A 72089-nucleotide genomic window follows, 5' to 3' on the forward strand; every position below is an offset into this window, starting at 1 on the left:
CAGATTCTCATGTCCTCAGGTAAAGTGTTAAGGGCTTGTTCCCTTACCAAAATATCTACCAGCCCTTCAAAAGTGGTGACCTGACACCCATTCACTCACCTATGAAAATAAGTGCTTAACTCAGCAATATAATAACACACACTTTCATCTGTCTTTGTCTATGCTCAAAATTTTTTTTTCTGTAAGCTTCAGGTGTTAACTTAAAACATTGAAGTAAACATTTATTTGCTTTATCACAGTTTAAACAATCAATATCAGTCAATTTAGAAACAGCAGTTACAGCTTTACCATGGAGTAAGGAGATCAGGAACCATACCGAGACCCCTTGGTCAACATTATACTGTTTACATACTCTTTCAAATATATGAATACAGCTATCAAATTCCTTTCTTCCAAATGTAGCTTCTGAGACAAACCATTCACAGCCATTCATCTTCCAGAGTTCTTTTCAAATTACGAAGGCGAATATATCTTGCGTACATTAGATGTTCACAGGCAACTAACTTCACTTCTACCTTCATAAAACAACTTTTTTTCAGAAATCATGAGCATTTGTTTGTTTCCTTTGCAACTAACAGGTTGGACAGTAAGTTTGTAAGATTTCTCTTTCCGGATGTTTGTGAGACTGTATCTCTTTTATCTATACCTCCAGGAATAAATCTTTTCCCTTTAAGCCTAAAGATCACTCCACTAGAGCAGTTTTTTCCTCAACAGCATTTTTCAGAGCTGTGTCCTTAGATGAAATTTGTCCAGCTGCCATTTGGTCTTCAACGCATCAATTTGTCAAACATTATTACAAACTGGACTGTACCTTGAGAGCTAGGGCTTCCTCTGGGGTTTCCATCCTGAAGGGTCTTCTGTCATAAGGCCAGCCAGAAGTCCAGTAGCTGTGGATTCTGACCCATACGTCAGATTAGATGGACTGAATAAATAGGATACAGAATACTTACCATAGTGATAGATCCTTTCATTCAATCTAATAAGACAACCAACCTTCCTTCCCCTCTCCCATTATCTAGAACTTGCTGCCCTGAGTCAAAGGCAATATAGATGTGCTTAAAATAGGTGCAAAACTTGACATGAAGTACTCAGGGAGGAGCAAAGCATTTTGGATAAAAGTTAGGAAGGGTTCAATGCTGGAGCACTAAATCAGCTGGATCAGATCTTAGCTGGGGCTTGAGGACTCATATGTCATAATGGACAGACTGGAATGAAAGGTTCTATCATTATAGTAAGTATATAATTTTAATTTTTTTCATTGTTTTTCAACTTAAAACTTGTGATAAATTTTAGGAGGGGGCTGGGTAATTGTTTGAAGTGCTTTTCACTGTATTTTTGTTGGAAAAAAAATACTTTTTAAATACTTACCTGTTTCACTAACTATTGGTGTATGTTTTACATAGGCTTCAGGCTTCATATTGGCTTCACCTTGAAAAACTTACTGGCTCCACTGTTCTTCCTTCTCCCAGCTACAAAGAGAAGAAAATTTTAAGGCCACCTTTGTGCCTTTAGCAGGCTACAAACTTACCTCAGCCACTGATGGGTGACTCTGCTGTGGCCTTTTCTGGTTCTGCAACCATTCATCTTCTACCTTGTCTCACTCTGGTAGAGTCCCTACAGCCACCATGGATCAGGGTTTAGACACATCCTCTAAAGCTGTTGGAGTGCCCTTAAAGGGAGTCTTGAAGGAAGGAACAGGAAATGTCTCTCTGCCTTGCTGGATGGAATGCTTGTGCCCAGCGATGATATGCCTGACAAGAATTGGTCTTCTTCTTTGGAAATTCCTGTCAAAACGAAGGAGAAGGTTAAACATTTATCTTCCCCTGTCTCTATTACCTTACACAGGAGTTATTTATTGGACTTAGTTCAGGATCTTCACCCTTTCATTTCTGATGTTACTGGTCAGAGAAAAAGGACTTTTTTCATTTTCTGATGATTCCCAGAATATCGAACAGGAAAACTATTTTGAGATGACAACTTCTGTTTTCTTTCTTCAGGCAAATTAATCTGATTCTGTGGAGAGTATTTATTCTTATAATCCCTTAGAATTTTCTTTTTCTGAAACCATGTCCAAAATGAACTAGTTGTTTTCATGGGAATGTGGTGATATTTCACTGTCTTTGAAAAAAAAATTATGATTTATTACAGCTGGAACTTCTTTCTGAACACATTCCTGTTCCACCAGTTCTTCCAGCATTGGAGGATGTTTTATTTCAGATTGTAATTTGCCTGACAGGCAGCCAGCCAGTTGCCCCTAAGAAAGCAGATAGATTGTATAAAGCTCTTCCATTATATAACTTTATTTTCATTTTCTAATCCCTGACCCTGAAAAGATTTCTTTGATAAATCCTGCTGTTACTAATCATATGATAAATGTTAATCCCTTCCCCTCTGATAAGGATGGGAAAGCCTTTGATAGAGCTGAAAAAAGAGTACACCATGCTTATGTTTGCAATTCTTAATTATCAAGCTCATTTATTAAAGTTTATGCTGGCATTATTTGAGAATATGAGAATATTTTACCCACCTTTCCTTCTTCTGAGGAAAAATCCTTTATGAATAATGTTATTGCATCTGTATCTCAAGTGACTAAATGGACCTGAAGTGTTCCTATGATTAAGCTGATGACTCTTTCAAAGCAGCTGCTACTGGATCTTTATGAGAAGATGTGATACCCGTGCCCTGGAATAGCAATCATGGAGCCTCAATCCTCACCATTAACACCAGAGAGGATGTCTCATATAAGAGGAAAGGATAAGAAATGCACACAGTAAAGTGCAATTTCCCTTAAGTGCACAAAGAGATCATGGTCAGTCTGGGGCTGGTTGCTCCCTTGATCCCCAGGTCCACAATAAGACTCCCCACTGGCACAGCTATAGGGTCCAGATCTCAGCCTAGCTGGCAAGCTAACCACCAGTACCCTCTCTGTCCAACCAGTGCTTGATGTCCCTGCCCAAGTAGCTGACACACACACACGCACACACACACACACACACACACACACACACACACACACACACACACGCACACACAATTTGAGATAAGTATTTATACAACTTCACAGACACTCCTGGGAAAGGCTGACACAGATTCTCCAGCTGTGCCCCTTTATCCAGACTATATGGTAGTAATTCCTGCCACCACCAGCTAATAATTATCAGCTACCCAAACGCCCTTAAAAGGGTTCCCAATTATTACTGTGCAATATTATTATCCAATAGTAGTGTAACTAAGCAACCAAGACTTATTGGAAGGGCTTAATACAGGATCACTTATAAGTATGCAATGTACTCTAGATCTTAATTTATCTTACATAAACCAGCTACAGTTGAAAAGGGTTTAAAAATATTTAATAATAAATACTAAAACACAAGACAATACTACTACACCACAGTGCCATTCAAGAGTTCAGAGATCACACAGAAACTTAAAATAATTCAGTAGTACAGTTCTGACATAACAGAAAAACCCTTAGTCTAATCTTTATAGTCCTAGCTATTTCTACAAGAAAACACACACTTCTAAGATAACTTTCTTAAGACAACAGGCAGTGCTGTAGGTTGGATATCAAGACAAAAATGCTCAATAATCTCTGGTTTTCACTGTTTAAATTGAAACTGCAGTTCTGTTAAACATTACATCATCTTTTTCACCTTCCTGCTTCCCAGGCCACACATAAACTACATTTATATTATTTTACACTTACCGCAATAAAGGACATTCCACATGAAATTCTGTTATTAACTTTAGCCTTAAAACAATAGGCAGGAAGCCTTCATCTAGCCAGACCGGAGCTGAATTGTAAAACATCAAAGACAGTGATGAAATAATTTTAATTTCAAAGGAAAGATTTGAAATGTTTGTCTTAGTTTTCCTTACAGCAGATGGCAATGTTGCTACAATCTTGAAGTTCACGTTTTAAAATGTTTTCTCTCATTTAAGAAACAAGTGTGTATTTTACATTTATATTTACAAATGCCAGAGTTAAGTATCAAATTCTATTTGACTAGGCTGGCAGCTTTCATGCATCTCTACCAGTCTTCACATCTCTTCCCCCCCTGGAGAACTCAAGCTAGTTTTTCAAGTGACCCTTGCGAAAAGCCACTTGAGAAGGTTAGGTCTATCTGAGTGTACCTCACCGCATTCCCTGTCTTGAGATCCCATCTGCATTGGCATTGCTAATCCCACTGCAGTGCTGCACTGACATATCATATGCTTGCAACCCCAGGCTCTATCTTAGCAACTTGGCATTTTGCTGACTGGCTCTGTTTAACTATGTTAAAAGGTTGTGATCTGTCATTACAGTGAATTTTCTTCCATACGGACAAGGCTGAAGATTCTGCAATGCCCACACTATGGCTAGACATTCCATCTCTACAGCTGCATAGCATTCCTCCCTGGGTTGGAGCCAATAACTGAGATAAACCACTGGGTGCTCTTCTCCCTCTGAAGAAATCTGGCTAAGTACAGCCCCTACCCCATGGTTTGAAGCATCCACTTGCACAACAAATTCTTTGCTCTAATCTGGACTGGCTAACACAGAGGGTCCTCCCAAAGCTTCTTTAAGCATTTGGAATGCCTGCTCTCATGCTGAGGTCCACACTACCTTATCTGGCTTGTTCTTCCTTGTCAGGTCTGTGAGGGGAGCAGCTATGGTACTATGACTAGGCATGACATTTATGTAGTACCCTGCTGTCCCTAAGAATGCCCTCACCTTATTTTTAGTAACAGGTGTAGGCCATGCCTGATTGGCTTCCACTTTGGCAGGTTCTGGCCTTATCTTACCACTCCCCACTCTATGTCCTAGGTAGGAGACGTCTGCCATACCCACCTGACATTTGCTCGGCTAAATTTTCAACCCTGTCCTCTATAGCCTGCCCAGCATCTCCCTGACATGCTGAAGGTGCTCTGGCCAGGGATGGCTGTAGATGGCAATATCATCTAGGTAAGCAAGGGAAAACCCTCCAGCTCCTACTAAGATATGATCTACCAGCCTCTGGAATGTCACTGGGCCATTCTTCTTTCTAAAAGGCATCTCTGTGAACTCATACAAGCCAAAAGGAGTCACAAAGGCTGACTTCTCTCTAGCACTGGGAGTCAAGGGCACTTGCCTGTAACTCTTGGTAAGATCAATGGTTGTAAGATACTTAGCCCCTTCCAGCTGCTCTAGGGCCTCATCTGTCCTAGGCATGTGGTACGCATCTGACTCTGTGTGACTATTTAATTTCCTGTAGTCCACACAGAACCTGGTGCTGCCATCCTTCTTTGGCACCAGCACCACTGGGGAGGCCCAGAGACTGTTGGACTATTGAATCACCCCTAGTTCCAACATCTCCTGTACCTCTTCCTTCAGAGTCTGTCTGACTCTTTCAGGCAGTCTATAAGGGGCCTGCCTAATAAGCCTTTAGGGTCCTGTATCCATCTAGTGCTGCACCAGGTGGGTGCACCCTGGTTTTCCAGTGAACATGTCCCCAAATTCCTCCAACTCTGCTCTGATTTCTTGAACCTAGGTAGGAGATAGCTGCTGGGACATTGCTACCCCTTCCACTGAGGTGTCAGCTTGAGCCTCACTGAGGAGATCAGTCCCCAGATCTCCCTCAGACTCCTCCTGCAATCCACTGCAAATGCTCAGCACAAGGGACTTCCTATCATGATAAGATTTCATCATGTTAACATGGTACAATTTGTGCCCCTGCCATCTGGCTAGCAGTTCCACCATGTAGTTAACATCACTTACCTTTCTTACCACCTTGTAGGGTCCCTCCCAAGCTGGTTGCAGTTTTTTGTGTCTGACAGAAATGAGAACCATTACCTGCTGCCCCACAGCATACTCTCTAGCTCAAGCATTCCTGTCATACCATATATTTTTCTGTTGTTGGGCTTCTGCCAGGTTTTCCTGGGCCAAGCCCATGAGTCCCCTGAGGCTTGTCCTGAGGTTTAGGATGTATGCCACAACAGACTCCTTATCAAGTGCACACTCACCTTCCCATTCATCATGAATTAAATCTAGAGGTCCCCTCACCCTATGCCCATACAGCAACTCAAAGGGTGAAAAACTTGTGGATTCTTGGGAACCTCTCTGTAAGCAACCAACAGATGGGGCAAATATGTGTCCCACTCCCTTTTCAGCTGATCTGCAAATGCCCATAGCATGGACTTGATTGTAGAGTTTAACCTCTCAACAAGACCATTAGTCTGTGGATAGTAGGGGGTGGTCTTCATGTGCTTCACACTGCAGGACTTCCAAAGGCAAGCCAGCAGGTCTGACATGAAATTGGCACCTCGGTCAGTCACTATATCTTTTGGAAACCTACCCTGCTGAAAATCTCTAACAAAGCATTTGCCACCTTTTCTGCTTCAATGGAGGACAAAGCCACTGCCTCAGGGTATTGTGTAGCATAATCCACTACCACTAGGATATAATATTTCCCTGTGGAACTTGGGGTACTCAGAGGACCCACAATGTCCATAGCTACCCTCTGAAATGGCTCCTCAATCACAGGCAAAGGCATCAAAGAAGTTCTCACCTTGTCTTCTGCCTTGCCTAACTTTTGGCACTGCTCACAGGTCCTGTAGTACCCTGTTACATCTCTGGAAATTCCAGGCCAATAGAAGTTCTGCATAATATGGCTCTTTATACGTTTTATGCCATATGACCTGCAAAGTGAATATCATGGGCTATGGCTACAAGTGCCAGATGGTAGGCTCTAGGCACTTCCAACTGCTGTACTCTCTCACCTTCTAGCCCTCACTCAGGGGTCCACTCTCTCTATGGTAACCCTTTGTCCCAGTATACAGATTCCCCCTTCCCTTGAGAATCAGGTGCCTCCCTAGCTACCTACTTCAGGCATTGCAATGTAGGGTCTGAGAGCTGAGCCTGTCTCAACTCTCTCCTTGTAATCCTTCCCAGCTCCCCTTCCACAGGGAGTCTGGCATCCTCAGACAGTGGTGCCTCACTGTCAGCCTAGGTACTACTACTCACCTTTACCTTTGCAGTTACCCTGTCCAAGGGAACATCAGTACCCACAAGCAGCTGCGGCTGACATTCGGTCTCACTGCTATAAAGCAGCTCCCTTCCTGAAATAACCACCTCACCAGTCCTGGTTGCAAATATGCAGTCTGTCTGGGTCTCCCCAGGCTACCAGACCCAAATGCTTGTTTCCTAGTCTCAGTGCGTGTAACTGCATAAGTACATGGTACTGCCTCATCCAAATCCTTCCCTCTCAGGACATCTACAGGATGGTAGTTCTGTACCCCTGTTTTCTCAAGGCAACCTACGATTTGCATTTTGTCTTTCCCACTTACTGGCTCTCTTACCTTTGTTTCCCCACCTTGCCTCCGTGGACACCTGTATGCCACATGGCCCCACTGGTTGCATTCAAAGCATTTGACCCTAGCTCCTGGATGTGTACCTTAACTAGTGGCTTCCCCTGGTATAGGCAGACTCTGTTGGGGCAGTCTGTGCTGTCCACCATAGGTTCCTTTAGTCCCATGAGCAGTACTGGGGGTCCCCTTCCTGTGCAGGGCTGCCATGCTTGCCAGGTATAGGTCTCCCTTCTTCCCCAACTCATCTGAAGTAGCACATTGTCTATCAGCTAACCAGATCTTCATGTCCTCAGGCAAAGTTCCCTCACCAAAAGGTCTACCAGCCCTTCAAAAGTGGTGACCTGACATCCACTCACCCAGCTATGAAAACAAGTGCTCAGTTCAACAACATATTCACACACACTTTCATCTGCCTTGCGTCTATGCTCAATAACTTATTTCTATACATTTCAGGTGATAGCTTAAAACATTTTAACAAGTGACTTTTTACAACAGTATAATCAAAACATGCAATGTCAGACACTTTAGCCAATGCATTTACAGCTTTACCATGGAGTAAGGGGGTCAGGAACCGTACCTAGAGCCTTTGGTCAACACTATACTGTTTGCATATCCTCTCAAACATATGAATGAAACTATCAAAATTATTCCCCTCTTTAAATTGAGGAAGAAATTTACTGACCTGTTGTGATTCTGGTGTCCAGTTACTCCCTTCCCCATTACCTCCATGACTCTGGCGAAGAGTCAGCATTTCCCTGTCATGCCTCTTCTGACGATCCTTTTCTTTGGCTTCTATCTCCAAACACCTGGCCTCCAACTCAAGTCTCTTTACCTCCAGCTGTATTTTTAAGTCCACTGAAGAAAGGTTGAGCTTTCCATTCTTTGAGGATATTGTATCTCCACTGCCAGTCTGATTGCCCTTCGCAGAAAGGTTGAGCTATCCATTCTCTGAGGATATTGTATCTCCACTGCCAGTCTGATTGTCCTCCTGGATGCTGTTTTCTGATGCAGCTGTAACCAAGGCTGCAATCAGGTCTGCCTTAGTCAGGTTTCCATGCACCAGTCCCCTAGCCTGACACATCTCCACCAGCTGGCTCCTTGTCAGCTTTCCATACTGCTCTGCTGACATGCTGCCTGCTCACCCTGACAAACTAAGCTAACAAAATAAATAAAACAATTGTGATCTGAACTCTGAGTATTCACTGCATGGCTGTTTTAGAGTACAAAACACCTTCAGAGATCACTCTACATAAGCTACAGTATTCACTCTACCCACACCACTAGAAGCCAATTAGTATTTGCCAACCAATTAATATGTGATGTGGATATCCCACCGCTGCCAAACACATGTGATGCCCGTGCCCTGGACCAGCAATCAAGGAGCCTAAATCCTCACCACTAACACCAGAGAAGGCGTCTCATATAAGAGGAAAGGATAACAAATACACACAGTAAAGTACAATTTCCCTTAAGTGCATACAGATATCACAGTCAGTCTGGGGCTGGTTGCTCCCTTGCTCCCCAGGTCCCCAATAAGACTCCCTACTGGCACAGCTATAGGGCCAGATCTCAGCCTAGCTGGCAAGCTAACCTCCAGTACCCTCTCTGTCCAATCAGTGCTTCGTGTCCCTGCCCAAGTAGCTGACACACACACACACACACACACACACACACACACACACACACACACACACACACACACACACACACACTTTCAGATAACTATTTATACAACTTCACAGAAACACCTGGGAAAGGCTGACACAGATTCTCCAGCTGCGCCCCTTTACCCAGACTATACAGTAGTAATTCCTGCCATCACCAGCTAATAATTATCAGCTACCCAAAGGCCCTTAAAATGGTGTCCAATTATTAATGTGCAATATTATTATCCAATAGTGGTGTAACTAAGCAATCAAGGCTTATTTGAAGGGTTTAGTCCAGGATCACTTATAAGCATGCAATGTAGTTTAGAGCTTAATTTATCTCTACATAAACTATCCACAGTTGAAAAGGGTTTAAAATATTTAATAATAAATACTAAAAACACAAGACAATACTACTACACCACAGTGCCATTCAAGAATTCAGAGATCACACAGAAACTTAAAATAATTCAGTAGAACAGTTCTGACATAACAGAAAAACACTTAGTCTAATCTTTATATTCCTAGCTATTTCTACAAGAAAACCCACTTCTTAGATAACTTACTTAAGACAACAGGCAGTGCTGTAGGTTGTATATCAAGACAAAAATTCCCAATAATCTCTGGTTCTCACTGTTTAAATTGAAACTGCAGTTCTGCTAAACATTACATCATCTTTTTTTACCTTCCTGGTTCCCAGGTCATACAGAAACTGCATTTCCATTATTTTACACTTAGAGCAATAAAGGGCATTCCACATGTAAATTCTGGTCATTAACTTTAGCCTTAAAACAATAGGCAGGAAGCTTTCATCTAGCCGGACTGGAGCCGAATTGTAAAACATCAAAGGCAGTGATGAAATGATTTTAATTTCAAAAGAAAGATTTGAAATGCTTGACTTAGTTTTCCTTACAGTAGATAGCAATGTTGCTACAATCTTGAACTTCTCATTTTACAGTTTTTTCTCTCATTTAAGAAACAAGCCTGTATTTTTACATGTATATTTACAAATGCCAGAATTATGTATCAAGTTCTATTTGGCTAGGCTGGCAGCCTTCACCCATCTCTACCAGTCTTCACAGAAGGTTTGTTCGGTTGTATATGCAAAATCTACCTGAGGATGTTAAAGTTGAAAATTTGAACTGTCCTTTAGATAGAAAGGTTGCTTTTGGAATATCTGCTGCTGAAATACTAAAGAAGTGTGTTGACAGTGAGAAACTGATATTGGAGGGTTAATCTGAATTTTCAGCCTTTCTTCTCCAAGATTGTTAGTGGTTTTACACCTGCTTCTGTACCCTGCTATATGAAGCAGAAATAAGCAGGTGTAAAATGGGGCAAAATGCAATGTTGGTATGAACAGCATATTGGTAAATGTAAAACCTTACTAGGGCAAGTTCACTTACATGCATTATGCAAATGGATTACCACACTTGACTAGTATCTCAAACAAAGGAATGTGTGGTATGACAGTAAATGTTTATTGTGCAAGTCACAGGAAATTTCTTTCTGTGTGCAATGTCATAAAAGTACGGTTCAGTCCATTGTTGAAAAGTTAAACTGTAGGGAAAATATCTTTTGGTGGTAAAGAACCAGATAAGAGTGATAAACTTACATTATATCCAGATGGTAAGAGTTATGTACTGTCAGTACATGTGAAATATTAATTTCAGAGTTGCAACAGCAGTCAAATCAGTTACTAGCAGAATCTCCTGTAGATCTTGTTACACCCTTTAAAGACTATGTACAGAAGTGGAACAAAGCCACTATACAGCAAAAAAAAAAAAACAGATAAGGACAGGGACGAGGTTCTTGATACATTGACAGATGAGGAGTTTAATAAACTCTTCAAAGACAAACAAAATGAGTTCAGAAAGTTTAAAAAAAGATGTACAAACACTTTGCCAAAAGTGCATAGGGACTCTGCAATCAGCAGAACAGACTACTGAAAAGTATCAGAAAACTTGTGAAGACTTACAGGAAGAAAATGAAATGCTTAGGCATCAGTTACAAGACAAGGGAAATCTGGTTAGTCAATATCATAAAACCTGTAAAGAATTACAGAAAGAAATTCCAGATTTTAAGCAACAGTTGCAGGATAAGGAACAGCTGGTTAGTGATCTTCAGGATAAGCTAATACAAGCTAATTGTCGAATAGAAGAGTTAAAAGAAGATCTGCAAAAGACAAAGCCAGTATAGGTCATAGAGCAGGGAACTACAGCAGATTTGAACACACAGTCAAGGTTGCTACAAAGCATGCCACAGTAGAATGATAAAAAAGGCATATTTTACACTATGTTTATATTTGACGAATGGGTAGCATACACAGCAGAATCTGATGTATGGACAGATGCCTTACTCAAATGCTTTTGGATTTTTATTCCCAAATGTTTTAACAATTTCATCCAGTTAAATCAGAATGCCTGTAAATTAGACAGTAAAGTAGGGTGCATGATGGCTGCTCTCATGGCATACACACAAGGGCAGCCTCTCACAGATAAGTTGTTAGATAATTTCAAAATCACCATTTCAGATAAGTTAATAGAGCAAGCTGACCATTTAAACTAACATTCCAAATAATCTATCACAAGTCAGAAAGGGACATGCAACAAAGGGAAATACAAAAACAATTAACACATTGCTTTTTTAGAGCAGATAAAAGGGGTCCCAGGAGATATTAAATGTTTCTATGAGAAAATTTAAAATACCCTCACTGACTGAGTACAAAGACTAGTGAGGGGTTGGACTATGGCCAATAATGGGACATTATACTTGCATCATATTTTTCCTTAGAGGAAAGTAGCAAACCATTTAAGGTAATAAGTGAGGTAAGAGGTTGAGGTAGAGGATGATGGTGCGATCAATTGCCATCAGACACAGCCATGTCAGCACCATCAGCTCCAAGTTCAAAAGCAGGTGATGAGCAAAAGGTGCCAACAAGCTTTATCTGTAAGAAATAAGGAATGCTAAGCAAAATTGGGACCATTATAAAGTTTGGTGCAAGAGGAAGGAAGAACAGACAATGTTTGCAGAAACAGAGCCAAAAGAGTCACAAGACAAGTCAGAAAAACAAGTCAATGTACAAAGACCTTACAATATTGGTAAAGACAGCTATAAAGTTCATCAATACACAGGGAAAGGTGGATGTATGTCCCATAGATTTTTCAGGCAGCTTCACCTGTAAATGCAAAGTGTTTGGAAGAGCAGACAGAAGAGATAGCTAGACAACAGTTATGGAAAGAGAATGAAAAATCTAAATATATGGATCATTCAGACACAGAAAAAGATGACAAAAACATTCAGTATGCCATGTTGCATTTGGCAATAAAAGTGAGGATGAGTGGACTCCCTTACAACAGGAATGTTCCCCCCTACTCTGGTATTTTTCCTTGCTATCTTTAAAAAGGGCTGAGATAGATGACCACTGACTGATATCTGTGTAGAGGGGTCACTATGGCAAAATGTTTTATTGGATACAGGAGCAGCAGCATCCATCACAAATAGACAGTTACCTGTAAATCCTATGAAAAATGTTTGTATCTCAGCATTTCATGGTATAGCATACTGTGCTGTAAGTAGCCAAGACATAGACATAATGTTTCACCAAGAAAGGCAGTCATGGAAGGGTGCATTTTTGATGCACCATCCTGTTCAACTACCATTATTGGTATGGACATTTTAGGACCTTTGGGCATAGTAATTGATTTGCCTAAAAATATTTTGTGGATAAGAGACAGGGAAAAAGGAGAGGGAGAGATAAGTGCAGTTGGGTGTGCAATCACTCTACCTGATAAACCTGACAAACAGTGAGGATATGTGGTAGCATTTACAAAAGCAAATCCCAATCCTGTGGTTCAAGGGACCCAGTGATTGTGGAAATCTAGAAATGCCAGTAGGGGTGGGTAGTGATCAGGATTACATACCACCATTTCAAAAGCAGTATCCCATTCCTAGAGAAGCAGAGGAACATATGGAAAAATATATTGCAGAATGAGAAAAGGAAGGAATCATACAAAAAGGCAACAATCCCACACACTCACCAATCTGGCCAGTTAAGAAAAAGATGGCAATTATTGTCTTGTCATTAATTTAGAAAAAGTTAATTAGTACACAACTCTTAGAGCACATCAAATTCCAAGAGCTCCAGAACTGGCTGCATGTATTAAACCACAATGTAAGTGGTTTATAGTAATAGATTTAGCAAACTGATTTTTCATTGTACCACTCAGAAAAAGAGACTGGCCATGATTTGCTTTTACATTTAAAAATCAGCAATATGCCATGACAAAGGTGGAGCCTCTACGGACCCTGGAAACTATCGCCCCATAAGCCTGACTAGCTTAGTCTGCAAGGCTATGGAGAGGATCATCATGGAGCTCATAAACAAAGACATTGGGACCTACAGACACTAGATCCTACCCAGTTCGGCTTTGTCAAGGGCAGATCCTGCCTTTTGAACCTGGTTGACTTCTTTGAAACAGTCACCAAAGCCATAGATGAAGGGAAGGTAGTCCACACAGCCTATCTGGACCTTGCAAAGGCATTTGACACAATACCCCACTCGGGCATCATAGATAAGCTATCCAGCTTAAATATAAACCCCTATGTCACAAGATGGGTCGCAAACTGGCTCAAAGACAGAACCCACAGAGTGAGAGTTGCTGTAGCCATGTCAGACTCGAAACCGGTCACAAGTGGCATCCCACAGGGTTCTGTCCTGGGACCACTCTTGTTCGGTATATACTTTTCCAAGGTACAGGCAAACGTGGGAGAACTACGGCTCACCAAGTTCGCAGACGACTGCAAACTGGGCGCCATAATCAACTCTCCAGCTGACACAAACATCCTTCAAAAAGGTCTCACAGAGACAGATAACTGGTGCCAGTGCCATGGTTTAAAGCTAAATGCCAAAAAATGTGTAGTCATACCCTTTGGCAAAAACAATGTGCCCACAAATTACCACATAGGCGGAAACCCATTAAGTACAGAGAAAGTTATTAGGGACCTGGGGACCCAAGTTGATAGCAATCTCTCCTTTGAAAACCACATTGCCAAAGTGGTTAGAAAGACCTTCTACATAGCCCACCTCATCACGAAGGGTTTCACATCTAGATCAAGAGAGGTAATCGTGCCCCTTTATTCATCCCTCATCAGGCCCATCATAGAATACAATGCCCCTTTTGGGATGTACCTTACCCGACACCTGCAGCAATTAGAAAGACCCCAAAAGTATCTCACCAAGAGGATCAAGGGTCTCAAACAGATGCCATATGCTGCTCGGTTAAAAAAACTCCAGCTCTACTCAGTTGCATACCGCCTACTTCGAGGCGATCTATGCCTGACATACAAAGCTATGTCAAATCCAAAATTAATCGACATGCTCCACTTCAGTAAATCTAAATCCCTTAGAGCCACACGCTCGAGGGACTTGAACCTCAGCACAGAAATAAATAGAACTTGCTGGAGGGACAGGTTCATAACCCAGAGGCTCCCTTTGCTCTGGAATAGAATTCCAGTTCATGTGAGGCAGAGCACCTCACTGAATCTCTTCAAGAGGAATCTCAATAAGTGGATGGGGGATTGTAGGTTTGTCCCAGGGATTACTCCCGTGTCACTATTAGACAGAGGCACAGTAAACTAAACCTTAAAAAGGGCACAGTATACTCAAATCAAGGGGTGGCGTAAGCCATACAGAATCGGGCTAGGCTTATAATTGCCCCAGGGCAGATAGCCTAGTATGAACCTATGAACCTATGAACCTATAAGATTACCTCAGGGATTTCAAAATAGTCCAGTTATTTTTCATGAGACTGTAGGGTCCACTCTGCAACATTTGTAAAAAGATGATTCAGTACTGCATTACACTGATGATATATTAATCCAGTCTGAAAAGTGGGGGAGCATGTACTGCTTCTTAAAAAAGTTTTCCATACTCTGCAGCAGGCAGGGTTTAAGCTTAAAAGTGAAAAAATTCAGTTCATGACACAGGAAGTTAAATTTCTAGGTACTATCATTAAACCATCAGGAGAGGCTCCTTGCCCAATATGAGTGTAAGGCATTCTACCAATGGAAAAACCATTGACAATAGCAGATACACAAATTCATGTGAATCATGAACTATAATAGGGAATTTATAAAGGATTATGCAGCTGTGGCTGCTCCTCTATACAAAATGTTACAGGAACAAAAAACTCCACTTTTTTAGAGTGGGGACCTCATGAAAATGAAGTATTTTCACAAATGAAGGTAAAGTTAGCACAAACTACAGAGTTAATAGCACCCACACCAACGTTTCCAAGCAGCAGGGAAAAAAAAGACATTATCTGTTGTACTATTACAGGAATGGCCACATGGTGGCGACAGTAGAATGGAAATAACATTACAACCAGTCACCTTCTACAGCAGAAAATGACACCAGTAGAAATGGGCTGTCATCCATGCATTCAGTAATTGTTAGCTATTTACTGAGGCATTAAGCAAACTGAGTATCTGACTGTAGTTTCCAGCAATATATTACAAACAGCGCATTAAGCAGTGAAAACTTTAGTAGACAAATTTGAAATGAATAAAATCACAGATGGTATTAGTCAAGCAGTATTTGCAAAATGGGTACACTTTTCAGAATAAAAATTAACACCATACAGACAGGGGACAAATATTATTTGTCAAATCACATGGGATATAAAAAACAACAGCATAACTGCTTACAGAAAATAATGTCACCTGATGTACAATATCTGGCATCTGATTTTGACCATTTTTAAGCCATCCATCTTTGTGGACAGAGCACTGTTTTGGGACAAGGGTAAATACTGGACAGGATTTGCCATAGTCTGGGAGAATCCAAAGCTGGGTTCCCCAAGTTAATCAAGATACTGGGGTATATGTCAGCTCAGAGAGATGAATTAGAGGCAGTACTGTAGGTACTGAAGTATTACAATCCTGTTAACATTTTCTCAGACAGTGCTTATGTAGTAAACTCCTCTTTAAGATTATAGGTTCATAGGTTCATAGGTTCATACTAGGCTATCTGCTCAAGGGCATTTATAAGCCTAGCCAGAGTTTTGTGGCTTTCGCCACCCCTTTAGTTTGGAGGATACTATGCCCATTATTTTGCTGTGCCTCTGTCAAGCAGTGACACTGAGATAATCCTTGGCGATCTCCCATCCATTGGTCAAGATTTCTCTTGAACAAAGCCAGCGAGGTGCTCTGCCTCACATGTACCGGGATTTTGTTCCACAGCATAGGGAGTCTCTGGGTGATGAATTTGTCCCTCCAGCACGTCCTATTAATAACCGTGTCAAGGTTTAAGTCTCCCGTCCTTGTAGTTCTGAGGGATCTAGATTTTTTGAGGTGAAGCATGTTTATCAATTCTGGGTTGGACATGGCCTTGTATGTCAGGCACAGGTCACCTCTGAGCAGGCGGTGGCGACTGAGTAGAGCTGAAGTTCCTTCAGTCGGGCAGCATAGGACATATTTTTGAGACCCTTTATCCTTTTGGTGAGGAACTTTTGGGGCCTTTCCAGTTGCTGCAGGTGTCGTGTTAGATACATTCCGAATGGGGCATTGTACTCAATCATTGGCCTGATGAGTGATGAGTACAGGGGGACGATGACTTCCCTTGATCTAGATGTGAATCCCTTCATGATCAAGTGTGCAATGTAGAAGGTCTTTCTAACTACTTTGGCAACGTGAGTATCAAATGAAAGGTTACTGTCAACCTGGGTACCCAGATCCCTGATAACCTCTTCTGTGCTTAGTGGGTTGCCGCCTATATGGTAGCTAGGGGTAACCTTGTTTTTCCCGAAGGGTATGACTATGCATTTTTTGGCATTTAACTTTAGGCCATGGTTCTGACAACAGTTTTCCATTTCTATAAGACCCTTCTGAAGGATATCTGTGTCAGATGTGTTCTCAACTATGGCGCCCAGTTTGCAGTCATCTGCAAATTTTGTCAGCCATAATCCTCCTGTGTTTGCTTGTACTTCTGAAAAGTAGATGCCGAACAGGAGAGGGCCCAGGACTGAGTCCTGTGGGACACCACTTGTGACAGGCTTTGAGTCTGACATGACACCAGCAACTCTGACCCTGTGGGTTCTGTCACTTAGCCAATTTGCAACCTATCTTGTGACGTATGGGTTTACATTTAAGCTGATGAGTTTTTCAATGATACCTGAGTGTGGTATTGTGTCGAAAGCCTTTGCCAGGTCGAGGTATGCTGTGTGGACTGCCTTTCCCTCATCAATGGCCTTGGTGACTGTTTCGAAAAAGTCCACCAGGTTTAGAAGGCATGATCTGCCCTTGACAAAGCCAAACTGGGTCAGATCCAAAGTCTGCAAGTCTCCTATGTCTTTATTTATGAGTTCCATTATGATCCTCTCCATAGCTTTGCAGATCAAGCTTGTTAAGCTGATGGGACAGTAATTTCCTGGGTCGGTGGAGGCACCTCCTTTGTGAAGTGGGACCACAGTTGCCGTACGCCACTCCTTAGGCACGTATCCTGAGGTGAGGCTAAGATTAAACAGCTGCCCTAACTGCGGGTTTAATTCCTCATTGAGTTAAGGAGCACACATCCGGGGACACCATCTGGTCCCATGGATGCTGTGTTTTTTGCCTTGGAGAGAGCAGTTCTCACCTGAGCGTTTGAGATGTTTGGGGGGCTATAATTCTCTGGTATAGATATCTCACCTTTTGGGGGGAGGGGGGGAGAAGTTTGCACTGAACCTGTCAGCCAGTATGTTGGCAATGTCTGTAGGTTCAGTAATTTTTACATCATTTTGAACTAATTCTGAGCATATTTGGGAGTTTCCTCCCAGGTTTCTAGCATAGCTACAGAAGGCCTTATGATTGTCCTTTGAGTCCTTAGCGACTTTTCTCTCAAAATTTGCCTTGGATGATTTTATGAGAGATCTTAATTTTTTACTTATAATGATCAAGGGTGTTTTCCCTTTTAAGGATTTTGCTCTATCTTGTAGTAGCTTCCTCCTTTTGTTGTAGAGCTTGTTTATGGCTGGGGTCCACCAAACTGGACGCTTGCCTTTGGTACAAAGGGTCTTTGTTTTGTTTGGGATTGCCTGATCCATGCAGTCCTGTAGGTGCTGGTAGAAGGCATTTGTAAGTGATTCAGCGGCTTGAGTAATGGTTTCCGCAGTCTCGGGGGGCCATAAAGGAGACCACACTAGCCTTTAGAAGTGTGAAGTCGGCTTTTGAGAAGTTCTTCACTGTGGTCTTTTTTATCTCAGGTGGGGGCGGGATGTGGACTTCCAGTGAGATTAGTTTATGGTCTGATCTCACCAGTGAAGGGTATACTTCCGGTGTTGAACATTGTGATCCCATGTTCGTGATGATGAGATCTAGTATGTTATCTCCTCTTGTGGGAATGGTGACTAGTTGTTCCATGGCATTTGAGTTTATGAACTCTAGGAACCTTTGGGCTAGAGTGTTGGGGCTTGAGTAGTGATCCCAGTCTATATTCGGGTAGTTGAAATCACCTAGTATGATGGTATTTGGAGATACATTTATCCCCTCCAGTGTTTTCAGGAAAGCTATGTGAGGTTCCTGAGATTGAGAGGGTGGCCTGTAACATGTTACAAATTGCAGAGCAGTCTTGCCTATGGTTAATTGCACCTGGATGGTCTCCGATGCATCGTGCGTTGCCACCAACCTTGAGGTGTGGGTGTTCTTGATGAATATAGACACCCCCCCCTCCTTTCTTGGTGTTGTCCAGATTTTGGGGCCGGAACGCATGATATGAGGTAAATCCTGATAGTGCCGGGGTGCTCTCGGGAGCCTTGAACCAGGTTTCAGTCACAGCACAGACATCGATGTTCTCCATACTGAGAAGGGCCTCGAGTGCGTGCATCTTGAGGTTGAGACTTCTGGCATTGAGCAGCATTACCCTTAGTTTTTTACTTTTTTTGTGTTCTAGGGTGGTAGGTTTAGAATTTGAGCCTTGCCTAAAAAAGGCACTATGGGGGTGGCAAGAGCCTTTGCCAATATCCGGAAGCCCAGGGGTGACAGGTGCAAGCCATCCCTTGCGAAGCAGCGTGGCTTGTCCAGCATGTCATACTTTGGTGATCATTACATATGGACACCTGGGTAAGATGAAGATTTATAGACAGTGCAGGCAAACCATTATGGCATACTGAAGTATTAAAAGACATACTTAAAGTAATAACAATGTTAAACCAGCAGGGACAATACAGCACGTTAAGGCTAAAAGACCATCAGAAACTGACAAGTAAAACTTTCAAGTTAAATGCATTAACTGACACATTGACAAAACAAATAACACAAAAGGGAACAGAACTTCGAGGATATACATATGACAATGAAGACGTCAGTACTTTAAAAGAGCTAGACAGTCAATTGAGGAAGACTTCATAAATATTCAAAAGAAGCAGGTTTAAAAAAAGAAACAGACCAGTGCATAATTGCAGGAATAACACCAGAGAGTACTATGCGTACTCCACTACAAAAGGATTATAGCTGCCTTACATGCCATTTCAGTTAGCATGTCAGTTGGTCAAGTTAATTCACCAAATATTAGGACTTCTAGGAGCTAATAAGCTATGAGCAGTTGTAAAAGAAAAGTATTAGAATCCAAGTTTGAAAAGGTATGTAGGCTGATTGTAGAAGAATGTATAATCTGTTTGCAGGTAAATGCTAAAAGTAAAAAAAACTCAGTTACATTGAGCACAGCCAGCAGATGGGCCCTGGTATGCAGTTCAAACAGATTATCCATGTCCTTTGCCAAGAACAAAGGGAGATTACAGATACCTACTTGTAGTAGTGCATGTTTTCTCAAAATGGGTAGATGCAATTCCCACCATAACCATGACAGCAAAGGCAATGACAGAAGTCTTACAAAAAATTATTTTCTGTCATTGTGGGTGGCTGAAAATGATTGAGTCAGACAATGGTCCACAGTTTGTTAGTGATTTAATAAAGCAAATGTATAATCTGATAGGAATACAGCAAAGATTTTATGTACCTTATCATCCACAGTCAAAAGAAATTATAGGACGAATGAATCATACGCTAAAGGAGCATCTCAAAAAAGCATGTCTTAAAAAAGGAAACTTATGGGTACAACATTTATCAGGCATTCTTATGGTTATAAGGGCAACACCCAACAGTAAGATAGAAATATCTCCTTATGAAATCACGACAGGGAGAAAAATGCCATTACAGTTACCTTTTGATCCTAACACATCAGATGATAGATCTATGTTAGAAATCAGCAAGCATCAGCAATGTTTAAAACAACTTACAGAAGTATGTGATTACAATCTAACAGACCAAGCTTTCCATCTGTGGAAAAGGGTCCCAATGTCACCACTGGAAGAAAACCTTCCCTGTGGAACAAAAGTATTAGTAAAAATGTTCCAGATGGAAGAGCCCTGGGATAGCAATTGGCAGAGACCTTTAGAAGTAGTAGAACAAATATGTACATTGGTGCAAAATAAAAGGTAAAAAAAATTGAACAGTTCTAGTGCATAGAGATCAAATGAGAGTAGTTAAAAGCAGTGAAGAAATGAAGTCACAAAAGTGACATGCATGCATTTTCTTTTCAGAAAATGAAACTGAAGCTGCCTAAAGTGCACATGTTTGGAATACAGAAGAGTAAAAGGCAGACAACAGCAAATGTAAGTAATATAAATATATTTACATTTAAGCATGTGTTAGTTAAACCAATATCTGTTTTTATTTTTACAATGTTTTGTAATTGCATAATAGCACCAGGGATAACAGAGAACCTGACAGAAAAGGCATGCAGAAGTAATATTACTAATATAGGGTTGTGGTGGGTAAATGATACTACAAACAGAACTCAATGTAAATTTTCTTGCCCAGGGGGCAGAAATGCCAAATTGGAAACCTTTCCTTTGACCAGAGTGTCACAGTCTGGAAGACAGCCAGAGGACAAGTATATGTCCAACTCCTACAACATAAAGCAAATGTATCTTGACAAAATGATACTGCAATACAATGTTGCATACTGCAAGGGGAAAGGACACTTTCAATTTTACACTGACTGTGTAAACAGTACTGCACAAAGGTCTGAAATAGAGCTACAGGAGAGAAATATATTAGTCTGTATCAATGCTTCAGTAATATTGGAAGAGAGCTTTGCATTTTCATTGTCAGAACTTTTAATAATAATCCTACAGCCAAGTCTGATCAAGTAATCAGGGTACCATCAGCATGTACGGTAATGGAACAGAAATACCAGAAAACAGTAATGCATTTTAATATCTCAGTATTGTCTCCTGACAATACTGGCTATAGGAGACAAAGAACATGGTAAAATACTCTTTTAAGGGGATGGGAACAGATTTAGGTGCCTTAAATTTGGCTGATATAGAAATTGTAGTGAATAGACTAAAACTAACAAGTGAAAATATTTCACAAATTGTACATTTACAAGCACAATGGTTACCCACTATATGAGCATCATAAAAGAAGCATGTTAATTATAAAAAAATGTTTGCAACATTTTAATGAAACTTTAATTAGCATATTAGATTTTGATGTTAATGTCACTAAGTTTGTAAATTGGACTAAATGTACTTTGCAGGCTTTGTATGTACAAATGCAGAAAAATTCAGTACAAATGAAGTTAATGATAATTATACCATTTAAATAATGTCATATAATAATAATAAATACCTTCCTGGGTGTGGGTAATGCTAAATTTACCCCCGGTGGGCTTTGTGTTTGGTCTCGGGCCCCTCGGGACGGAACCAAACCAACTACCACCGATGGGTAATGCCTATCGAATATATAATAATGAATATGTATGGAGAACAATGTTCGAAAAAATGATCCCAAGTACCAAATGGATCAAAATGCACTGACAGCAAACATTCTGCACAAATACATACTGTACAGGAAAAATCACACATTATAATGTAACAAGTTCAAAAGTAATGTGTCAAGTTGTAGTTTTACCATTGGTATTTGGACCACCATTATGTCCGTACCAGTACTGGCTACCCCAGTTAGAGTAAAATCATTTTGATTTACAAAATAAAACTCACAAAATCAAACATTGTACTCATACAGCTAATGGTTCGGTATGTGATAAGCACTCACCGGTCTATGAACCATGCTTTTTACAACATTCTGTAAATTTATGTAAATGGTTGATTTTACCTTCTAGTTTTGAAATGTTTACTGAAATAGCCCCACAGTTTGTGTGTATTGTAACAAATCAGAGTTTAATATTTACTAAACAGCATCCTTTTTTTAGGTTGTTTTAGTAATGTATCCCATCTGACATGGCATAACAAAACATAATGGGCTGGATTTACGAAGGCTTGCATGGAGTGTAAGAACAGTGTAAGACGGCAGACAGGCAATATGTCTGCCGAGCGATTCAGCAATAGCCGGTAGGGGCGTGCATGAGAACTTCTAAAGCTACTCTTGCACGGACAGTGTTATGGTATGCAAATTACCTCATTTGCTGATGAAAGCTATGCAAATGAGGTAAATTTGCATTCCAGGAACCAGTAACATGTCCGTGTAAGAGTAGTGTTATCTGCAGAATTGTACTCCATTGGTAACGTAGTGCCGTTCTACAAATAGCTAAATGGAGCTATGACAGCTCCAAATAAAGGATGTATCTAGTTAAGGAAGCATGCCAGTAGCCAAATATAAGGCCATTGGCATTTGGAAATGTTGTAAATCCACAAAATCTAATGTAATTTTTTTTCCCCCGATCGCCGATGTTTAACCATAGTGCAGCGTCACACAAACATGCTGCGCTTTAAATTAAATGAAAAAAAGGGAAAACATCCACAAATGTAGTTTTACACTAAAAAGCTTGTCCTGCCATGCGGGTGAATGGTAGGCTGCAAACAATATGGCCAATGAGTAGTGGTTGCTAAGGGGGGGAAGCTCAGTGTGAGAGATGTAACCAAGCATTAGTAGGCAATCCTATGCAAATGAGGATAAGGATAGTGAATCCCAACTTTCCCTGGCATGTGAGCCATGTCCCTAGACTTGAAGTGTAGGAGTAGGGTAGTAGTCAAGTAGAATATGGGAGACATCATGAGATGGTTTGTCTGAAAGACTGTAAGGTGATTGGAGCACAGTGGCATGTGTTTGCCCTGAGTTGCTCAGGATAGCAAGAGGCGTGTTTACAGTGGTAGTAGCTGAAAACAAGAAATCAAAGGCATATGCCGTGGATATATCAGAAATTTCTTGCAAACGGGCACACAGAGTGTGCACGCATGTGCGAGCGTGTAGGCGAGTGTGCGCTAGTGTGTGCGCATGTGCGCTTGTTTGCGCGCCGCTGCCCCTTGTGGAAACAGAAAGGGAAAAAGGAAGGAAAATAAGTAGTAGGAAGTTAACCAAGGAGAACTAGCAGAGCTGCCAGTTGAAATATATCACAATCAGCCAATTGCACAGGCAGTCGACTAGCCCAGCCCAGCCCAGCAAAAGAGAAAGTGAAAATTCAAAGAAGACCAATAAATCTCCGATCAGTATCATCAATAAACAATGAGCACACCTAACATTATCCAATCCATGTTCTGGCAAAAATATTGTCAATATGTCCATAGAGAACCATGAAGCTTTATTTCGCAATGTCATAAATATCAATGTAAACACATATATGTTCTGAGTCATTGCAAACTGTAAATTAATACATGCACATGACTGAAATTGCCAACATCTTGTCAGACAGGTTCATACATATTTACCCCCCTCTCACTGACAAAAGGGCCCATTATCATACCTGGAGACTGTGAAAACCTAGAAATCACATATACAATGGTTAAACAGCACTTTCCAAACCTAAAGACACGGTGTCTATGGGATGACATTGCTTCCCTAGCTGTGTCATATGTGAACTCCAAAACAAACAGACCCTGCACCTGAACAGTCCGTTGAGACTCACCCTCTGTACAGGATATGAAACTGTTGAATGCATTACAGCAACATTTGGCACACTCCACAAGTTTTGGTGCACAACAGACCATAGGAACTATTGTCCTATAAGCCTATTACGCCTGATCTGCAAGGCCATGGAGTCCATCATGATGGAACTCATAAACAGAGTTATTGTGAGCTTACAAACACCCAACCCTACCAATTTAGGTTTGGTCAGGTGCAGATCATGGTTCCCAAAACTGCTAGACTATTTTCAAGGCAGTCACCCAGGGCATACATCAATGAAATGAGCTACACACGTCCCACATAGACCTTGGAAAGCCAACTTCCAACATCACAGACACATGTCGTATCCACAAAATCAACAACCAGTGCATAAATATGTATGTCATCTGATGGATTGCCAACTGGGGCACAGATAGATCCCACAAGGTAAGAATTGTGGTCTCCTGTCCAAGCTGGTAACAACTGCTGTCCCCCATGGCTCAGTCCTGGGACCCCTCCTGTCTGATGTATACTTTTCAGAAATACAGTCAAACACATGAGGGCTATGTTTAGCAATGTTTGTGGATGACTGCAAAAATGTTGCCATAATCGATGTGGGGGACAACAGAGACATCCTTAGAAAGGGTCTCAGTCAGACATATGTGGTGTAAAAATTATGCCCTCAAGCTACAGTCATACAAATACCACATAGTTATCAACACCCTAAATATGGAGGTGATAATAAGGGATCTATGGACACATGTGGATAGTCATCTCTACTTCCAGAAATGTATCCACAAAGTGGTTAGACAATCATGCTATGTGTTCCCACAAACTGCCTAGGACTTTGTATGTAGGTCAAAGGAGGTTCCCTGTACTCATCAGTCATCAGACCCTTCAGAGAGTACCACAACACACTTGCGATGAATCTGACTAGGCACCATCAGCAGATGGAAAGACCACTGAAGTACCTCAACAAGAGGATTACTGGCCTCAGACAGGTGCTCCATGCAACCAGACTGAATTTAACTCAATCTGTACTCTGTTATATACTGTCTACTCAGGAAATCTCTTCCCAACAGACAGGTCCATGTCCAATGCGGAACTGATGTACATGAGCTATCTGACGTAAACCCAAGCTCACTGTACCACATGCGCTAGGGATATCATCATCACACCATTAAATAGAACATGTTGGAGGGATACATGACTAACTCACAGACTTCCCTTGCTTTGGAACAGGCTCCCAACTGACATTAAGCCAAGACCTTCAGTGACACTCTTCCAGAGGAGTCTTGATGAGTGTATGTGAAACTGAACTGTCACACCATGGATCACTTCATCAGCTCTACTACACAGAGGCCTAGGGAATTAACTCCATGGGGGGTGATAGCTGCACACTCTGGACATACTAATATATGCCTTCAGGCAGATAGCCTATCACCTACCTATGTACCTATATATATATATATATATATATATATATATATATATATATATATATATATATATATATATATATATATATATATGCAGGGGGAACACAGTATAATAAGCCAAAGATAGATGGGCACAGATGTGTGTAAGAGGGTGACAATAACAGGGAGCCATCCAGGACTATCCCACCCAGCACACATCCCAATGGCACGAAAGACATGAGGTGCACATCTCTCCCACTGTACATAAAAGCCAAACAGTATCTGTAAGCATTACAGTGTATGTGGGCCATGTGCCTGCTGTACAACATGACTCTACAATGAAGTACACATCTACTATCTGTAGACATGTACCTGCCACATAGGTCCATAGGTATGTAGTAGACTATGTCCACAAAGGCATATATCAGCCTACGCAAGTTGTGCAGCTTTCACCACACCATTGGGTAGTCTCCCAAGGCATAGTTCTAATAATTAGTACCCTAAGCCCCTTTCTAGTGGGGCTGCTGATGTGATGCCTGGCATGAACAGTCTGTTTCCCATCCACTCATCAAGGTTCCAATTGAAGGGTGTCAACAAGGGATTCTGTCTGATGTACATTTGGACTCTGTTCCACAGTAAGGCAAGTGTCTGGGATGATACTGTATCCCACCAGCATGTTGTAATCATCGTCCTGATGAGGTTCATATCCCTGGAATGTGTAGGGTGGCTCAATGTTGTTATGTGTAGATGGAGCATGTTCAACAGTCATGTGTTGGACATGGCTCTGTATGTTAGGCAGACTGTGCCTCTGAGTAGGCGGTATGCAACGAAGAACAGATGTAGTTTTACCAGTTGTGTTGCATAACACAACTGTTTGAGGCCAGTAATCCTCTTGGTGAGGTACCTATGTGTTATCTACAGCTGCTCGATATGCTAAGTCGAGTACATCCAAAATGGTGCACTGTACTCAATGATGGGTCTGATGATGTAAAAGTAGAGTGCTAACACTACCTCTTTGGATCCTGATGCAAACTCTTTGTTGATTAGGTGGGTCACATAGGATCTCCCAATCACTTTGGCAATGTGGTTGTCAAAGGAAAGATGACTATCTACTTGTGTCCCCAGATCCCTTATTACCTTGTCATTTTTAAGGGGGTAACACCCATGTGGTAGTTTGTGTGTATTTTGTTTTCAACAATGAGGATCACTATGCATTCCTCCTCAGTGAGCTTAAGGCCATGATTCTGACACTACACATCTGTCTCATAGAGTCCCTTCTGGAGAATATGTCTGTCTTCCGGGAAATCTATTATGGCAAACACTTTACAATTCCCAGGAAACTTAGTCAACCACAACTCTCCTGTGTTGGCATGTACATTTAAGAAGTATATACCAAACAGGAGGGACCCCAGGACTGAACCCTGGGGGACACCAGTCGTTACTGGTGTAGAGTCTGACATGTAGCCAGCAACTCGTAATGTGTGTGACCTATCTGTCAGGCAGTTTGCAATCCATCCTGTGATGTATGGACTCATGGCCAGGTTGGTGAGATCATCTATGATACCTGACTGGGGAATGGTGTCAAAGGCCATAGTGAGGCATAGGTAGGCTGTGTGGATCACATTTCAATCATCCGTAGCCTGGGTAACTGTCAAAGAAATCCTCCCAGTTCAGGAGGTGTGTTCTGCATTTGATTAAGACAAACTGTGTGTGCCCAACTGTGTGAAGGTTCCCAATCTCTGTATTGTTGACTTCCATTATGATTGGCTCCATTGCCTTGCAGAACACAATAGTTAGGCTCATAGAGCATGAATGCCAAGGGGTTTTCGTGGCCCCACCCCTGTGGAGTGTGAAGAATGTTGCTGTGCAACATTCTATGGGTACATATCCTGTAGAGAGCATGTAGAGAGAGGTGTAGGTATCCTTGATGAATATGGATACATCCTCACCCTATGTGCTATGATTCAGTTCTGATGCTGGAAGGTATGGAATGAGTAGTATCCTGGTAGTGCTGGTGTGCTGTCTGGAGCCTTGAACTAGGTTACCGATACTGCACAGATATCAATATTCTCCATAATGAGAAGTGCCTCGAGTGTGTGCATCTGGAGGCTGAGACATCTGACACTGAGTAGCATTTAGCTCACTTTGTGGTTATTTGCGTTGGTTACGGGGTTTGGTTTGCCTTGCATGACTAGTGTTCCACACCTGATGTCAGCACCTCATTGGTCCCATCTGACCATAAGCTAATCACCCTACATATCCACATTCTGGACCCACACCCCCATTAAGGAAACCATGTTAAATAATTTCGCCAAAGCCAGCGTCATGCTTCTTAAGACAGAAGTGCTAAACTGCAGGACACACATGCAGATGGACAATACAGTTATGACTACTTAATCCTTCTCAATTGCACTTCATAAGCACTTGCATGACTGCATACATCGTGCTATCCCAAACAGAACCAAGACGCTAACCTCCAAGAAAAGGAAGCCAATCTGGTGTTCCCCTGCCATAAACAAACTGCAAAACAGAATTAAAATACTGTTGCAAAACAGGGTAAAATCCTATGAGGGGAGGAACTCCATGGTCCACATCAGTAAGAAGCTGTGATCCATGATAAAATCCTCGAAAGCTAGTTATGAAAAAAGAATCAACACTGATTCTAAAGACAACCACAAAGCATTCTACAGCTATGTCAAGAATCTCAATGGCAACACTCAGATCTGCTCTGAGTTACAGCACAATGGCACTAAGTATACAGACCCAACTGATATTGCCAACATCCATGCAGATAGGATCAGTGCTAACTTTACCCCTCCTCAGCCATGAATGAGCACATCTCCATAATGGAAGACTGCAAAGTTGCTGTCATCACGGCTGCACAGGTAAAAAAACACACTCCAAAGCCAGTAACACAGCATCCATGGGACCAGATAACATACCAGGCTGTGGTCTACACAAACTACAGAATGAACAGGCACCACACCTATGTACCATGTTCAGTTATAGCCTCACCTCAGGCTTTGTGCCTGCTGAATGGCGCACAGTGACGGTTATCCCACTACACAAGGGGGGAGACACCATGGTCCCCAGGATCTAGCGACCCATTAGCCTGATGAGCCTGCTCTGCAAGGCCATGGAATGTATCATCATATAACTTATAAAAAAAGACATTGGTAATCTCCAAATACTGGACCACAACTATGTTGTGTTTGTAAAAGGCAGATCATGTCTCCTAAACCTGATAAACGTCATTGAAGCAGTCACCAGAACCATAGACAAGGGTAAGGTGGTTCACACAGCCTATGTAGATCTTGCCACGTCTTTAAACACCATCCCCCACTCTGGAATTATAGATACACCCACTAAACTAGGTATAAATCACTATGTCACAAGATGGGATGCCAACTGGCTAACTGGCAGAGAACACACTGTGAAAGCAGCAGACTCCAAGTACGACATTAGACCAGAGACAAGTGCAGTACCACAGGGTTCAGTCCTGGCTCTGGTCCTGTCTGGAATCTACTTCCCTGAAGTAAACTTTAACATGGAAGGTCTGTGGCTAATGAAGTTTCCACATGACTGCAAACTAGGAGCCATAATCAAAACTACTGAAGATGTGGACATCTTACAAAAGGGCCTCACTGAGACAGATGCCTGGTGTCAAAGCCATGGCTTCAAGCTCAATCCCAAAAAGTGCATTGTCACCCCTTTGGTAAAAACTCTGTAGCCATGAACTACAACATAGGCAGTAGTATACTTAACACTGAAAGTGTAATTAGAGACCTTGGGTCACAGGTGTACAGTGGATACAACTGTGATAATCACATCCCCGCAGTAGTCCGGAAATCCTTCTACGTGGCACACCTCATCACAAAAGGTGTCTCGTGCAGGATAGAAGAGGACAATGTTCCCCTCTACTCATCACTCACTAGATCCATAACAGAGTACAATGCCCCTTTTGCTATGTACCTCACAAGATATCAACAACAACTGGAAAGGCTGCAGACATACCTCACAAATAGCATTAGTGGCCTGAAATACATGCCATACACAGACAGTCTCAAAATGCTCCAGCTGTACTCTCTCACATATCGCCTACTCAGAGGTGATCTCTGCCTAACATACAAAGCTATGTCAAACACAGAGCTGTTGGACATGCTCCACGTAAAATACTCACAACCACTCAGATCTTCGGCCCCAAAACCCAGAGTGAAATACAAAAGAAAGTGGTGTATCCATTTACCCTATGGATACCCACACCTTCAGATTAGTGGCACAGCATGAGGCCTTGGAGACCATGCAAGTGCAACTAACATTGTGCAAAGCTTCTTATCAGATTGTAGCCTGCTACAGATCACCTACTTTGTCTCAGGAACCTCACCCAGTGTTCTTGAAAACAGTGGAAAATACAAAAGTCCTACCAAATACCATTATATGAGGAGAGTACAACTACCAAAACACTGACTGGGAGAATTACTCATGTACAACGTCCTTTGCCCAATGCTTCCCAGAGTTAAAAAAAACTAACGCTCTAGAACAGCTGTTTACCACACCCACTAGAGGTGACAACATACTGGACCTGATCATCACCAACATGGGGTACCAGTGTACCACAACAGAGATAAACCCCTCGCTGGTAATATCAAATCATAAAGTAATCACACTGGGCATCCACATCACACCCCTCCCATGAGTCAAGGAAACCACTGTGAAGAAAGTTTCTAAAGCAAACAGCACACTTCTCAAGACCAAAGTGGAAGGGTCTAAAGCACCCTTGCTATAGGATAATGCTATACAATCTGCAGAATCAGTTACAAGTGCATTCTATGAGCATCTACAGGGATGCATGTATTGAGACATGCCATATAAAAACATGATGCACTCCTCCAAATATAGCAAATCAATCTGGTGGTTGTCGCACATAAATGAGCTATACAACACTAGGAGGGAACGAACACATGATAGAGCAAACTTCACATAAGGAAAGGCATCACTGATCATTATTAGGAAGAAACAATGATCACACATAAAATAATCCAAGGCCAGTTTCTATAGACAAATTGCCAAGGAATGTAAGAATAACAGCCACAAAGCCTTTGTTAGCTATACCAAACATTTAGGTGGAACTCTCAAAAATGCTGTCATGGAAAAAAGATACACTGAACCAACTTACATTGCCCCATCCTGGGGGACAAGTTCAGTGCAAACTCTCCCCAACATCACCCCCAAAAGGGCCTGTATCCATCCCAGAAGAATGCAGAGCGCCAGACTTCATGGACATGCAGGTAGAAACAGCCCTCTCCAAACCTAAGAACACAGCATCAATGGGACTGGATGGTGTTCCAGGCTGCGACTTACCAGCCCCAAAAGGAACTACACCCTCACCTACATTCACTGTCCAGACTCGTCGGCCCAACAACAGACCCTGGCAAACATGCATGTGCCTCAACACACCTATCATCATTGTCACTATTTGAGCCAGTGACATCAGGTTCCCTGGTGCAGTGAACCAGCCCAACCTCAGCACCTGTGAGAGGAAGACAGGAAGCACACTTTACAACCTGTACATGATGTCAGAACAAATGCACACATGACATCAAGACGGGGGAAAATTTTAACTAAAAAACCCCCTGGTCCCCCCCTTTTTTTTTGGTTGGGGGCTTTTATTTGTTCCTTTAAAACTCAGGAAAAGAATTTTTCGGGGCCCCCCAAAACAGCCCCCAGGTCCAAAAATTGTTCCAATTGCGGGGAAAACCCTGATTGGGTTCCCCCAAAATTTTAAAAAAAAAAAGTTTTTTATCTGAAGGGGTTTAAAACCCAAACCCTTTAAAAATTTTTGGTAAACCCAACCATGCCCTTTTGGGGATATCATCATCACACCATTAAATAATATGAATTTATGTTGAGGGATACATGACTAACTCACAGACTTCCCTTGCTTTGGAACAGGCTCCCCAACTGACATTAAGCCAAGACCTTTCAGTGACACTCTTCCAGAGGAGTCTTGATGAGTGTATGTGAAACTGAACTGTCACACCATGGATCACTTCATCAGCTCTCTACTACACAGAGGCCTAGGGGAATTAACTCCATGGGTGGTGATAGCTTGCACAACCTGGACATACTAATATATGCCTTCAGTGCAGATAGCCTAACCTACCTACCTATGTACTCTAAATATACGCCTATATATATATATATATATATATATATGCCCGCCGCCTATATATATATATATATATATATATATATATATATATATATATATGCAGGGGAACACAGTATAATAAGCCAAAGATAGAAGTGCACAGATGTGTGTAAGAGGGTGACAACAACAGGGAGCCATCCAGGACTGGTCCCACCCAGCATACATCCCAATGGCACCGAAAAGACATAAGATTTGCACATCATCTCCCACTGTACAGCAAAGCCACCAGTATCTGTAAGCATTACAGTGTATGTGGGCCATGTGCTCCTGCTGTACAACACACATGACTGTACAATGAAGTACCCACATCTCTGTTATCTGTAGACATGTACCTGCCACATAGGTCCATAGGTATGTAGTAGACTATGTCCACAAAGGCATATATCAGCCCACGCGAAAGTTGTGCAGCCACCACACCATTGGGTAGTCTCCCAAGGCATAGTTCTAATAAGGTAGTACCCTAAGCCCCTTTCTAGTGGGCTGCTGATGTGATGCCTGGCATGACAGTCTGTTTCCATCCACTTGTATCAAGGTTCCAATTGAAGAGGGTGTCAACAAGGATTCTGTCTGATGTACATTTGGACCTTGTTCTGTTCCACAGTAAGGCAGTGTCTGGGATGATACTGTATCCCACCAGCATGTTGTAATCATCGTCCTGATGAGGTTCATATCCTGGAATGTGTAGGGTGGCTCAATGTTGTTATGTAGATGGAGCATGCCCAACAGTCATGTGTTGGACATGGACTCTGTATGTTAGTGGCAGACTGTGTGTGCCTCCTGAGTAGAGGCGGTATGCAAATGTGAAGAACAGATGAAGTTTTACCATTTGTGTTGCATAACACAACTGTTTGAGGCCAGTAATCCTCTTAATTGAGGTACCTATGTGTTATCTATAGCCAGCTCGATATGCTAAGTCGAGTACATCCAAAATGGTGCACTGTACTCAATGATGGGTCTGATGATGTAAAAGTAGAGTGCTAACACTATCTCTTTGGATCCTGATGCAAACTCCTTTCTTGATTAGGTGGGGTCACATAGGATCTCCCAATCACTTTGGCAATGTGGATTTGTCAAGGAAAGATGACTTATCTACTTGTGTCCCCAGATCCCCTATATTACCTTGTCATTTTTTAAGGGGTACACCATGTGGTGGATTTGTGTGTATTTTGTTTTCAACAATGAGGATCACTATGCATTCCTCTCTCAGTGAGCTTAAGGCCATGATTCTGACACTAGCACATCTGTCTCATAGAGTCCCTTCTGGAGAATATGTCTGTCTTCCGGGAAATCTATTATGGCAAACACTTTACAATTCCCAGGAAACTTAGTCAACCACAACTCTCCTTTGTTGGCATGTACATTTAAGAAGTATATACCAAACAGGAGGGACCCCAGGACTGAACCGTGGGGGACACCAGTCGTTACTGGTGTAGAGTCTGACATGTAGCCAGCAACTCGTAATGTGTGTGACCTATCTGTCAGGCAGTTTGCAATCCATCCTGTGATGTATGAACTCATGGCCAGGTTGGTGAGTTCATCTATGATACCTGACTTGGGAATGGTGTCAAAGGCCTTAGTGAGGCATAGGTAGGCTGTGTGGATCACATTTCAATCATCCGTAGCCTGGGTAACTGTCAAAGAAATCCTCCCAGTTCAGGAGGCGTGTTCTACATTTGACTAAGACAAACTGTGTGTGCCCAACTGTGTGAAGGTTCCCAAGCTCTGTATTGTTGACTTCCATTATGATTGGCTCCATTGCTTTGCAGAACACAATAGTCAGGCTCATACAGCATGAATGCCAAGGGGTTTTCATGGCCCCACCCCCGTGGAGTGTGAAGAACGTTGCTGTGCAACATTCTATGGGTACATATCCTGTAGAGAGCATGTAGAGAGAGGTGTAGGTATCCTTGATGAATATGGATACATCCTCACCCTATGTGCTATGATTCAGGTTCTGATGCTGGAAGGTATGGAATGAGTAGTATCCTGGTAGTGCTGGTGTGCTGTCTGGAGCCTTGAACTAGGTTACCGATACTGCACAGATATCAATATTATCCATAATGAGAAGTGCCTCGAGTGTGTGCATCTGGAGGCTGAGACGTCTGGCACTGAGTAGCATTTAGCTCACTTTGTGGTTATTTGCGTTGGTTACAGGGTTTGGTTTGCCTTGCGTGACTGGTGTTCCACACCTGATGTCAGCACCTCATTGGTCCCATCTGACCATAAGCTAATCACCCTACATATCCACATTCTGGACCCACACCCCCATTAAGGAAACCATGTTAAATAATTTCGCCAAAGCCAGCTGCATGCTTCTTAAGACAGAAGTGCTAAACTGCAGGACACACATGCAGATGGACAATACAGTTATGACTACTTAATCCTTCTCAATTGCACTTCATAAGCACTTACATGACTGCATACATTGTGCTATCCCAAACAGAACCAAGACGCTAACCTCCAAGAAAAGGAAGCCAATCTGGTGTTCCCCTGCCATAAACAAATTGCAAAACAGAAGGAAAATACTGTTGCAAAACAGGGTAAAATCCTATGAGGGGAGGAGCTCCATGGTCCACATCAGTAAGAAGCTGTGATCCATGATAAAATCCTCGAAAGCTAGTTATGAAAACAGAATCGACAAAAGACAACCACAAAGCATTCTATAGCTATGTCAAGAATCTCAATGGCAACACTCAGATCTGCTCTGAGTTACAGCACAATGGCACTAAGTATACAGACCCAACTGATATTGCCAACATCCATGCAGATAGGATCAGTGCTAACTTTACCCCTCCTCAGCCATGAATGAGCACATCTCCATAACGGAAGACTGCAAAGTTGCTGTCATCACGGCTGCACAGGTAAAAAAACACACTCCAAAGCCAGTAACACAGCATCCATGGGACCAGATAACATACCAGGCTATGGTCTACACAAACTACAGAATGAACAGGCACCACACCTATGTACCATGTTCAGTTATAGCCTCACCTCAGGCTTTGTGCCTGCTGAATGTGCCTGCTGAATGGCGCACAGTGACGGTTATCCCACTACACAAGGGGGGAGACACCATGGTCCCCAGGATCTAGCGACCCATTAGCCTGATGAGCCTGCTCTGCAAGGCCATGGAATGTATCATCATATAACTTATAAAAAAAGACATTGGTAATCTCCAAACACTGGACCACAACCATGTTGTGTTTGTAAAAGGCAGATCATGTCTCCTAAACCTGATAAACGTCATTGAAGCAGTCAACAGAACCATAGACAAGGGTAAGGTGGTTCACACAGCCTATGTAGATCTTGCCACGGCTTTAAACACCATCCCCCACTCTGGAATTATAGATAAACCCACTAAACTAGGTATAAATCACTATGTCACAAGATGGGATGCCAACTGGCTAACTGACAGAGCACACACTGTGAAAGTAGCAGATTCCAAGTACGACATTAGACCAGAGACAAGTGCAGTACCACAGGGTTCAGTCCTGGCTCTGGTCCTGTCTGGAATCTACTTCCCTGAAGTAAACTTTAACATGGAAGGTCTGTGGCTAATGAAGTTTCCACATGACTGCAAACTAGGAGCCATAATCAAAACTACTGAAGATGTGGACATCCTACAAAAGGGCCTCACTGAGACAGATGCCTGGTGTCAAAGCCATGGCTTCAAGCTCAATCCCAAAAAGTGCATTGTCACCCCTTTGGTAAAAACTCTGTAGCCATGAACTACAACATAGGCGGTAGTATACTTAACACTGAAAGTGTAATTAGAGACCTTGGGTCACAGGTGTACAGTGGATACAACTGTGATAATCACATCCCCAGTAGTCCTGAAATCCTTCTACGTGGCACACCTCATCACAAAAGGTGTCTCGCAGGATAGAAGAGGACAATGTTCCCCCACTCATCACTCACTAGATCCATAACAGAGTACAATGCCCCTTTTGCTATGTACCTCACAAGATATCAACAACAACTGGAAAGGCTGCAGACATACCTCACAAATAGCATTAGTGGCCTGAAATACATGCCATACACAGACAGTCTCAAAATGCTCCAGCTGTACTCTCTCACATATCGCCTACTCAGAGGTGATCTCTGCCTAACATACAAAGCTATGTCAAACACAGAGCTGTTGGACATGCTCCACATAAAATACTCACAACCACTCAGATCTTCGGCCCCAAAACCCAGAGTGAAATACAAAAGGAAGTGGTGTATCCATTTACCCTATGGATACCCACACCTTCAGATTAGTGGCACAGCATGAGGCCTTGGAGACCATGCAAGTGCAACTAACATTGTGCAAAGCTGCTTATCAGATTGTAGCCTGCTACAGATCACCTACCTTGTCTCAGGAACCTCACCCAGTATTCTTGAAAACAGTGGAAAATACAAAAGTCCTACCAAATACCATTATATGAGGAGAGTACAACTACCAAAACACTGACTGGGAGAATTACTCATGTACAATGTCCTTTGCCCAATGCTTCCCAGAGTTTAAAAACTCTAAAGCCCTGGAACAGCTGTTTACCACACCCACTAGAGGTGACAACATACTGGACCTGATCATCACCAACATGGGGTACCAGTGTTCCACAACAGAGATAAACCCCACGCTGGTAATATCAGATCATAAAGTAATCACACTGGGCATCCACATCACACCCCTCCCATGAGTCAAGGAAACCACTGTGAAGAAAGTTTCTAAAGCAAACAGCACACTTCTGAAGACCAAAGTGGAAGGTTCTAAAGCACCCTTGCTATAGGATAATGCTATACAATCTGCAGAATCATTTACAAGTGCATTCTATGAGCATCTACAGGGATGCATGTATTGAGACATGCCATATAAAACCATGATGCACTCCTCCAAATATAGGAAATCAATCTGGTGGTTGTCGCACATAAATGAGCTATACAACAGAAGGAGGGAACGAACACATGATAGAGCAAACTTCACATAAGGAAAGGCATCACTGATCATTATTAGAAAGAAACAATGATCACACATAAAATAATCCAAGGCCAGTTTCTATTGACAAATTGCCAAGGATGTAAGAATAACAGCCACAAAGCCTTTGTTAGCTATACCAAACATTTAGGTGGAACTCTCAAAAATGCTGTCATGGAAAAAAGATACACTGAACCAACTTACATTGCCCCATCCTGGGGGACAAGTTCAGTACAAACTCCCCTCCACATCACCCCCAAAAGGGCCTGTGTCCATCCCAGAAGAATGCAGAGCACCAGACTTCATGGACATGCAGGTAGAAACAGCCCTCTCCAAACCTAAGAACACAGCATCAATGGGACTGGATGGTGTCCCAGGCTGCGACTTACACCAGCCCCAAAAGGAACTACACCCTCACCTACATTCACTGTCCAGACTCGTCGGCCCAACAACAGACCCTGGCAAACATGCATGTGCCTCAACACACCTATCATCATTGTCACTATTTGAGCCAGTGACATCAGGTTCCCTGGTGCAGTGAACCAGCCCAACCTCAGCACCTGTGAGAGGAAGACAGGAAGCACACTTTACAACCTGTACATGATGTCAGAACAAATGCACACATGCACACATGCACACATACACACATGAACACATGAACACATGCACACATGCACACAAGCACACATGAACACATGCTCACATGCACACATGCACACATATACACTCCTCACTAAAGCAGAGAGACAAACACACACACTACCAGCAATCCAGAACATACCCAATAGCGGTTGATGGTGGGGTACAGTATCACAAGACAAGCAGTCATATCACACGTGTCAGCATGCAGGACGTGTTGCTCAACAGCATGCAGTGTGAGTGTAGACAGTCCTTGTTAATAACAGTATACATGGCTTTGATGCATGGGTGTTTTTGTTCAGTGATTGTCCTCACCCTGGAATGCAATGTATACAGGGACACAACATTGCTGTGCAAGTATTACAAGCTCTGCAATGTGCTGTGCACCATCACTCACAGGTATACATGCCATGGCTGGATGTTTATCTGTGTGTCACATAGATATCTGTTACTGATTAGAGTGTCTGTGTCTTTAGCAGATAATTGTGGACACCAGTTTAGCTCATGCATGCTATGTATACACACAGGGTGAGTGGTGTGTGTATACCTGATGGAATACCATTGCTCAACATAGCCATTGTACAGAAGTTATGGTGAGTGTAGAACATATTGTGGACATGCCAGTGCCAGCCATGACATGGCATGCTACAACACAACTGCAACATTAAACATCACACATACCCAATGTGTGGCATGTGAACTATACACTCAATAGCATTACAAGACATATATGTGTTACTTTGTGCAAATGGTGATTGCTATGCATATTGTGTATAGGTGCATATGTTTGCACAAACACAACATCGATGTGTATAGCAATGAATACTATGTGTAGTACTGTGGTTACTGTCACTGGATGGTGTGTTGTATCATGACCCATCATCATGCAGCATCATGTGGTCACTCAAGGCAACTTATGTGTGCCAGACCGGCACCTATCATGCTGTACTTGAACCACAGTACCATGTCTACACTCACCATTTCACAGCCAGTTGTTACATGGGTTTGTAAGGTGCCCAATAGGGAGCATTGCCTAATATGAATGTGTTTCGTGTTGGAGAGTGCTACACAGCCCCATGATAGGCCTCTACCCCTCAGGTATATTATGTGTGCTGTGTGGATGACATTTGGGATACTGGAGTGTGACCTTACAGCATTTGTCTGAATACGCCATGTGTAGCATATTAACATGTACTGCATATGACGGAGTTGTGTATGTCATGTGCATGTGAATCGACTGCCTATCCAATGTCCGCTATAGTGTAGCCACAATTGTTTGGGATGTTCTGAGTATTGCATGTGTTTGAGGCAGCCACTCATGTTACTGAGATGTGCATAGTTTCACAGCAAACATGCACAGCATGCATAATGCGTAGGTGTGTTACATGTGTACATGGCCTACACCTCACCTATGACATGCACATTTTATTAGCAATATTAAATGTAGAACACACTCACCAGCATGGGTCTGCTGCCTTGCTGTCACACCAGAGGGATCTACAAGGATATGAAACAGTTTGTCAGTGGCAACAACTGTGGCATTGCTACTGTGGGTTTACAATCTTGCAGTAGCACAAAGGTTGACAGTCACAGGCCTACACATTATGTTCCACATTATCAGTATTGAACACCACCAAGCTCCACATCTTCTAACTACACAGTACACATCTCACATATGCATGATCTAACAATAGAGGTAACAGTAGTCTACAGATATGCCAACCCAGTACCAACTTATGAACCCATATTCACCCCGGGGATCACGTCAGTCGCCCTGCTAGACAGGGGTCCAGGGAAGTAAATATTGTGGGAAGAAATAGCCATGGAATTGTTATGGCTAGGCTTGTATAGGCCCTAGGGCTGATAGCCTAGTACCAGCCTATGAACCTATGAACCATCTTACCTGCACATTCCATGTGAACTTGCTGGGAGGCTCAGGCCTTCATGATGATGCATGTGTGCTGTTGTTGTTGTTGGCCAGGAGCCCCCAGGCTCTGGAGCAGCTCCTCCACTCTGGTGAGGGGGGGATTGGTGGCAACCCCACCACCTGTGGCAAGTTGTTGCCTACGGACATCAGACGCACACTGCCGGACATGTCTAAGCAAATCACTGCAGTGATTCTGTACCTGCTCATAAGTCCAGTTATGCATGCCTATGTCATTTATCCTATGGACAACATCTTGCCACAGCACAGTCCTCTCATGCTGCTCCTGGCTGGTTCTAGAAAATAGCAGGGTGTACTGTTGGATGAGACAGTTGGTTAGTATCTCATCCTCTGCACGGCTATAGGCAGGATTGTGATGGTGGGACATGACCCTGGAAGACAATAAAACAATATGTGTGAGCAAGTCATGTGGCACACTTAACATTCTACAGTACAGATATCACTGAACTGCCATAAATAGCAAATTATTGTCTGTCAGAGGATACACACTTTCAATACCACATATCAGTGCTCAAACCACAACTGCCTGACACTGCCTGACATGTGCTATATATTAAAACATTTTCTGCACAGCAACAAAGATAAACCACTATGTAAGACTATGCAACAGTACATGGCACACTGTATGCGACACAATGCACCACCTAGCCACAGGAGGTATATATCCAGGTAATGCATAATGACATATGTAATACATTGCAATGATTGTAAAGTCCAGTTACAGTATTACCAGTATACCACACTAGTTGATGGAAAACCCCTGCCTATAATATGTGCACATTTTGTGAATATAGGAGGCATACTGCTGTACTAGACTATACATGTTGCTAGATACCCACTTGTATCCTGTAACATACATATGACTGAGGGCATGTTACAGGCATACCCACACACACATCAGACATACATACAGGACACAGAGGTATGGCAACCCAGATGAGCTTGACGTGTGTACCATACAATACTGTGTGCAAGTACTTACAAACCCTTATGCCTGAGGTATTTAATCTGTGAGGATTACAGGGAACACACAAAACAGTTTTTCCAAGCAATGTGGACATACACCATACTGTGCTGTTTACGCCTACAGCTTCAGGTAGTACCACAGTCCATACAGGGGTTTGAATCACCATCAGTACCAATCAATGAGCATACATGTACTACTTTATCCTCCAATGGCACACCCCAGTTAACACAAAGGGACTATGTCAGACCATATGCCATACTGCTTTTTCTGGCTAGCAATAGCATACACATCTTTTGCTGGAATCAGAGCTAGGACACATAATACCATGACAGAAATAGTTTCCCACTAAGCTATCTGACATATACACAACTGCATGATAAAAGCTGCCAGCACTCCATGAGGTGAATCCTCCATAGCACAAAGATATATGAAAAATAAAAGGTAAAAAATACCAAAGGAGCGAATCACGGCTACAAGCTGAGGTATCCAAACACAAACTAAAGCCAAGATGATAAAAAATCCACAGTTTATTGCAGAAACACAAACTGGGATAGTGATAGGGATAGTGATCTGTTTACGTGGAGCATGTCCAACAGCTCTGGGTTTGACATAGCTTTGTACATTAGGCAGAGGTCACCTCTGGGTTGCTGGTATGCAACACTGTCTAGCTGTGGCTTTGTGAGATGGTCTGCATAGGGCACCTGTTGGAGGACAGTATTACTCTTTGTGAGGTATGTCTGTGGCCTTTCCAGTTGCTGTAGATGTCTTGGAGGTACATACCAGAAGGGGCATTGTACTCTATAATGGGTTTTGTGAGTGATGAGTAGAGGGGAACACTGACCTCTTTTTCCCTGTATGACACAGCTTTTGTGATGAGGTGTGCCATGTAGACAGATTACATGACTAGTGTGGCACTGTGAGTATCAAGGGTGACACTATTGTCCACCTGTGTCCCATGGTCTCTTTGGAAAGTGGTGAAAAAGGGGTACAAAGAGGGGAAGATAGTAGGGAATACAGCTCAGGATGTGCAGGACGGATGTAGGGAAGGCCCATAGCTGTCCATTTCTTTAACAGCAACAGGTGTGCATATGCAATAAATTTGGAGAGAAATATGAAACCTTCAACCCCTGTGACAGGGGTGAGGACAACAAAGTATGTTGTACTGCCAATTAAATATCAGTTTATGTGTCCAGCGGACATGTGTGCAAAATGGGCAGCTATGTATGGGACATAATTTTTTTTTGGTAGCAGAATGCCCTTTTCGTTTTTCAGGTGAGAGCAGAATGTGGGGTAGGGGAAGTAGGTATATTTGGGGAGGTAGGTTGGGGAGGTAAACAGACAAGACAAACAAGATGCATACAGGGGCAGAATATGATACATGTGGTGGGTGAACACCATTGATGGGAAGGATGTTTGGAAATCGCAAGCCCATGAGCTCACAGATGGCAACAGTAGAACTGAGATCCCCACCCATGGGCAGTCACCACTGCACCTTCACAGCGCAGAGGGTGGCTGTGCTGGGGGCTGTGTAGGAGGGACAGGCTCAACCGTGAGTCGCACCACTCATGCCTCAAGCTGGTGTAGAGGATCAGTGACAGAATGCTCGATCTCCCTATGCACCACAGCCCGGACCGTTCGGAGGGTGATAGATGGCCTTACTCTACCCATGATTGCATGGGGGAATGATCTCCATCCCCTGCAGCACTTCCACTTGAAGGTGGCACAGGGCCAATGGAGCAGGAGGTCCCAGGCTGGGCACCAGAATTGCTGGTGCCAGGTGTCATAATGTTCTGTGTTTAGGAGGACTTAATGAAAATATAGGTTGGTAACAGTCAGCAGCATTCCCAATTAGTTATAACAGCATGCAGAAGTGTTCCCATTAACCCAACACACCAGAGTTCCAACAGTTAAACAGCAAGCATGACACATGCATATATGGGACAACAGTGGACATTACAACAGCATGCAGGTTTAATTGATGGCAACAGGCAACAGGCCACCAATATTGTGGTATTTTAACAGGGCACATGCATCAAAATAAATGCAGATATTTATTAACCAATAGGGTATATGTCCCAACAAATGTTTTGAGATTAGACATACCCATTGAGGTGTGGAATTGCATTTTTTATGCACCATACAGTAGGGTGGAAAATGATAGCTACATTAACAACTTATATAGCCTTCTAGTTTACACTACATTCCTATTGACTGCAGTTATATGTCCCCTACATGCATTATTACACTACACATTTGTCCCTAGATCGTGAAATGGGTTTTGCTAGATCTTTATATACATGGGCTGTATCTGACATACAAACTGTCCGGGATGCAGATGTTACTGCTTCACATTTTGTGAGTTGCTCAGACACACTATTGCTGAGATGGTACACTGACAGCTCTACTTTCATATACTTATCTAGATATGTGTAGGTGAAATTATCAGTTATATGTTAACAGCTCCCTACATTTCTGCCAGTACAATGACATTTCTGGGGAACACAATACCAAGCTACTCATGTGCCAGATTAACCTGTACATGCTGGGCATGAACCAACAGTTGAGGACTATGAATATGCTTAAAAGCTACTGGCACTCCCTTCATCCACTTTATATGGGCCTAGCCAACTGTGTGATAACAGCACTTAATACAACAGTACTATTTCTATAATGCAAGACTACAACAACATATCAAAGAAAATGACACAGACACACTCCAGGAATTATACCTTTATTAAAGACTTAAAAGGCTTTTCTAGAAGCTCTGTCATTTATTTTATATGACAGTGCATGCAGAATAATTATTAGAGAATTATTATACCTTTATTTATTGCATTTAAACACATTTTCAGGCTCTCTCATTTATTTTACATAACAGTACATGCAGAATACTTACTGACCTGCCTGGTGGCGCAGCCTTAGCAGCCGATCTGCATAGGCTTGCTGATTTGCAGCACGGACACCTGCAGCTGTGAAGTAATTGAAGTGATATTGAGACATACCTATCCATAGTATACACTAGAATAGCAATTCTTACATGCTTAATTCCATGGCTACTTACTCAGTAGTGGGGCATTTGGCATCCCATGGGCCTCCTGGATCCACTGGTCCAGTTGATCCGCCTTGCATCTTCTCAGGTCTGCATGGTGGTGTCTGACCTGCTCACCAGTCCGAGGGACGCCTGTGGCACTGGTGAGTTCATGAGCTAGACCGTCCCAGGCTTCCACTTTGTATTGGGTGCCTTGGTACTGGCTCCGCATGAGTCTATCCTCATGATGGTAGACAAGGAGCCAAACCATAACTTTTGACTCCTCAATGCCCCAACATTGCGCTCGAAAATGAGAGCCCACTCCAGCACCGGCCATTGCTGCCTGCAGATGGGAACTACAACCAGCTATGGATAGTATTCCCGTCTATGGAGCTTAAATATGCATCATTTCTTGCACTTATTTGTGATTGGCTAGTTTTGAAAAAATCGCAGCTGAAGGTACACATGCTTAGCAATGGGTAAACTTACATTGATATGTATGTGTGTTGAAAGTGCATAGTTATGTAAAGATGTCATGGCTTACTGGTTCAGTACTCTGATTATGGTGCACAGTATCCCGGGTTCGAGGCCTGTCATTGCTTTTTATTTCACTACTGGCCAGACCGGCTAGGAGGTGTGGCTATGTTTTACTGACTTTGCTCGACTTTGCCCGACGTTGCTCTATGCTGCTCTACGTTGCTCTTAGTTGCCCAATGTTGCTCAGCGCTGCTCTACGTTTCCCGATGTTTCTCTACATTGCTCTACATTGCCAGATGTTGCTCTACGTTGCTCTACATTGCCCGACGTTGCACTGGTTTGCACAGCTATGTGCACACATGTTCTGTTTCCGCTAGTTGGCACGATGTGCAGCTCCGCGCAAAGCTATTGCACTAGTTAAAGCACTGCTAAGCTATGAGCAATTATACTGAAATGTGCTTAATACTGGTAAACTTTGCTTAGCAGTGCTTCACTTTGCTTAAGATACATTACTTCTGCATTCATCAGTATGCATAACAATTTCACTTTCTTATATATATATATATATATATATATATATATATATATATATATATATATATATATATATATATATGTATATATATATATATATATATATATATATATATAGAATTCGTTCAAAACTACATAGGCCATTTCAATGCTTTTTACTAAAATTTCATTGGTAAATGGAAGGAATTCTTTTCATATAAGGATTTGCAATAGAAAATAAAAAGGGGAGTGGTGGGACTTGAACCGGGAATGCTTCCTCTTAGTGCGAGGGTTCTACCACTACGCTATTGCTATTTTGCTTAATTTGCATATAAGTTTCTTATTATCCTCTTCGATGTCTTACTGCTAACTGTAGCTAAGCAATGGGCATACATGCGCAAACATGCGCAAATACGGGCAGCTATATCGGGAATACTAAAAAAAAAATAAAAGTTTTATATTTTATTATTGTACTGGGGTTTAGAATGTGGGGCAGTGTAGTGTTGTGTATGTACACATTTGAGTGGACTCGCTTATGTCAGTTGACATTTCCCTAATGTGATACTTGCAGGGGCTTGGATTTTTGGACTGATCGGCAGTCCGACATGCCCCCTACACTCGTGCATGTTCCGTGTTAGCCTTGGAGTTAAGGCAGCGTGCACTAATTAATATGCATGCTGCACTCCCGTCTTATTCTTACACTGGTGTTTCCATGTAAGCCTCCTCTACTCTTACACGAGGATTCATGAATCCTGGGGAATGTGTTCACTCCAGAAAACAAAGTGTCAGTGTCTTTTCAATGGAATCCGCAAGCACTGTCAATGATTAATGTAAGATTTTCTCTGGAATCAATATATAAAGTTATAAATGAAAGTAAACAGTTACTTCAACAGCTACAAAAAAGTTAATAAAACAATTCTAAGTCATGAATTAAAGTCTGTAATTGTAAAAAACAAATTGATTAAGTTAGCCAAAAAACTAAGGCAGACACAGCCTATAATTGATAGGACACGTTTACAGGATGGTCTGAGCAAGGAAAAAAGTTGCTAAACTGGATTATACGTCCAGTCCTGGTAGTAATGTTTATTATCATTGTACTAACTATTTGGAATTGTGTTGTAACGTACTGGATCAAGAAAAAGCTAAAGATTTTGTTTCCTAATGTGTTTTATGCAAATCACAATGAAAATTATGATCTAACCAAATAATACATATCAATGTAAACTGTTTTATGTGTTTTTCAAATAAAAGGGGGAACTGTTAGAGTATATTAAAAGTTTATTTTTTTTTCTGAAAATAAGTAGAAAAGTAGAAAATTGCAGTACTTACTATGCATGCTTGGCATCCATACTATGTGACTATAACTGTTCCTTGACTAGCACAGCTGCAAGGAAAAGATAAGGAAAGATAAGGATGACTCCCTAATTCCTGAAGTGATTAGTAGCACAGGTGCAAGGAGGACCAGAGACAGGAACAACTCCCTAAGTGTTGAAGTTTGTCACATATCTACCTTGAAACATATCTACCTTGAAACAGATCAAAAATCAGCTTATCAGCAGACTGCATGGCATCAAGCAAATACCGAAGTATTGACTTTAAACAGATGGCTCCAGATGGCATGACAAAACTGTATAAAAATACTGTAAAAATAAATGTTGGTTTCTGGGTATTTTGTAGGAACATAGCATTGAGGTAAATGGAAAATCATCATCTATATCTGTATCAAAAAACAAACCTTGTACAGTAAAAAGCTGTAAACTGTAACATGAAATACATGTTGTTTATTATATCAATAAGCTGTTTTTATTAGTAAATGCACTCAAGTTGGTTAAAGTACAGTACAGTAAAATATACTTTGATAAATTCATCAATTTACTAAAATTTATCATTTGGGTGTGAAAGTGCAGGGTGTTTGGAACAAAAAGACAGACTGAAAAATAACAAATGTAGAAGAGATGTTGGTAACATCAGATGCTCTCAACTCTTTCAGTCATTTATGGTCCCTTGGACCATTACAGGTGATTACAGACAGCCCCACAGTGGTGTGATACATATACAAACAGGGGGACCATATCACCCTCTGGCCAGACTAGCCTGGGATATAGCTTTTCAGCACAATCTCCCTCTACAGGCATCTTATATCCCATTAGAGCAAAATGCTGTGTCCAGCACTGATCCTTGTTGTACCTCACTAGCTACAATTTTACATTAAGAGATGGTGCTAGCAAACTTTACTACTTCTGATCTGTTGCATACCAGCTTATAATCTAGAAGACAATGTAGGGGTTTACATTAAGTTTATCTAAGCCTTAAATGATACCTACATGGAGGGTAGTATTAGAAACCTTGGCCAGGTGAAGATAAGTACAGTGCCCAGAGTTAATACTGTTCACAGTCTCTGTAACCTCTTCAGAGAAGTTTACTAGGTTCAGGAGACAAGACCTTCCCTTCACAAAACCAAAATGAGTTTGATCTAGATCAGTTCAAATTGCTTATGTATGAATGAATGATTTCTGCTGTAATATGTTAAGTTCCTTACTGGCTTATTTCAGTGTGGTCTAGAGGAAGGAGAAGAGATGGGGATGTAGAGGTCAGAGCAATAAGGACTACAGTCTTCCATAGCATCAGAGCAATAAGAACTACAGTATTCCATATCATGGACCTTAAGCCTGCCCGATGAGCTGGTTCAAAGGGAAACATATCTACAAAGCACAAAAATTAAGATCCCAAGAAAGAGACACCTGTTGTCTAGGTGGCCTAATTTGCAAAGATCTATTCTGAAACTGTATTACCAAAAACAGAGATGAAAGGGGAAGATCAATGGGCAGACATGCTGAAATGACTGCTAAATGAACCTCAAAAGAGAAATAAGAAAGGCCAGAGGAAAATATTTCATACAAATATTTAAGAACAAGTGGTACATAATCCTTGAAGTGGCCATAGCTACTAGCTAGACATCAACTGGAAAACCTTTTCCACTTGCCAGTATAAGGTATTCTAGTATCAGACTTTCTTGCCTCGTTTAGTATCTGTTGCACATCTTCATGAAAAAGGTGACTAAAGGGTATCCAAATGGAATCATCTAGGCAGTTAGTTGAAGTTGTTTGAGAGTGGGATTTATCAATCTCTCCTTTTCTTGTGTGAGTGGATCCAGTCTGTGAGGAAGCTTGCGGTTGTTGCCCCTGACCAAATATATAAGAAATGAGAACCAATGTTTTCTGGGCCAAAAGGGAGTCATCACATGATTTTGCAGAGCCCTTTTAAATCTTTCTAATTACCATGGATATCAGTGGAAAGTGTTGAAAATGCATAAAGGTATATCCCTGATCACAGGATGAGAATGCATATGTTTTCTAGTCCTGGCTGCAAGACGTCCTGGTGCAGAATTTGTTTAGTTGTCTTTTTTGAAAAGAGGTGAACAGATTATCTTGTGGTGACCTCCACAGCTGGATGAATTCCTAGATAACCTCCATTACGAGAGTCTGTCGTAGTCCTGCTCAGCTTTTCTGTCACTTTCTTTTGCTCTAATGGAATGTAAGATGCTAGGGGTGTTTAAGGAGTGTGGTAGAGATACCTCCCAAATCATCAAATCAGTCTGCACATACGGTAAGTCCTGGTGCCTCCCTATTTATGTACCACATCACTATGATTTTGTCTGTAATCACCTGTAGGGGAACCAGGGACCATAGATGACGAAGAGATTTTAAGGCATGAATCACAGTCATCTCTTTTGACACTTATGTGCTTTGGTCTGTCTGAAGAGTTCCACAGGCTTTGCACCTTTACCTTTATAGAAACTTTTCTCCAAGCAAAAGACTGACTTGTGACAGGATGAGGAGGAAAGAGGTGGCCTAGATTTAAAGCCATTTACTGTCTCCACCAGTGCAGTTCCTCTTGGACAAAGCCCAAATGTGGAATCTGAAATTCCAGAGGCTGATAATGTTGGGTTGAAGAGTTTTTTTTAAATGTCATTGAATTGTTCCTCATGTGTAACCTAGTAATAGGATCGTGAGAATCACAGAAGCCATGAACTCTAAGATCCTACAATATTCTCTTGCAGAATTCTGTGACTATAATTAGAGACATTCAGAAAAGTTTCCAGATACAAATCCATCTTCTCCTATGTAAGAAAAGTATTTTTCTGAGAAGTGTTTAGAATGCAGTCCAGAAACACAATCCTGCATGATGAAGTTAAGGAGGATTTTTTCACATTTATCTGGAAACCAAAATTGGTAAGAACAGATGAAACCCATGCCAAGGACTCCTGACAACTGACAAGAGACTCTTCAAAGATAAGTAAGCCATCTAAATAAGGAAATATGTAAATGCCTTGCAGTCTGCAATGAGGTATCACGGGAGTTGGACATTTTGTAAACACCCTTAGAGCAGGAGATAACCAAAAGAGTAATGCAGATAAGTGCTAGTGTGACATAGACAGAGAGAATATGAGAAGTGTTTTGAAGACTGTGGCTATGAGGATGTGGTGTTTAACATTCTTTAGATTCAATGTTACCACCAAACTCAAAGGAAGAATGAAAAGTAATAGACTATGAAGGGTCAAACATTTTGAATTTTGGGACTTTCACAGACAGGTTGTGAAAGGGAAGATCTAGAACTGGAATCCATGAAACTTCTTTCTTTGGAATTAGAAACATTTTGGAGAGAAGCCTTTTCCCTTTAATGCAAAGGTACATGTTCTATGACTCCAAGGGACAAATGTAGCAGTTTTAACAACTGATCAATGAAGTTTTTATAGGTCCACAGATAAGTAATAGGTAATCAGTCTGCAGACCATTGCAATCCTTGCCTGTAACTCATATTCAAACATTCCACTCAGCCTCAAGGGGGAGTAGTACTAAACAGACCCATAGAGAATTGGAGGCTGCCAATCCTATTAACTAAGATTACCCTGAGGATGGCAAGGGGGGGCCCTATCAGTTGATCGAGTTTTCAGAAACTCAAAATTCATATGGTTGAGACCATATAATCGAGCTTTTGAAAACTCAAAGCTTTTGAATGGAGATTGCAGTACATGCAGATTGAGAAATGTACACTTTTCCTCACTGTTGTGCAATCTCAGAATTGGTATTTTCAATTTGCAGTGGGTGCAGGGGGGCTTGCTCCCTGCAAAAATGTAAATAAGCTAGATTTTTGTGTTTGTGTTTTTTTTTTTTTTTTTTGATGATTGAGTTTTCAGAAAGTCTATCATATGGTCTTAACGGTATGAATTTTGCGTTTCTGAAAACTTGATAATCTAACACAGACCCAACAAGGGTGCTACTTTGCTTGACACACAGTAGAAGTTTTTTACAGAGTTAGGGGAATATGTCGGGGTATCAATCTATCATGCCAATTTGTCTTAGTTATTTATTGATGAAGACTTAATTTCTTTAACCTGTTATTATGAGGAGCCATTTGTTCTGCTGAACTACAGAAGCTCAAACAGGGCTGCATATTTTATGGTTTGAAAGGCTAAATGCAGATCTCCATCCTGGAGTCTATAAGAAAGTGAGTTTAGACAGAGGGCCAATCTCTCCTGGTAGCTAAGATTTCTAAGTTCCCTGATCTTTTTAGTTAGGGGACTACTGAGGTCTGCAAAGCTGGGCTATGTTTAGACAAATACATTCCAAAAGGGGCATTATATTCAACAGTGTTTCTAAAGAGATATGACTAAAGGGGAATTAAGAGTTCTTTGGATCTAGAAAGGATGCCTTTTCTAAATTAGGTGAGCCAGATAAAAAGGTTTTTCTAACTACAGTATGGACATAGCAGTCAAAAGATAAGGAATTATCAACAAGTGTACCTAGAGCTCTTACAACATTACCTGATTGGAAGTATGTATCAACTATAAGGTATGGGAAATGTTTTGTTTACCAAAATTAGTATACTACATTTTTTCATAATTAATCTGAGGCCATTGTCACTGCACCAGCTGTTAATATGATCTAATACATGCTGGAACAATTGTGAATGAGTGGAAGATCAAATGACAACTCCCAATTTACAGTCATCTGCAAACTGAGACAACCAAAGCCATGAGTTTTGGCATTAAGTTCTAAGAAATAGATGTTTTGTTTATTAGATGTAGAGTTTTTTGGGCATATCCTACAATGGATGGATGTATTGATGTTCCATTATATTGAAGTTTAGTTTAAATCACCCAAAATTAAGTTTTTGCTAATAAGGTGACCATTTAGAACACTGAGGAATCTTTTGTGCTCATCACGGGAAAATAAGGTATTCTGTAACAAACTATTATTTGATACTTAATCCCATACAGAATGAGCTGTAGTTCATTAAGTTCAGTTTTGTGGGCCCCTATGCATCTGTCTGGAGGTAGTATGTTCCTTGATGAATATGGGGACTCCATCCCAGTTGCCATTGTGTTTGAAGGCATGAAAAGTGCAAAACCATGACATAGAGGAAGTGATCTGTATGTTTAAATCAAGTCTCATTAATTATGCAGACCCAAATGTTTTCCAAATGCAGGAGTGACTCAAGATCAATTTATTGTTAGACTTCTGGCAGTGTTGATCCACTTTAATGTGATCCAATTTCAGGACTGATACATTACTTACATTCCATAAGTTGGTCTTTGCCTAAAAAGGCACTAGAGGGCAGCAAAGATGCAGGCCATCTTTTCTGAAGCAAGTTGGACTGTCAGGTATCTCATCCCATGCTTTCACATACTGGATCCACTGGAATGACACCAGCTATTTAACTAGTTATTGAAGCCAATCATCTTTTCTTTATATTGGCACAAATGTAGGATTCCACTCAGGACCAGCGTCTTACCTGCAATTGTAACTTGCATGTAATATTCTGACATGTCTCTTTTCATGTTCCTCATGGTTTTATGTCTCAAGTTGTTGACTCTTGTATGTCTCATTACTATACTGTGGTAGTATTTGTCAGTACTTAGGATCCTTAGGGCACTTGTTACATCAGAGATTCTGTTTTTTGAAGACAACTCACTGTAGCCCTCTCCTTGTCCAGACTTCTGATCTAGGAGTCAATGTACCTGACAATAGAGTCACCAGCACTAAAACATTTCTGTTACTGCTGTGGTTCAGAGTGGAAAATTAGAGAGCTGCTGCTGAGGATGACTATTTATGATAAGGTCATGCATGAGGTAGATGTGTGGTCTGATTTTTGCTGAAAATTAATCTTCTTATTTCTAGGAGGTTTTGGAGGTGAATCTTATACAGCCTCAGTGTAAGACATTTTTATTATTAGTGAAGTATTGTGGTAGAGGGTTATGAAGCTCACATGTAGTTTTTTAGGTGAGAGGGATACCTCCCGATTAATTAGGTACTGACAAATTTTACAGATAGAATTATTAGTGCTGAGAATTGTTCATTATCTGTGAGCATAAGGCAGTTTGTACACTGTTTTAGGAGACCTAGTGCTAAAAGGCTAGCAACAGCAGTGAAACTACTAGCCTGACCTTCTATACTGTCCAGTGCTTATGTGTTTAGTAAAGTAAATGCAGCAGAGGGTGGATGAAGAATATAAAAAGAAGGCAGGAGCCCCTGTAGTGATTGATGGTCTTATCCCAGACATTGCAAATTTTAGAAATAAGCTGGGAAAAGGGATTACTACTGTCAAGGTATTGCATATGCACTAAACAATTACAATAATATGAAAGGGAAGATACCTCCAAGGCAGAAACGCACTCAACCACCACAACGCAGCACAAACCACAAGACACATAGCTCACCTACACAGTGTGCCCCTCAACCTAAGTCCCTAAGGCAAAACAGCTTTCCCAATACACTAATCATAGGTGACTCGATAGTGAGGCACACTGATGTCCCACTCACTAGGTTGAATAAGGAGAAGGTAACAGTCAGCTGTCTATCAGATGCCAGAATCTGACACATAATACATGCACTCAGGTCACTCCACAACACATAAAATCACTCTGTCACTGTCCATTTAAATGACAAAATTAAGTATGCAAATCTTCTAAAGTTTTTTAAAAACCTTTGTTATATAACATTCCATTGAAGTCATAGAAAAAAAAAAACCTTAATAATAATAATAAATATAAAAATACCATACACCTATAACATATAACATATATTGTTGTTAAACAAACACATTTTATACATACCATATAAAATAAATATAAAAATATAAAAAATCAAAACTAATTCTCTCTTTTTTTCTTAACCGTTTTTAACCATGGTTTTGCACCATTCAGGCCTGGAGTTTATCTAGTTTTTATCTGTAAAAATTCATATATCATTCATATTCCTTCTTCAGAATCAAATATTATTATACATCACCACCCCTATCTGCCATCTGCACTGTAATAATACACCTAACACACTCTACAGTCACTCCACCAACAACAAGTACAAGAGCTCTGTCACTTTCCATGTGGGTGTGAATGACCTGAAATGCACCTCCCTGGACTACATGAAAAGAGACATGGAGGATCTCTCAGATTATGTGGTCCAGGCGGGTATGACCCTAGCCCTGAGCAGCATCCTACCGTCGCCCAGAATGATACTGCAGTACAGGCAGAAAATGATTGAGTTCAACAATTGGCTAAATTTCTGGTGTCATTCTAAGGGGATCCAGTATCTGTCTGCTTGGGATGACATGACTGACAGACCTCGATGCTTTGCCAGAGATGGCCCTGTCACCCCTGGGTTTCCAGATACTGGCTAAAGCTCTTGCCACCCCTATAGTGCCTTTTTAGGCAATGTTCCAAAGACCAAATTACCACTGTAATAGCTATAAATAAATGCAATCTGAGGGTCATGCCGCTCAGTGCTAGAAGTCTAAATCTCACGATGCACTTGCTCGAATCACTCCTCAAAATGGAAAACATCAACATTTGCACTGTAATGGAGACCTGGTTTAAAGCAGCAAAAAGCACTCCTGTACTACCAGGCTATAACTCATTCCACACCTTTTAGGCCCAGAACATGGACCGAAGCTCCAAAGGCGGTGGTGTCTCCATATTCATAAAGAATATACACAACTCCAGACTAGTAGCCCAGCATAATGCATCTGAGATACTTCAGGTGCAACTAACATTGGGTAAGATGTTGATTCAGGTCATAGCCTGCTATAGGTCCCCAACCATGTCCCAAGACTCACACTCCATGTTCCTAAGCACCCTGGAAACTATTAGGGTCCAACTCAACACTCATACTAGGTGACATCAACTACCCCTCCATCAACTGAGAAAACTACTCATGCACCAATACACTGTCCCAACGCTTCCTGGAATTCATCAGTTCCAATGCCCTGGACCAACTCATTCTTATCCCCACTAGAGGAAGCATCATCCTTGAGCTGGTTATTACTAACATGGGCAACCGTTGCTCTACACCAATAGTCAATTCCTCCCTGGTTAGTTCCAACCACAGACTAATCACCATGGAAATCCACATCTCACCCACACCACCCGCAAAGGTAACCACCATGAAAAACTTCTCCAAAGCTGACTTTGGGCTCCTAAAAGCAGAGGTGGCTAACTTCATGGAACCCATGTCAATGGAAAATAGATGCATGACTGCTGAATCATACACCAATGCACTGTATGAACATGTACATAAATGCATGGAACTAGCCATACACAACAGAACCAAGACGCTCTCCTCCAAAAAAAAGGAAGCCAATCTGGTGGTCCCCTGCAATTAATAAACTCTACAACAGGAGTAAGAAACTGTTGCAGAAAAAGGTGAAGTCTCAAGACTGGAAAAACTCCCTTATTAGCCTCAACAAAAAATTGAGATCCCTCATCAAAACCTCTAAACCCAGCTATGAAGGCAACATTGTGGCTGATGCTAAAAACAACAACAAAGCCTTCTATAGTTATATCAAGAATATCCATGGCAATACTCAGGTTTGCTTTGAGTTACTGCACAATGGTACCTCCTGTACTGAGCCAACAGATATTGCCAACATACTGGCCAACAGATTCAGTGCCAACTTTACTCCACCCACAAAGGACCAATCACAATACCAGAGGAATGCCAGGTACCCAGCATTACTGCAGCACAGGTTAAAGCTGCATTGTCCAAGGCCAATAATACAGCTTCCATGGGACCTGACAATATCCCTGAATGTGTTCTACATGAACTGTAAAGTGAATTGGCACCACATCTGTGTGCCCTGTTCAATCACAGCCCCACCTCAGGCTTTGTCCCTACTGAATGGCGCACTGCTACATTAAATTCTTCTACATAAAGGGGGAGAAACTATAGACCCTGACAATTATTGCCCCATTAGCCTGACGAGTCTGATATGTAAGGCTCTGGAGCACATCATCATGGACCTAATAAACAAGGATATAGGGAATCTCCAAACTCTAGATACCACACAATTTGCTTTTGTGAAAGGTAGATCAAGCCTACTCAACCTGGTTGACTTCTTTGAGTCAGTCACCAGAGTTGTGAATGAGGGCAAGGCAGTTCATAAAGTCTACCTTGAGCTAGCCAGGGCCTTTGATACCATTCAACACTCAGGAATTATTGATAAACTCACCAAACTTGGCATCGACCCCTATATCAGTAGGTGGGTTGCAAATTGGCTCATACATAGAACCCACAGTGTGAAAGTAACGGACTCCAAGTCAGACTGCCGACCAGTCACGAGTGGAGTCCCAGAGGGATCAGTCCTAGGTCCTCCCCTGTTTGGCATTTACTTTTCAAAACAACATAGAGGGACTCTGGCTGACAAGTTCACAAACGACTGCAAGCTGGGAGCCATTATTAAATCCCCAAGTGATGTAGACATCCTACATTAAGGCCTCACTGTGACCAGTGACTGGTGTCGAAACCATGGCCTTAAGCTTAATGCCAAAAAAATGCATTGTCATCCCCTTTGGGAAAAACTCAGTTTCCATTAATTACCACATTGATGGGAGCCCACTGAACACTGAAGGTTTTGTAAGAGATCTGGGGACACAGGTTAACAGCAACCTCTCCTTCAACCACCACATTGCCACTGTGGTCAGAAAGTTATTCTCTGCGGCACATCTCATTACCAAGTGTTTTGCATCCAGGAAGAAAGAGGTCATCATCTCTCTCTACTCTTCTCTCATTAGATCAGTCATCAAGTATAATGCCCGATTTGACATGTACCTCACTAGACACATGCAACAGCTGGAAAGGCCACAAAAGTACCTCACAAAGAGGATCCTAGCCATTAAGCACATGTCCTACACGGACAGACTTTTAAAACACAAGCTATTCTCTGTCTCATATCATCCACTAATAGGCAATCTCTGCTTGACTTAAAAAGCCATGTCTGACCCAACTCTGTTAGAAATGCTACATCTAAAGAAATCCCAATCCCTCCACACCACACACTCTAGAGACCTCAACCTCATTACTGCAATCAACAGTATATGCTAGAGGGACAGGTTCATAACCCAGAGACTGCCCATGCTCTGGAATAGACTTACCATTCATGTCAAGCAGAGAACTTCAATAGTACAGTTCATAGTTCATAGGTTAGTACTAGGCTAACTGCCCCCCCCCCCATTTTTAAGCTAAGCTTTATCCCTGTGAGATTCAAACCCTGTGTACCTTGTGTTTGTAAGGCAAACACAACTACCTATATGACCCTCTTCAAGAAAAAGCTTGATGAGTGGATGGGAAATAAAAGCTCCCCCGGGGATCACTCCAGTGGATCTACTTGATAGAGGCTCTGGGAACTAAAGTCGGGCCGCACGATGCCAGGGCACTTCTATGGGCTAGGCTTGTAAAGGCTCCAGGACCATTAGCCTAGTACACATTGATGAACATATGAACACATGAACCTCAGGCTTTGGCATTTAAGGGGTGGAACTCACTGGTATGCGCAGATAAGATGAGACTGGAAGGAGCCTTCAAAGACAAATTACAAGTAAAGACAAGTAACACAAGAGCCAGCATGTTTAAAAGTTTGTTCGGTGGAATAAAATGGGAAGGCAAATGTGTTTAATTAGCTCTGTGGTTGAATGGCCTGGAATTATCTCAAACCAGCAGTAATTTAAAATAACACAATGACATGGCAACAGGGTGAGAAACATACCTCTCAACTGTCCATATTTTTGCCTCATATTTTTAGTCTGCTCCACATAAAATTTGCAATTTTTCTGGCAAATCACTGAGATGATTGGAGGACTGAAGTCACTAAATAATGACATGCATTTGCATTTCAGACATCATATCCATCAGAAAAATGCATACTAAGACAAACCCTGCTATTCTAGCAGCTTTCTAAGTTTATAAGAGCAATATTTAAAATCTGTCCCTATTTTGGGCCATTGTCCCCCCATTCAGTCAGGCTTTGTCCAGATTGTTTGCGCTATGAGGTTGAGAGGTAAGGTGGAAAAAATTCTTCAGATACTTAGCTCTGTTGTTAAATGGACTGAAACTGTCTGAATCCAGTAGCATTTTAAGAGAATATTACTAGAACGAAAGGTTGAAGGTTTTACTTGAAGGAAAGATTTTAAATAAGAAAGTCAAGATGCATTCCTTGGTATGATAATTGAAAATGAGCACCCACTTCAAAATAAAGTAATTAGATGCCTGCTCCTCATTTTACATTGAATACAATCTCCAGAACCATGATTCTTGTTCCTAGGAATAATGTAATTGTTGACTGCCTTATTGCAGTGCATTGTATCTACGATTGCCAGCAACTGATTTTCAACAGCTTCATCTGGTGCAGAAAGCAGCAATTAGTTTACTAAGCTTAGTGCAAGTCTACCTCATGCTGCAGTCACTGCAGTGCCTACCTGTCAGATTGAAGTCCATTTTAGGCTTGTCATATAGATGAACCATGGCCTGTTAGTTGGCAAAGAGGATTGAGGGAGAGAACTGTTAACGAGATATTTCCTGTAGTATGGGGTTTAACTCCCTCAGCCTTCATTTGCCTACTGTGTGACCTTGAGCATGTCACTTAACCAGATTGTACTTTACAGAAATTGGGAATTTCAGCTAGGTCATTAATAGCCTCCCAGACGGCATGCCTAGTGCAACTACCTATGAATTTGTGTAGGTTATTAGCTCCTACCACATGACAAGGACCCTTTCTTCCTCATCTATGGGTCTCATGGAAAGTTCTATGGTTTGGTTGAGCTCTGTTGACCTACAGGCATTTTCCATGGCTGTGCAGCTATTTGGAATTCTTTGTGACTGTCCCACAGAATCAGCCTTTCATAAGCTGCTAAAGAAATATTTATAGACAAGTTTTTTGGGAGAACAAGGACAAGTTTTAATTATGAAAAATTACAGTTATGTTGCTAGTTGGTTAACTTACTGCCTTTATAGCTTTGTAATGATTTTTTGCTTCTTTTTAGAAATAGATGGGTAGACATATATTTCCTGGCTGATTTCAGTAGAATATCATTTATTGGATATACACTCCCTAGTCTGCTTTATGCTTCAAGCATCTTTGCAAAGTTTCTCTGGACTTGAAAAAGCTATAGTCAAATCTGAAAATGTGCCTGTCTTACCTCTAAGACACATCTCTATGTTTCACTTAAGTCCATGAACTGTCTTGAAATCAAGCCAAACATAACTATGGCTAATATACAGTTTGTATGCTTGTGCCTATATTATTCAAACAAATGACCAATGCTTAGTCACTGAATGGCATGTGCACACCCATTAAAAGTTGCTCAACAAAATTACTCATTTCACAAACTTCATTCACAAATGATTACTACAGAGGCTTATATCAAAAAAGTACAACATCCCTGTTTCACACCAAAACATAAATATATGCATGCATAAATAAATACATAAAGTTCCCTTCCAGAAAGGCACTCTACAATAGTTTCTATAGTAACTGTATTGCAATGATAATACTTAAAATAATTCAACTGCACTCCCACATCATGTCCATCCATCAAATTTCAAAATCTTGGAGTTGGCTCGTCTCAGCTACCAGAATGGTAATGGCCCTCTTGAGTTTCCACAGAAAATGAAAATGCTTCATGTTTAAACATACATTAATCTGTATCCTTCATTAGCTAAAGCTGTCACTGTTCTAGCCATGCATTTTTACATGTTACAAAATGTGTTCACTGTATAATATTCTCCAAATACTCTCCTTAAACAGAATACACTCAACATCTCACTGAAATGGCAAAATAATTTTTATACATAACTGCTTCCTGTACAATCCACTAAGTTGCACATGGGCTTTCTCTTTAGTAACTTCCACCTCTGTAAAATCTTAAAATATATAAATGTAACTACTATTTGCACATAAATCTAAGTAGAAATGTAACTAATTAACTGGAGCTTAAAGTACACTGCGATGTAAGCAAATGGAGCTTTTCTCTCCGGGCTTTCACTGAAAATAGGTATAATCCAGTTGGACTTCCCCAGTAAACAAAGACAAATAAGTAAATAAAATGTAAAGTGATAAATTCAACACTACAAGTGAACAAGTATATCAAGAGAGGCATTCCAAATTAGAAAAGATGAGAGGCAGCCAGACAGACAATGGTGTTGTATGCGTAGCATATGCATTTCAGATGCCTTAACTGAAGGCAATGTTTATTTATATTTTGTTTGTTTTCCATCTTTGAGATTCAATTAAAGCAGAAAAATGAGTATTCATTATAGCAGTTTATACTCAAAATCTATTTCTCAGTCATTTTTTTTTCAAGTAAATCCAGTAAGTGAATGCTGTTACATTTCTGCCACTGCCCACTAGATGGCAATAGACAACTGTTGTGCCACATCATTGTTGCTAATCTGGCAAAGTCTAGAGGTACCTTAAGGATGAATACATTTACGTACACCCATAAAAACACACATACTTATTTAATTTATATAAGCAAAACAGCTATGCTATGGTTATACAAAAGGGAAACGTTACGTGTTCAAATAGTTTATGATAAACTGGACTTAGACTGCAAACATTCATTTTTGGCTCATGAAATGTAAACCCAATATATTACGTAATGTAAAAATAAACATTTTTAGTTCAGATTTGGAAACATTCTGAGTGCCTCAGCTATAAATCATTACTAATATGTGATGTCCCCTGTATGTTGTAAAATGTTGATATGGTTTGTCAAAACTCTATTTGTATAACATGTCATTGCTATTAATCTTATCTCTGTATCTGAACAGAGATGCATGCTAATGTAATAATATTTTGTTTAAAAATGAAAATTCTATTTTTGGTTCTAATCAGACTTTCCTGGGGAAACAACGGCACAAAAAACAACTGACCATTGGCATGCACTTCCTTTCCAGTTAATCTTTTCTTACAAGAACGTTTAATAGTTTTACTGATGTGATAGATGTCATTGCTTGCTGGGGTATTTTTGGATCTCTGTTTTATCAAGCATTGAACACTTCTTAAGCAGATACAGCTAAACTATTTTAGCAAATTTAATTAATTATGAGTATGACTATAATTTAGTGCTTATGGAAACAATGTACACAGGAAAACAGCAAAGTAATTATGGTACAGACACTTGCTTTCACAAGCAATACATGAAGAAATGCATGCTGGTTTAAAAGAAGCACAAAATTCAAGCTATATTCAGAACTATCTTTGTAGAAATGTATAGTTTTAAATGGTTCATCTTGTAATGGTACAAATTTTTTGTCCATTAGCTTCCAGTTCTTCTATAGTACTATCATGCAAGCATGGTACTCACCCTGATTTCTGGAAGTGTTTATGAGTTATCCAACACACTGTATCATGGAAATGATCAACAAAGACATGGGATACCTTCAGACACTGGAACTGTCCATGTTATTTCTTTGAGAAGGTCTTTGGGAAGGTCACCAAGGATGAGGGAAATGGTGCATACTGCCTACCTGGACTTGGCTAAGGCATTTGATACAATACCCCACTCAGGCATAGTTGACAAACTCATGTAACTGGGCATAAACCGCTATATAATTTACTGGATTGACAACTGGCTCACAGGCAGGACCCAGGAAATCAGGTTTGCTGAGACCATCTCTAATAAGAGACCGGTCACCAGTGGAGTTCCTCAGTGCTCCGTGCTGAGACCACTCCTATTTGGCATCTACTTCTCTGAGGCAGCCACATTCCCAGATAACTACAAATTGGGAGCTATCATATATTCCTCCATGACACAAGCATTTTACAGGGGGGACTAACAAAGACAAATGACTGATGCTGGTCACAGACTAAAACTTAATACCAAAAAATGCATTTTATAGTTCTTTTTTGGAAAACTGCCACCAAGGCTAATTACTGCATCAATAAAACACCCTTAATAGGTGACCTGGTAGTCAGGCATCTGGGAATATATGTAGGCAATAATCTGGCGTTTGACCAACGTGGCCATGTTAGTAAGAAAATCATTCTAAGTTGCCCAGCTTATAAGTAAGGGTATGACATCTAGGTCCAAGGAAGTCATAGTGCCACTTTATTAAACCCTTATCAGACTCATCATTTAGTACAATGCCTCCTTCAGCATGTATCCCATCAGACATATGCAACAGTTAGAATACCCACCAAGGATCCTTACTAGGAAAATCCAGAGAATAAACACATTGTCCTATATGGGTCACCTTAAAGCTGTATCTCTATAGTCAGTCTCCTACAGGTTACTGAGAGGCACACTATGCCTTGTGGAAAATGCATCCTTGGATAGAACTCTGAATGACCTTTTGCACATCTGCAAAATGTAAAAATAGGGCACTGGATGCACCAAATAAAAGGAGACACCACTTCTCTGGTTATAAAGCTATAAAAGCAGGATTGTTTTTATAATTCCATAATTGTGGACGTGGTGTCTCCTTTCATCTGGTGCCTCCACGTGCCCTTTTTTTACAGTTTTAGTGATTGTTTCTGGTTGTAATCCTTGGCACATTGTTTCTTTTGTTTCTTCTTGACATCTGCAAAATAAACAGCATCAGATGCACTAGATCCAAGGAAATTTTGCTTGTGACATAAATAAGACATGTTGGTGAGACAGATATGTGTCTCCAATGATCCCCATGCTCTGGAACAGGCTCCCCATCCATGTAAACAGAGTTCATCCTTAACTTATTTAAGCATAACCTTGACTAATGGATGGGAAATTAGAAATTCTCCCTGGGTTTGGCCTCCATACCTCTGTCAGACAGTGGCAAACAGTAATGCCCAAACTAACACCCCCCCCCCACACACACACACATAATCTTTAGAAACTTTCTATCTAATATGCCCCTCCTAATAAACACCCATGATACATACCAACACTACTGAATTGGGTTGCATGGCTAGGATTATAAAGGCCATGGTGTTAGTCAGCTTAATTTATACTAATGAAAATAGGAACCCATGGACTGGCATAATGACTAAGATCTCTGTGTTACAGATACAAGGTCCAGAATTTGATCCTAAGATCTGGCCACTGTGTTTGTGTGTGTGTATTTGTGTGTGGAGTTTGCAAGTTCCCATCCCCCCATTTCTCAAAAGTATGTTGGGTGTCTCTGCCTCAAAGATGGAAGATATCAAGGTCAAACCCATCCCTCCTAGTTGAATATGAAAGGACTGCCTACAGAATACACCCAAAAATAAACAGAGTAATGGGCAGCAGCACAGACACTAGGTGGTGCCTGTCAGTAAAATGATCTTATGGACAAGCTGTATTAAGTATCATCTGTAGTGTGGAATATCATCTAGACAGTAAAACATGGAGCACAGGATGTGTGCCATGTCAAGCTAATCAGTTGGAGGTGTAAAAACTGGTCCTAAGTGAGTTAATTACTTGTACTAATGTTGGTGCTAAGTAGGTTGACAGCCTAGACTCCTACAACCTATGACAAGGGCACATACTAATAGAAGGAGGGGTCTACATACCCCTACTGGCAAGAGTGTACCCATCATAAAAAACATCCTGGGTCAGTAATTTACTGGCTGTCCAGTTTCAAGCTGTGTATATTAGGTTACCTGGAATAGCTCTGTGAAGTGAAAGCTAGACATAAAATCACATTAGCTTGTTAAAAATGAATTGAGGATTGATTCATTGATAACAAGTTTACTGATTGGATGCAGCACTGAAGTGGATGATATGATGGCAAGGAGGGGAAAGAAGATGACTGATATTCTGTTTATAAGGAAGACAAGGTCAGCCGGTAACACAACAAAATCATTTGGCCTGGAATCCAGAGTCTAGTACTTGGAGGAGAACAGAATAGAAATGGTGTGGGAATTATGACGAGAAAGTCTTCTGAAGTCAGTAAGAGATGTCATCAGAATCAATGCAAACTCAAGGCAATAAAACTCTTGTGTAAAGACAAAGCAGCCTTTATGATTTCAGCCTATGCACCACAGTAGTGCAGGGCTGTGGCGACAAGGAAACAAAGGTATTCAGACAGCAGATGCAGAACAGAGAAGAGGTTGGTATAATGTCTTTACCTCAGAAATTCAAGCTACAGGCTTTGATTCTGACCTCTGGTTATTCGCTAGGCCTGTAATAGTCTGTAGTCTGATAGCCTAGTATTTATATATGGACCTATAAAGCAGAATGAAATAGATTGCTAGAGACAGTCACAGACCACATGCAAGGATGGTCTTTTTTCAACTCAGATTAACTTTGACCTAGTAAAGAAAGGACATTGGTGGCACTGGGGTTAAATCAGAATTTGCAAAACCATGCCCAGCAAAATGGTTGGACCCCAGCATAAACCACTAGTGGCCATTATGATCTGCAAGCAGTTCTCAGAGAAGTTTCTAGATTCATCAAAGGCTAGGCTGAAGAGCTCAAAGTTGACTGAATTGAAAGTACTGGAGTTCAAAGAAATACTCATGGTTCTACCTCCTTAAGAAGAAGAAAATAGGTGGAGTTGAAGAAGAATGGCAGTGCCTAAAAACAGAATGTGAAAAAATAAGGGAACAAATATGTGATCCAACCATATATAAGTACAGCTAATGCTGGAATGTGGAAACCCAGAAAACAATCATAAAGAAAGAAGTGTGAGAGGCTGTGGGAGATGAAAATATGAGCAAAAGTAAAAGAATATCAGATGGAGATCAAAGAAAGTAAGAGAACAGTTACAATGACAAAGAACGAGCCTTCAGAGAACCTTTGCAATCTTGAAAATTGATCTTTCAGATGGGATAATGAAGCTCTAGTGGGCTGCAATTCAATGACAGAAAGATAAAGAAGATAGTCAGCAGTCAACATTCATAAGGAATTGCAGCAACAAGTTGCTCACCAGTCCAGAAGGCATCAAGGGCAGTGGAAGGAGTACTTCAAGAAATTTCTGAATGATGAAAATCCCATAGAAATTGTACTACTGCTGCATCTACAATCCACAGTGAAGGAGGAGGCAGTACTTACTACAGTAGAAGTGCAAAGTGCACTATAGAAAATGAAGTCAGAGAAAACAAGACTCGGATGACAACATAGCAGATATAATCAAGATATTGCATATATTAGGGGAGAAATGGTCCCTGAGTCAGCTCATAGTGGTATGGAATGACAAGCAAATGGGATAGTCCCAAGTACAGGCAGTAGGTATGAAACTGTTGTTACAGCGTATGAAAGTGCTAGAAGGGAGGCTGACAAATGAGTAGTTATTAAAGTTGGAAGTAAGAAGAGAGATAAGCAGTTTCTATTCAGATCAAGATACAGAACAACCAACTCAATAGGTGCAGTGCAACAGATAGCTGAGAAGAAGATGGACATGAAGATACAGACTTGGACAAGGGATAATACATGGTCCCACAAAATCTGATTTGTGCAGTCCTGTGTTGATTACAGTCCTGGAAACATTGGTAGAACTGCTGAAGATTATATGCAACGACCCAGTGACATAAGTATGTGTGATGTTTGGACTCACAGAGGGGCTCCCACTGGCAGTTTGTGTGCATCATGGCTCAGCTCTGGGATCACTCATGTTTATAGTGCTGATAAGCTGCATCAGCAAACAAGTTGGAGGGGGCAGATTTACAATGCTGCTCTACGTAAACAATGTGGTATTACAAGCAGACTCTGGGGAGGAACTACAGAAAATGATACAAGATTGTAATATAAAACTGAATGCACATAGGATGAAACTAACAACAAGAAGACACTGGTTAGGGCAAAAATGAAGAAATGAAAAGAATCGGAAAACTGAGACAGAATGGGAAAATAATGGAACAGGTTACTAGCTTGACGCATGTGGGAGGCATGGCTTAGGAGAAAGGAAGCCTGAATGAGGAGATCAGAGCTAGAATCAGATGTGCTGCAACCAGATAGCATAAAGTACTGGGTTAGTGGATGACAGAAGACTGCCAAAGAGACCAATTAGTAAGGTGTATGAAACAGTGGCACAATTAACACCATACAGAAGTGAAGGTGGCGCAGCTGAGGAAGCTTGATGTGATGGAGGGGAACTGCCTGAGATGAGTGGCAGGATGCACAGATGGGATACATGAAGAAATGATGACCAGTGCAGAAGCCATAGTCACCACATTTGTATAAAAAGTCAAGGAGTGCAGATTACAGGGGTTCAGTCACGTACAGAAAAGCAGATGATTCAGTAAAGCAGATTTGGTAGAAACAGGAATAAGTAATAGGAGATAAACACATCCAGACAAGAGATTGATGGACAGCATGTGAAAAGGCCTGTGCTAGTTGGGCATGACTGTCAAAGAAGGCAGGAGAGTGACTGAATTATTTGAGAGAGGTGGCAACAATGAGCTCTAGCCCTTAATGTCATGTTAAAAAAATGGGGAAATGGGGTTGATGATGATTAAGCTGCTATATTTGTTTTTGTTTTAATCAGCCTCAATGCAGGCTATTGTGGAAGTATGTCAAGCAGATTCTGCCATCACCTGAAGAACGGGCCCTTTGAAGCACTTCAAATCGAAACCAAATACATAATCCGTTGGTTATGACAGTAATTAAGTAGACACATTTCTTCTGCATTTTGAGTCTACTTACATCTGTTTAATGTAACCAGCATTTTTATTACTGTGCATAATTCTGTTTGGTCCCAGAATATTTTAAGCAACTAAGAATTCACAGACCATTATTCTCCCTGTCATATAGTGGCCTAATGCAATATACATGTCTATCCTAGAGATTAACAGTAAATGAGACCTTTCTGAATTCCACCCAGTTGACCATACTATTATAATATGTGAATTTCTTAAGTTCATTAATAGTATTTTCAAATTAGACTGAATGGCCAGGTCATACTTGATAGGACATTCACAGACAGCGCCTTCCCTTTCTACCGGCTTCTTTATACCTCACTTCAATATGCTAAATAAGTGATGAACTAATCAAGAGAATTGATGAAATGTTACTATCTTAAGAATGACAAGGACTGAATGGCCTACCACATGCAACCTTCAAAGCTATTAAAGAACTGCTGATTGTAGCCTTAGACAAGGTCTTTCACTATTAATGAAATGTAGTTTCTACCACCAATTTTATTGTCTTAGCTTGTCTTCTACACCCCCTATACCAAAAAAGTGGTAATGTCAATAAATTCCACCATTCTAAATGGGCTTCACACTATCAGGAGGAGTGGAGATGTGTTCCTTAAACAAAAACTACATCTGAAAGTAGAGGATTGCAATCACTTGTTCAATCACCAGAACTCAAGTTAGAGTTGGGTGGCAGATTTTGTTTGGCTTAATGTCATTCAATTCACATCTGAGTAAAACTGTAATATCTTATGCTAGTGAATTTGGAGTAATCAAATGTTAGAGCATCGCTTATCACATTGATGATTGTTCATCACTTATCACATTGATGATCTTTTGATCTTTCGTCTTCAATGTGCGATGACCTTGCAGTGAAAATAATAAACTAAGGAAAGTATGCATGTAGAATTTAGGGGCAAAATTGTATCTAGCTCATCTGGCACCCTCTGCAGATCCCCAAACTGCTACATCCCTCAGCTTAACTCATTATAGCCGAGGGTACCTTCAGGCATTTCTGCAGTTACCTCCTACTGGTGCCTCTAGACATCAAATATTGCTTGTTCACATTTACATGAATAATTCCAAAGCCATGCTACATACAAGGTATCAGAAGGTTTCATCTTAAAGAATAAATGATGGCAAATGCAATTGTATTGATATTTGACCTTTGCCTAATGCAGCTAAAGAAATATTGAATATTATTTGTACACTGTTTGTATTGTAATAATTTTCATATTTCTAAATATCTCAACATTGAGGTAACACAGATAGAACTACATAGCCTTGTATGAAAACTCACAGCTCTATGAAGAAAACCCTGCTGGCAGTATGCGTCTTACTTAAATGGTTACTCAGATATCATAAACTGCTTATATGACATTACAAAATTAATATTCACTATCTTTATTTTGACATAAAATCCAATATAAATCATCAAACTGAATGAATGCCACTAATGTAAACATTAATTTATCCTAAATAGTTTGCCATTTACAGTTTTTAGTAACATTTATGGTCCCAGAGATATGAATATTTGTTTGAACTGTACCATGATAACTTCATTTTATAGCTGAAACACCTGATAACCTTAAAGGGTCATTTGCATATATCCCATGTTGCCTCTAATACAACAGGTTTAAGGAATCGCACAGTAGAATGCCTAGCCTTGATAGATTTTTCTTTTGGTTTTTACGGATTCATTTTTCTGTGTGACCTTTTTACTCATTGTTTTAGTTCATTTTTAAAGGCTGAAGCCACACCCTCCGGGAGTTAAAAGTACACACTCAGAAGAGCTGTACTGAAGGGAATGAGTTAAGTAGTTCCTGTAAAATAATGGAATTGGTTACTAGTTTGAGGTATGAAGAAGGTGAGGCTTAAGAGAAAGGAATGAGATCAGAGCTAGAATCAGATGTGCTGCAACTAGCAACAAGATGCTTGTTAAAACTGCAACTGGCAGATTGCTACTGGTACTCCCACACAGATTCATCTTATACTAAACACTTCAATGCTTTAGCTGAGCCATTAATGCAGTATCGACATTCACAGACTAATGCTGATAATGCACACCCTCATGATTGTCATCTGCTAGTCATGCCTCTTGACAGCTTGCACCCAAGGCATAGGTAGTTACCACTTTGTGTAGGGGGGTTGCTTCCCCGCATAAAATGCTTTTTTTGTTATATAACACATAGTACAAATACCCAGGTATACCACCCCTTTGCTTCCACAAGAGTAGGAACCAGTGGTTTTGTCCTGAACCTAGATGATGGAATGTACATGTACACTTCATCATAAAAGCAGCATACATTGGCTACAAAGAGCACATTTTGTAAGTGCCCTTGATTGTTGTTTTCTTCTTTTTTTGCTATCGGTTCCTTTCAAAGAAGATTTTGAGAAGTTAATGCCTCTTTCCTAACTAAAACTAGGGTCTGGGGGTAAAGGTCCTGAAAATCTCATAAAGGGCTAGAACCGCCTGAGAGTTTCTTCCACTTTCTTCCAACTAGATTTAGTGTGGTATATGAAACTGTTGATAGGTGGTTTGTGGAGGTTGGTGGGATTGGAGGGATTGACAAGAAGTTGAAGGGATTCCTTTTGAGTGTGGTGTTTTACTCATTACTCCTTTTCCCTTTTTCCTCATCAACAAACCCTTCAAACATTCCTTTTCAAGAATGATATAAGGAGGCTTCAAATAAAGGCTCAAGGCAGTCTTTAATATCAATCTGCGCTCATTCAGTGCCTGCCTCCTGCTTGCTCCTTCTTTGATCCTTTGGGTTTATGGGGATGTGCACTATCAAAGTGTAACAAATCAAAGTGAAAAAGTTGGCGGAGTGAAGGGGATGTGTGTTGAATTTGTGATGAAGGTTGAAAAAAGTAATGGGAGTAGTGGAGTGGCTGAGGTAATGTGTAAAGTGTATTAGAAGCAGTCAGAAAGTGTATGTGAAAAGTATGTTGTAAAAAACTTCTTTGAACTCACATTCTGAATTCCTCTTCTTCCAGCTCTGAATCAGAGGATGGGTACAAAGGTAATGGTACAAAGTGTGTAATGTGTGTGTGTTGTTGCTTGTGTCAGTGTGTCTAATTTTGCATGTGACACCATTTTTTCATGTGGCGACAAGGGCAATGCATGAAGCCATTGCATGATGGCATGAGTTCACTTGGGAAAAATAAAGTCATCAATCAAAATCATGATTTTGTCAGGACCATCCATTTAAGTAGTTGTTGAAAGTGTTGAAATTTTTGTTGCTGAGGGTGGTTTCTTCTCAAAAAGGTCTGTTAAAGTCTAGGTAATTAAGGTCTGCAATGGCTAAAATGAAATCCTTAATTCATCAGGAATCATAAATAAAAACAGGGCGGAAACAATAATAAGAATCAAGAATCCGCGCAAAAATGAAGGCTTGGGCTGCTGAAGCGATGCATGGGAAACACTTATTTAAGGTGAAATTGATCCTTTTGATTCAGGCTTCACTCCCGGACCTGAATTCTAATACCCTTATATAAGGTGAATCAAGGGTGAATTCCTTATCCTGAAGATGGGAATAAAACATGACCGGTATCCTGGTATTTTTAGATTATTAGAGATCTATTACACCCTATTTTGTAAGATGTTGATCTTTTTGTTATATGATATATGGCAAACATGAGTACATGCATCATGAGAATGTATGTACCAACCAATTATTTATGATATGTTGGGACAGGGGTTGTGTGATACAGTCTTTGATTTGAGGAAATGTATTGCATCCAAAAGTAAAAATACCAGTTTCTCCAGTGATTGTTAAATATGTATGGAAATTGATAAGATTTTAGACTCAGATTTATAAATATTTCTTTCTGAAATACTGGAACATTCTGTCATTCTTTCCATGAGTGTAATTTGGATTAGAAAGGGATTTTTATTCAAAATGAACATACAGAAGCAAATAGTTTAATTTTTGCATCGGTTTCCTCATAAAATGATACAACAAAAGGCTAATTACTCATCCTAGCACTCATTAACCTATTCATGAAGTTATTAGGAAAAGAGTGTTCATCGCTTACCGCCTTCAGACTGAGCCCAAGTGAAACCATGGTTACATTTATTTTTTTTTTTTAATTTAATTTGTTTACTGCAGTAGTACACTGATCACAATAAACCATTTGCAGGCACAGGCCTGCTCAGATAATATTTTGTTTCATGTTTATAGTGCACAACTTAATTGAATGAGTGTGACAGATATATAATTACTTGTTTTATGATTATGTTCTATGTGTTATTTTATGTTTCTCTTTTGATGAGTCTGTTTCATGTACTATTATAACTGAAGTTTTTTTAACCCAGACCTCCTCTAAAAAGGGATTCAATACCAAGCTGGACTTTCTCAATAAACAAAGGCAAATAACTAAATAATTATGCTGGACAGTGCATGTTATAACTCATGAATGCCACAGACATATTTCTTTGTTTGCTTGTCTCACTCTTTGTCCTTATGGTTCCTCCTACCACTGCCCTTCTGAATGTGTTGAAATAGCTGATTTGGGAGAGCATTAGAATGAAGATGTGAAAGTCCCAGGTTATGGTAAGGAAGCCTCTTATAATGTGCAACTAGCATATCAACAAACCATATAAGAAAAGAAATACCCTTCTGCCTGGCCAACTCTAAAACATATCTGTTTATCGTTACAAAAGCAACTTAAAAATAGGAAGTAACTCCATCAAATTTACCATTAGGCATGCAGGTCCAACTATGAACTTAGGACCGTAACTAATAAAAAACTCCAACCATATGGCCTTTTTCAGGGATTATTGACAAACTATGAAAAAACTAGCCAAAGGCTTAAAATAACCACGATAAAATAAAATAAAATAATGAACGGACCACACCAGTGGTAAAAACCAGAGCAATGAACTTTATTGAATCACACTTCCAAAGTGACTTTGGAAGTGTGGTTCAATAAAGTTCATTGCTCGGGTTTTTACCAGTGGTATGGTCCAGTCATTATTTTATTTTATATTATTGACAAACTCCACCAACTCAGCATTAACCCATACAAAGTTTGCTGGATAGATAATTAGCTTTATGATCACACCCATTCTGTTAAAGTAGGGGGTGTTTGCTGTAGACAGAAAATCATCATCAGTGGTGTCCCACAGGGCTATGTCCTGGACCCTCTGCTCTTTGGTGTATACTTATTTAGAGTGATAGCTGATATGGCTGGACTATGACTAACTGAGTTTGCTGATGGCTGCAAAATTGAGAGCAGTTATCAAATCCTATTCTGATACCTAAATTCTCCAGGAAAAGATAAACCAAACAAATACTTTGTGTGTTAATTATTGGCTTATTCTCAACACTAAAGCATTCAGCATAGTTTGCTTTGGTAAATATAGCATCACTATTGCTCACAAAGTAGATGTCCCATTTAAATCTTATAGTCATCAAGCATTTTTGTACCCATGCTGATAAGCCTGTCCTTTGACCACTATGTCTCCGTGGTGGTTAGAAAACCTTTCTACATTGTACAACTTATGTTTCACTGGATTTCCTTGCAATGCAAATAAATTATAATCCCACTTTATTCTAGTTTTATTTGGCCCATCATTGAATATAGTACCCCTTTGGCATCTATGTTCCCATGCATCTAAAGCAACTCAGAAGATCTAAGTGTTTCCTCACCAAGTGATCTCAGACTTCAATATGCTTAGCTGCTACTATAGAATAAAAACACTGTTCATCTACTCGGTGTTATACAGCCTCCCGAGGTCTGATTTCTGCTTAACCTTCTGTGGTAACTTTTCCATTTAAAGATAACTGGTGGTAAAGCCCAGAAGTGTAACTATGGTGCTGTGAAAGGGGATGCTGCCCTGAGCAGAAGGTGTTAGGGGTCAATTGGTAGTGCAGTATTGGTATTCTTTTCTGAATGATGTTACAGAAATGACTTCTGATAATGCTTTTATAAACATGACCATATGATTGAAGTGCTTGAGCACTCAGCTTCATGTATTGTAAAAGGTAGAAAGATTAGTCTTTTTTTTGCTGCTCTTTGAATTAAGAAGTACACATTGGAGAAAACAGACATGGAGGTCTGGCTAGTTAGTATAGGAGAACCAGATCATGAGAAGGACCCTTTTTTTCAGCTTAACTTACAGTTTTCCAGCTATGTCTGTGGTAAAGCAAACAGTCAATCTAGAAACCTAAATCTATACTACCACAGTAACAACATCAGGTAGTGTAACAGGTGCTTAACCCAATGTACCTAAACCTATACTACCACATCACCAACACCAGGTGGTGCGAAATTTGCCTAACCCAATGTACCTAAACCTATACTACCGCATCAACAACACCAGGTGGTGCGACAGGTGCCTATCCCATTGTACCTAAACCTATATGACCACATCACCAACACCAGATGGAGCAACAGGTGCCTAACCCAATGTACCTAAACCTATACTACCACATCAATAACACCAGGTGTTGTGACAGGTGCCTATCCCAATGTACCTAAACCTGTGCTACCACATTAACAACATCAGATAGAGCAACAGTTGACTAACCCAATTGTTCCTAAACCTATACTACCACATCATGAACACCAAGTGTAGTGACAGATGCCTAACCTATTGTACCTAAACCTATATTACCACATCAACAACACCAGGTGGTGTGACAGGTGCCTAAACCAATGTACATAACCTACACTACCACATTAACAATACGAGGTGGTGCGACAGGTGCCTAACCCAATGTACCTAAATTTATACTACCACATCATCAACACCATGTGATGTGACAGGTGCCTAACCCATTGTACCTAAACCTATGCTGCCACATCAACAACACCAGGTGGTGCGACAGGTGCCTAACTCAATGTATTTCCTGTTTCTGGATAAGATTGCTCTTAAATATCATGCAGAGAAATTCACTAGCAACCTTAAACATTGTGAATTACTGGATGGGTGATCACAAATTCTTACCTGTAATATTTGGGGAAAATGTATTTAATGAAGGACATTGTAAGTCTCCCTCCAGTACTGGATGCTGCGGATCATGTTCTCTCCTTGGCCATAAGCTTAATAATAATCTATGGCTCTGTAACTATGCATTCCCTTTACAGATGACTGCCTTCCTGAGTCATTATTTTTCATTTTTCCTTTAAACTTAAGCTGCCATCATTCAAAAACTTCTTCCTATCTTAACAAGTACTGATCTCAGAGGGTATTCTACTGAAAGTATAAAGGC

This window comes from Protopterus annectens, chromosome 7.part0 (assembly GCF_019279795.1).
Source record: "Protopterus annectens isolate FY-2018-M chromosome 7.part0, PAN1.0, whole genome shotgun sequence".
NCBI classification, from domain to species: domain Eukaryota; kingdom Metazoa; phylum Chordata; order Ceratodontiformes; family Protopteridae; genus Protopterus; species Protopterus annectens.